Source organism: Squalius cephalus, assembly GCF_949319135.1.
Source record: "Squalius cephalus genome assembly, chromosome: 12".
In the NCBI taxonomy this organism is placed as follows: Eukaryota; Metazoa; Chordata; class Actinopteri; order Cypriniformes; family Leuciscidae; genus Squalius; species Squalius cephalus.
In genome coordinates, this window is record NC_137133.1 from 35,134,589 (window position 1) to 35,195,536 (window position 60,948).

Consider the following 60,948-nt stretch of genomic DNA (forward strand, 5'->3'; position numbering starts at 1 on the left):
TGTTATATGTTTGGTAAAAGTTCTTCTAACCCTAATTGATGGAGTGTGTAGCTTTTCATTTCTTAAACACCCATGTATGAAGACACATCATGACCATATTCCAGATGTCAAGATTCATCAGGCTCAGATTGTGAAAGAATGGTTGTGAGAGAGAATGAAGAATCATTTTCACACATGAATCGGCTCCTCTGAGTCCAGAGCTTAAACTCATTGAAAGTCTTTGGGATATAAGAGACTTTACAGAGAGCTGGACTCTTGCATTAACAATACAAGATCTGGACCAAAAATTGCTGAACCTCTTAATGGAAATAACATCACAACATGTATTTCCATCAAGAGGTGCATACATTTTTCGTCAAAGTCACAGACTCTTAAGAATTTGCCTATTTTAATCCAAACAGCGACTTATTTTGTAGTTAGTATACAAAGCATATAGCACCCTCAAATGTTGAGCGAAACAAAACTGTGACTACTTGAAATGACTAATGACTACTTTTATGATGCTATAAAGTGACCATGAAATCTAAATGGACAGGTCTCTTTTTTTTGTGTGTGGAATTGCTGTATTTATTTAAAATATTTTGTCCATGCACATCATCATCTTTTCAAAATGTGCCCTCGTAATCTTGAATCAGAATAACTTCCCCTCCCTGTTGCAGCATCTCTTCTCTGATGATGAGGGGTGGGGCAACCTGTCACTCACATGAGATCAGCCAATAGCAAACCACAACCATCCCATCAATTCCCCACAGACAAAATCAAGCCCTGCCCACATTTGTTCTGGTTCCAGAAGCCGTTTCAATCGGATATATGTCACAATATGGAAGAAAATACGATCAAAACTTCATGATGACTGATGTTTCTTTTCTTATTTATTTATTTATTTGTTTGTTTTGTCATTTTGAAGCTTGAATCTGTATGGAAAGCAGAGGATAGTTTGTTCTTTAATTTTTTTTTTTAGAAAATCATAAAAAATTACATGAGGGTGAGTAGCCTAAATCAGTGGTTCTCAACCCTGCTCCTGGAGGACCCCCAACACTGCACGTTTTCTTTGTCTCCCTAATTAAACACACCTGATTCAACTCATCAGCTCATTATCACATGGGTTAATGAGCTGATGAGTTGAATCAGGTGTGTTTGATTAAGGAGACAAAGAAAACGTGCAGTGTTGGGGGTCCTCCAGGAGCAGGGTTGAGAACCACTGGCCTAAATGATAAGGTGACACTTTAAATAAGGTCCGTTTTGTTAACCTCATTGGTTCTTGCAGAAGCAGAAGCTCAAACGTGATGCGTAACACGAGAATTAACCTCATTGGTTTTTGCAGAAGCTCAAACGTGATGCGTAACACGAGAATGAACCTCATTGGTTCTTATAGAAGCTCAAACGTGATGCGTAACACGAGAACGAACCTCATTGGTTCTTGCAGAAGCTCAAACGTGATGCGTAACACGAGAACGAACCTCATTGGTTCTTGCAGAAAATCAAACGTGATGCGTAACACGAGAATGAACCTCATTGGTTCTTGCAGAAGCTCAAACGTGATGCGTAACACGAGAATGAACCTCATTGGTTCTTATAGAAGCTCAAACGTGATGCGTAACACGAGAACGAACCTCATTGGTTCTTGCAGAAGCTCAAACGTGATGCGTAACACGAGAACGAACCTCATTGGTTCTTGCTGAAGCTCAAACGTGATGCGTAACACGAGAATGAACCTCATTGGTTCTTGCTGTAGCTCAAACGTGCTGCGTAACACGAGAATGAACCTCATTGGTTCTTGCAGAAGCTCAAACGTGATGCGTAACACGAGAATGAACCTCATTGGTTCTTGCAGAAGCTCAAACGTGATGCGTAACACGAGAATGAACCTCATTGGTTCTTGCAGAAGCTCAAACGTGATGCGTAACACGAGAATGAACCTCATTGGTTCTTGCAGAAGATCAAACGTGATGCGTAACACGAGAACGAACCTCATTGGTTCTTGCTGAAGCTCAAACGTGATGCGTAACACGAGAATGAACCTCATTGGTTCTTGCAGAAGCTCAAACGTGATGCGTAACACGAGAATGAACCTCATTGGTTCTTGCAGAAGCTCAAACGTGATGCGTAACACGAGAATGAACCTCATTGGTTCTTGCAGAAGATCAAACGTGATGCGTAACACGAGAATGAACCTCATTGGTTCTTGCAGAAGCTCAAACATGATGCGTAACACAAGAATGAACCTCATTGGTTCTTGCAGAAGATCAAACGTGATGCGTAACACGAGAATGAACCTCATTGGTTCTTGCAGAAGCTCAAACGTGATGCGTAACACGAGAATGAACCTCATTGGTTCTTGCAGAAGCTCAAACGTGATGCGTAACACAAGAATGAACCTCATTGGTTCTTATAGAAGCTCAAACGTGATGCGTAACACGAGAATTAACCTCATTGGTTCTTATAGAAGCTCAAATGTGATGCGTAACACGAGAATGAACCTCATTGGTTCTTGCTGAAGCTCAAACGTGATGCGTAACACGAGAATGAACCTCATTGGTTCTTGCAGAAGCTCAAACATGATGCGTAACACAAGAATGAACCTCATTGGTTCTTGCAGAAGATCAAACGTGATGCGTAACACGAGAATGAACCTCATTGGTTCTTGCAGAAGCTCAAACGTGATGCGTAACACGAGAATGAACCTCATTGGTTCTTGCAGAAGCTCAAACGTGATGCGTAACACGAGAATGAACCTCATTGGTTCTTGCAGAAGCTCAAACGTGATGCGTAACACGAGAATTAACCTCATTGGTTCTTATAGAAGCTCAAATGTGATGCGTAACACGAGAATGAACCTCATTGGTTCTTGCTGAAGCTCAAACGTGATGCGTAACACGAGGATGAACCTCATTGGTTCTCGCACGTCAAGTGAACATGCTTGAGCTTCCATTTACCACAACTGATGTGTGAGTTGATGAATGTTTATATGTGAATAAAAGACTAAATTCAATCTGTTCATCATATAAAGCGATTGTGTCTCTTCAGAAAATTCATTCTAAACTGCTTGATATATCGAATCCATAAATACAGATCTTTTGAGTTTCTGCATTGCATAAAGTGTAATTTTCCTCAGCTGAATGTGATGGTGAGCAGATGAGACTGTGAAGTCACAGTAAAGGTCAGTGTTTACCGGCCTGCAGGTTTGTAATCATTAGCATTGGAGGAGAGATGTTTAGCGTGTAATGAATCTGGCACAGGCCGCCTCTTCCTCTGACACTGTTTATTCTGTGAGTGTGTGCGCGTGTGCTGTCCAAACAAACCCCACCACACCGCTCATGATTATGATGAATATTTTATCTTCCTGCCTGTGATGCAAGAGCTTGTGGAAGCATTAAATTTGGAGTATACAAGTGGGACTGGAAGCCCTGATGCGTGTGTTTGCGAAGTCTGCGACATCAAAAAAAAAGAAAAGCATGCACACTCACTCACTTCCTGTGGCGTCTCCTTGAAGCTGAGAAATATGAGCTACTTCCAAAGCTACAAATGCTGTATTACAGATGAATCACAAAAGGAAAACATCCAGATGGTGAAGATTTGGGGCTTAACCCTATAAAGCCCACTGGATCATATTTCATACGCACATTTCTAACTGACTACTTACATAAAAAGCATAGAAATATTACTCATCGCTCTATATATGCCAATGTCTTAGTAACAAGAAATTTACACTTTAAAAAAAAAAAAAGTCGCTGCCTTAAAATTAAGTAAAATCAACTTGGATGTTCACTTAAATTACATTAAACTGACTTTAAAACATTTGTTGATTCTTGTATAGCTTATAATAAAAAGTAAAAAATTATATATAAAATGATCTATTGATATAGTTTTTTTTTTATTAAGTAAAAAGGCCTTTTATTATAATTGTAATAATTGTCATCTTGTGGTTCACGCTTCTTTTTGCCATGAAATCTTTACTGATTTTTATAAAGTAATCATTTTATATTAGAGTATAAGATGAACACTTACTGGACTGAAGCGGCATACGTTTACTTGAGTATCCATACATCTTTTATTTATTTATTTTTTTAAATCTTTAAAATATTAGTTATCAAATATGATCATCAGGCTTTTGCGGAACATTTATTTATTCATCTCTCAATCATTGTATTGCATTGCATTGCATTATGTTTTAACACTATACAGAGCTTTGATCATGAAACTAAGCTTGTACACTGTAAAATATTATATGATAAATAAGTTATGACAACATATTTTTTACATTATCAAAATAAGTTAAGCAATTTTCAACTTTTTACAAGTTATACATTCAAGATTCAACATTTTTTTTAAGTTAGTTTAATTTAAGTTGAAATGACTTAAACATTCAAGTTGATTGTACTTAAAAATTTAAGGCAGTAACTTTTTTTTACAGTGATATTATTTAACTAAGACATTATTGGTAGATATAAAGCGACAATTGATATTTATATGCTTTTTATGCAAATATTCTGTTATATTGTCATAAAGATCTCACTGATTTACATTACAAGCATCAGAATTTCATCTTACTGTTTTGAAATGACAATATAGCGGTGGTGTGGCGCAGTGGATAAGACACATGCCTTTGGTGTGAGAGACCAGGGTTCGAATCCACTGTGAGACACCAATGTGTCCCTGAGCAAGACACTTAACCCCTAGTTGCTCCAGAGGCGTGCGACCTCTGACATAATTAGCAATTGTAAGTCGCTTTGGATAAAAGCGTCAGCTAAATGAATAAATGTAAATGTAAAATGTAATATAATAACCACAACTGCACCAAATTGCTTAGATTGCGAATTGCATTCTCCTCGAGAATGAGCTCTATATTATATTATACTGTATCACACTGTAAATATGAGCCTGATGTATCAAATATAATAAAAAATACATGTGCAAACTTTTTTTCCTTGGGTGTTTTTATGTTTTGTCTGAAAGTTCAATAAACGTCTTCATGGAAATGTAACTTTCTATATCTCATAATCCAGAAGAGCTCGAGTCGAGATGATAACTCTCTGTTACTGTACAGATGCAGCAGTCGATGGCTCTCTCATGAGAGTCTCATGGTTCCGGTCTCATGCTGGACGCTCATGGCACCGGATCAGAGAAGTGTGCCAAAAACAGGGTTTGCAAAATAGTGTCCTGTGCCAGCGCTGTGGACGTCTCATGATCTCTCTGAGACACTCATGACCAAACACGCAGAGTAAGAGCAAATGAAATCAATACGGACTTGATTTACTCAGCCTATTGTTTGATGTTAAAATATTTATGACATTTGTAATGTTACAAAATCTTTCTAGCTCAAATAAATGCTGTTCTTTGAACTTGCTATCAAAGATACAGTATATCAGAATTCCCACAAAAATATGAAGCAGCACAACTATTTTCAACATTGATAATAATCAGAAATGTTTCTTGAGCATCAAATCATCATATTAGAATGATTTCTGAAGGATCATGTGACACTGAAGACTGGAGTAATGATGCTGAAAATTCAGCTTTGATCACAGGAATAAATGACACTTTACAATATATTCACATAGAAAACAGTTATTTTAAATTGTAATAATATTTCACGATTTTACTGTATTCTTGATTAAATAAATGCAGCCTTGGTGAGCAGAAGAGACTTCTTTCAAAAACTAAAAGATCTTACCAACCCCCACACTTTTAAATGGTATAGTGTATATAGAAATCAAATTTATTTTAAAGAATGATTTCTTCACAAAAAGAAAATGATTGGGTATAATATGCTGAATCAGTAGATTTGTTGAAAATGAAAACAGTCAGTATTGTGTGACAGTGTTTAATGTGATTCTCGTGAGGAGAACTGACTTCAGGATGTTCCTGATGTATCCGTTAAACATCTCTAGTTTATTATCATGACGAGAGACTCATCGGCTGTGTGTGAGCCGTCCTCATTCTCTGGAGGTCACGTCTCACACCTCTGCGTGTGTGTATATACTTCATAACTGTATTGCAGTGGAGAATGAAAATGGTCCGTTATCACGAACTTGACCAGCATTTAATTGAACACAGCGAGCAATTATAGTTCAACAATGAATCGGGCTAATTAAGGCGAACGCTGGTGTTATTAAAGCTGGCGAACAGGAGTGGATTCTGTCCACTGCACAGGACTGACAGTGAAGGACAGCAGACCTGCGACAAGGACAGGTGTGTGTGTGTGTGTGTGTGTGTGTGTGTGTGTGTGTGTGTGAGAGAGAGAGAGAGAGAGAGAGAGAGAGAGAGAGAGAGTGAGTGTGTGTGTGAGAGAGTGAGTGTGTGAGTGAGTGAGTGTGTGAGAGAGTGAGTGAGTGAGTGAGTGTGTGAGAGAGTGAGTGAGTGTTTGAGCAAAAGAGAGTGTGTGTGAGTGATATGAATGAGTGAATGTGTGAGTGTGTGTCTGTGAGTGAGTGAGTGTGTGAGAGAGTGTGTGAGTGAGTGTTTGAGCAAAAGAGAGTGAGTGTGAGTGATGAGAACGAGTGAGTGAGTGAATGTGTGTGTGTGTGTGTGTGTGTGTGTGTGTGTGTGTGTGTGTGTGTGTGTGTGTGATGGGCAGGTTTAGGGGTCGAGTTAGGGTGTGTGTGTGTGTGTGTGTGATGGCCATGTTTAGGGGTCGGGTTAGTGCGTGCGTGTGTGTGTGTGTGTGTGTGTGTGTGTGTGTGTGTGTGTGTGTGTGTGTGTGATGGGCAGGTTTAGGGGTCGGGTTAGGGTGTGTGTGTGTGTGTGATGGCCATGTTTAGGGGTCGGGTTAGTGCGTGCGTGCGTGCGTGTGTGTGTGTGTGTGTGTGTGTGTGTGTGTGTGTGATGGGCAGGTTTAGGGGTCGGGTTAGTGTAAGTGAGTGTGTGTGTTTGTGTGTGTGTGCGTGCGTATGTGAGTGTGTGTATGTGTATATGTATGTGTATGTGATGGGCAGGTTTATGGGTCGGGTTAGTGTAAGTGTGTGTGTGTGTGTGTGTGTGCGTGCGTGCGTGCGTGCGTGCATGCGTGCGTGTGTGTGTGTGTATGTGTATGTGTATGTGATGGGCAGGTTTAGGGGTCGGGTTAGTGTAAGTGTGTGTGTGTGTGTGTGTGTGTGTGTGTGTGTGTGTGTGTGTGTGTGTGTGTGTGTGTGTGTGTGTGATGGGCAGGTTTAGGGGTCGGGTTAGTGTAAGGGGAAAGAATATACAGTTTGCACAGTATAAAAATCATGTCTATGGAAAGACCCAATAAAACATGGAAACAAAACACTTCCTTTAATTTTCTGTTAGGACTAGTTTGTAGCAATTTGGATATCTGTGCAAACGTGTGTTCATAAATGGTTAATGCTGTTTTATTTATAGGCTCATAAATGCCATATAGAGGTGACAATATGAAGTATGACACTGTTGATGCAGTCGTGCAGATTTCATATGTCTACACTCTAGACGAAGAACCATGCATGTCTGAAACAATCATTTGACCTTCAAGCCAAACACATGCTGTACAAACACACACTATCTATCAGTGAACACACACACACACACACACACACACACACACACACTAGAAGGAATCAGACACACTCACATTCATGTATGACCTTACTGTCACTCATTCTTAATGTAACACTTTGAGTGCATTTAACCAAAGAGTTTTCTTTTAGGTGTATAAGCTTACATGAATGTTGTAAATTACATAACTAGTTTTAAGTAGGCTAACTGTTCAAAGGTTCAGGGTCTGTAAGATGTTTTTTAAAATAAGTCTCTTCTGCTCACCAAGGCTGCATTTATTTAAACAGAAATATAGTAAAAACAGGGATATTGTGAAATATAATTATCATTTAAATAACTATTTTCTATGTGAATATGTTAAAATGTAATTTATTCCTGTGATCAAAGCTGTATTTTCAGCATCATTACTCCAGTCTTCAGTGTCACATGATCCTTCACAAATCATTCTAATATGATGATTTGCTGCTCAAGGAACATTTATGATTATTATAACTCACTTGGAACGGAAGTGTATTATTAGTGAATGTAGGCCTATATAAATTTACGACTGCATTTTTTTTTTTTTTTTTTTGATTTATAAACGCACTCATACTCAAATTATGTTTGTGTTTACTATTATTTTTGTGAATTATATGCTACTTTTGGAACTGTTTATTCAGGAATGTTCGAAATGAACAGCTTTTTAGAACTTTATAATCCGAGTTACTATAATATTCATAATAATTTACACAGTAGCCTATAAATTTGCAATACACACATACATAGCAAACTAATAATTGCGCTGATTTTTTATTTATTTTGTTCGTTTGCACTAATGCAAGTATGCATTAATGAATGTATGCATGCACATGATAACATGTGAGTGTTAAATGCCCTCACTCTCTCGGTATATAGGAGCCGTGACGCGTCGGATCCCCGTGAATGCACCGGATCGCAGCGCGTCACGTGTCTCGGGTGGACACCGGAGGAGCGCAAAGTTCCCGACGTTCAGATGGGAAGAGCAGGAACGCTTTCACAAGCAGAGGGACTGAAGGACATCACCTGAGAGCCGAGACCGATGTTATTTCCACACGCGCGCTTCACGACAGACGCACGCGACGCTGCAGGATGCATGCATGCAGGAATGTAACGTTCCCAGTGTTGTTGCAATGCGGCGGGGAGGAATCTGATGAGAGCAGGGATCTGGGACAGTGAAGGCTGGGGTTTTCTGTATCTGGATCCAGACCTCTGATCGCGCTCTCTCTACACGTCTCTCCATCAGTGCTCGACGATGACCAGCGCGGATCAGGAGCAGCATCAGGACCACACCATGACCGCGGTCTCCAAGAAATCCATCATCGCCAAGATGTTCAGAGTGCGCAAGAGGAGGGAGATGCTGCTGGCGCAGGTGTGTTTGGTCTGCAGTGTTCTGTTCGTGGCGTGGGGCATGTCCACCATCCTGACCAGGACAGGTGAGTCCGAGCGGAACCTGTCAATCAAACCCCGTGTAGTGTGGGAGAAATGTGACGGAGGGTCAATCATCTGCCCATATTGCTTCAGTGCGATTCATAAATGGGAATAGAAGAAGTGTTCAGTGTCAGAACAGCTTTTGACTGACAGTTTAAACAACATTTCCTAAAACATTGCTTATGGAATTTAGAACCACTAATTCTAAATTCCCTTTTTATTGTTCACTCTGTATTGAACTATTAATGCAATTCTATATTTATCTTAAGAGTGTTAGTGGATAAACACATCGATGTTACAGCATGAATTCTGTCATAAATTAGTGCCATTAATAACCAAGAATTAACTACAAAAAGCAAGGGTTATTTATAATTATTTAATCTAGAATTATAAATATTAATGAAATTAAGCGTGTTACTGGGATTTTCTAAATTGATTTGATCCCATTATTTCCAGATTATGTCAGAAATCCAATCTGCGTGACATTATAAAGAAATATATTAAATGGACAGCTGTCCTTATTGTGCATCATTGTGTAGACAAATATGTTTCTCAGTTCTGTGAGATGCATTAGTGGCATTATCCTGTCTGTGCATCATAAATATATTTTAAACGAGTATCTATTATTCTGTGATGTCTGTGTGCTGTGAGATGTATTTGAGGCAGATGCACCTGTTCTTATCAGGTCACCACACCAGGGCTGCCCTTCTAAACGGCGTTTATGCACATAATATGTGTAGGTAGTCGAGTCTAGGTTTTAAATGTGTGTGTGTGTTGCTCTGTCTCGTATGCCGCAGTGTGCGGAGACGGTGTGCTGGGTCCGTTATGCACACATGGTTAGATTTTGAATGCACTATTCTGTTCTGGTGATTTGTGTTTTATGACCAGAGATGCGTGTCAAGGGAGCAGTGTTGCTGTTTTGGGGCGAATGAAAGTCACATTCCTCTGATGACCTAAAACATCACCATATGAACTGAACCGCACGTGCATAACACTGAACTGATCAAAGCAAATCATGCTTTATTTATATAACCGTCATGTATCTTGCACACGTGAATTAGAATAGAATAGAATAGCATATCTCTCCCATGGCATGATGATTTTGGTTATAATAGCTTTAAACATTTTAATGTGTATGTTGAATTACCTTAAAGAGGACATATTATGTTTTTCCTCATGTTCATCTTTCTTTAGTGTGTAGTGTGTTGAGCACAAAGTCCCTCCAGCGGGAGTTCTTCTCTATATCAGTGTCAGTGTTTCTGAACTCCTGAAACGCCTCCATTGTAGTCTTGAGTTTCTTCCGGGAACGAACACGTCACAATATTCCTCATTTAAATAATTCATACGCAGAATAAAGGGGCAGGGCCTGGTTGAGTTAGTTAGTAGTGTGTTAAACTGGCGGTTATGGTAAGGGGCGGGACATTTCCTAAACACACTCGAAGCGCTTGACCAATCACAACACACTGATCCAGCCGACCAATTAGAGCACAGTGTGCTTTACAGAAGGAGGGGCTTCATAGAGACAGGAACTAAACAGGGATGTGTTTCCCGAAAGCATCGTTAACCAACTATGGTCGCAAGTTCTGTCGTTATCATCATAGTTCAACGAGTCAGTGTTTCCCGAAAACATCGTTCTAACGAACATTCGCAAACAGCATCGCAAAGTGTGTGTTTGGAACGACAGTATCGACCTGTGGTTAGAAGAGTAGTTTCTAGTTTGCATCACATGTGGACTCAATAAATCCTTATCTTGAGCAAAATAAGCAAGCTGACGTTCAGTACAACCTGTGTCTTTTATTTAGAATACATACTAATGTCATTTACATCTTTTAGTTTGTCAAGAGATTTAAAGTGTAGTTTTTGAAGAGTGCGCATGTGTGAACGTGCTCTAGTACGTAAGAACGAGCCTATGATTGAATCTGGAAATAAAGCAAAATACCTGAGAAAAATGAGAAATAGTCCTCAGATGCCATGTCTGTAACTTATAGCTAAACATTTATAGCATTAATTCAATCTCAAACAGATTCATTAAAAGTATGTATTACTCCACCACGTGCGTGACATCATTAACCAACGAGGTTGAATTACCAATTTGCGACAGTACAGTCTTGTGACTACAGTAGCTTGATTTCTTCAACTTTGCTTCAATGGTATTAAACAGCGAGTTACGGTGTTGTGTGGGTAACGCACCCTTAGAGCGTTACTGACAGACGGTGAAGAGAGGAGCCGCAACAATGGAGAATATGTCTAAAGCCTATTCTATAGAGCCCAAAAACAAAATCAAGACTTTGTAAAAGAGCATAATAGATCCTGTTTAACCCTGTTGTGTATTTATTATATACAAAGAATTTTGCTGTTACAGCAAGTACTGTATTTTACAGAAGAATTGATTTCCCCCCCAAAAAAGTTAACATTTGTTCATTAAGAAGTGACGTGAGCACATCACTGTTAGGACAGCAGTCTGAGAATGTTTCATTAATTTAATTTTAATTAAGAAAACAATCAGTTCCTGTTTATACTGTAAATTCTAAATAATTCGACTTCTCGTTCACTTGTTTGCCTCTGTAAAGTGAAGTGTTGCACGTCACACAGTGTGTCCTGGGCTGATCTTGTGTTCACAGACACACGAGTGTTCAGATTTCATGAAAGATTTATTCATCTGAATCTTTTATAGCAGCCTTCCAAATCTGGTTAAAAAATCATTACAATTGTCCAAATGTGCATGCATAATTCACCGCCATAATGTGGTGTTTGCCAGGGTGTTGTTATGCAGATGTTCTGGGTGATTTCTGCTTAATGATCCAAGTCAAAACCCTCAAATGTCTCGATGTGACTCGGATCCCTCCTTCAGGAAGGGTTTCGTCTGCATGTCTATCATCCACCGAGTGAAAAGTCTGATCTAGACAAGCGCAAACAAGCCGCTCGATCTGAGGTATCACTCATGCCTGTGGCTCACACTGAAAAGTAATGCTCAAATTAAATGTAAGCCTTCTGCATCAAACACAAAGACGTTAATTACAGTAAAAACAAGAAGCTTAAAAGATTATTCTCCACTGATACCGTACAGACAATAGTAAATCTGTTTCGACGCACGACGTTTACCGTCAGAAACATGAATGTCTGTTCTTGACAATAACTTGAAAGCATGTGTGTGTGTGTGAACGTCAGACTCAGTGCCTTTATAATGGTTCAGGAACGAAAGATCAAAGACAGAGAGAATATATGCAACCCTCCCTTTTGAATCAGGCAGATCCTGTTTTCCTCTTGTAGCTTGAGGAGAAAAGAAAAGCAATACTGTCACTCATATTTGTCCCTGTTTTTCCTCATTTTATGTTTTATTTTTTCCCTATCAAAACAAGGTTGGAAAGTGAAAACGCTCTCTTTTATTTGCATGCTTGTTCTGAACTGTTCCAGAGCTCTGAGATTGAGTTCTTTTGTGAAACGGCTTTGTCCTGGAGCTAGTCAGGTAGTCCATGAGTGTCTCATCAGCATTTCAGGACAGTCGTTTTGGGCTGAATTTGGGCCGGTTTAGTTTAATTGACACCCTGCGATTGAACCAAAAACCTGCCGTGGAGCAAACGCTGCCGGCGCCACTCACTCATTCAGAAAAGAAAATGATTCATTTATATTATAGTAGAGCACATTAAAGAAAAATGTTTTCTGCGTTATTGCTTTATGCCTGAAAAATGAACATTCAGTGGGCGGGATCATGCAGGATTCTGTGCTGTCACTCAAATACATTGAAGCCAATGAGGTTCAGCTCTTTACGCCTGTATAGACCTTATGCACCAGAGAAACGAGGGCGCCGCCATCTTTAGAATATTGTCTTTGAACTTCCGTTTTTGCGGTCGCTCGTATATTTCGATGGCATTGCTGTCCAGGAGTAATTAGCTTTTGAAGTGGATTTACTTAAAGGAGAACTCCGGTCAATTTTAACATTGAGCTCATTTTTTTGTAAATTAGGAGTGCTGTCAGTACAGAGAACAACGACAAAAATCGGTGTTGCCTACACCGTGTTATCCTCTTTTTAAAATTTGCACCCTGTTGACTTCAATGGGGCAAGTTTTAAACCTGCTTTTAGCCTCTTAACATCCTTGATGTGTCATTACAAGTGCACAGGTCATGTGAGTGATTCCTTCGGAGTGAACGCGGGTCAATCTGACTGCAGTAGATGTGAAAGATATGAATAAAAATGATGTTTATTTAGCCAGCGCACATACCTGTATTTACATCCTGTTTTCGGTCGAAGTCCAGAGTAATCGATTGTCGAGTTCACGTGCATTGGTTTAGTACCTATGATCACGCGCGTGAACTCGACAATCGATTACTCTGGACTTCGACCGAAAACAGGATGTAAATACAGGTATGTGCGCTGGCTAAATAAACATCATTTTTATTCATATCTTTCACATCTACTGCAGTCAGATTCACCCACGTTCACTCTGAAGGAATCACTCACATGACCTGTGCACTTGTAATGACACATCAAGGATGTTAAGAGGCTAAAAGCAGGTTTAGTACTTGCCCCATTGAAGTCAACAGGGTGCAAATTTTAAAAAGAGGATAACACGGTGTAGGCAACACTGATTTTTGTCATTGTTCTCTGTATTGACAGCACTCCAAATGTACAAAAAAATGAGCTCAGTGTTAAAATTGACCGGAGTTCTCCTTTAATGTAAAGTTAACGAAAGTTATCATGAGGATTGTAATGTTTAAAGCAGATGTCTTAACAAATATCAGTCGACCGGGAAGATTTTGAAATGAGCCGTTCATTCATAAATACGCAAGATCGCTGTGAAAATACAGACCGGAAGACAAAAGACAACGAGCGCTGCGCTGAAAAGGGGCGGAGCTACATAAGGTCTATAGTAGGCTAGCTTGTGTTGAATTCAGCAGTATATAATTCTATTCTGATGGTGGTAGAAACAATATTTAATATTTATGGTTAGTATTTTAAATAATATTTAAGGTTAAAGTCTACATTTATGTGAATAAAGTCGATTATAAGACGTCGACTAGTCGCTGATGGCGTCATTAATGAAGAAATAAGCCTGAACCTCGAGCCGATCGAGTCTCAAACGCGGGTTTTCTTGTTCACAGTTATAATATTAATCATAATGTTAAGGCATTTGACATTTTGATCAGTTCTTTTGTCTTTTGGTCGTTATATTTCTCACAGATTTCTGCTCGTTCTAAATCAGATCTAGATAAAGTACAGACACAGTAAAGATTTATATGAATGCATTAGTGAGAGAGCGATTGCGTGTGAATTAATTCTGCCTGGCAGCGTCTCTCTTTAATAATGGTGAAGCTGTGGGATTTAGTTACTAAGAAATATATGCTAGAACTTTTCAGTTTCTAAGATATTTTCTTGATAAATCACAGAACAGTGTTGACAATACATTTCTGCACTACTGGCAATTTTTTTTGTGTGTGAATTCAATAATATTATTGATTCAACCTCACTGACACTAACAGATGAGAATAAAATATGAAGAAAAATGATGCTTACTTTGCAACATCAATACTATTATTGAACCAAATTGAATTAACATTGACTTGATGACACTATTGTCTTCTGTAGAGCTTTTTATAGCTGAATTAAACTAATTTCATAATTGATGAACTTTGCAACATTGAATCAACATTGATTCTGAAGAGCAGCTTTACAGCTACAATTGAATTTGTTTCATAACTGATGAATTTTACAACATTATTTTCCTGTTTATTAATGCTAAGCTGCTGTATAAAGCGCTATATACTAGTTTTATCTAATATTTTAATTTCTATATTTATTTATGGTTAATATTTAGATTAATATGAATAATATATTTATAAAAATAAAATGTAAAAAAATAGTTTACCACATCAAAAAAGTTTTAAACAAGTCATTATGTTATGTTATCATAAACATATGATAAAAGTAACTCCTTATTTTTGAGAGTTATAGTCTTAAATGTGCTATTTAAAGAGATAGTTCACCCAAAAATGAAAACCTAACCATTTATCATGTTGTTCCAAACCCATATATCTTTCTTTCTTCGTTGTGTAGTGATTTGACCGATGTTTTTTTTTTCTAGGTCATGGCATGATTGTGGAGGAGTCTGATATGGAATCACATGACCACTGGGGGCGACGGCTGATGTCATCGACGCCCGATAATGTGACGGAGGAGAAAAACTGCACAGAGCCAGGTGAGGTGATATCATCATCTCTGAACAAATGCCTTCGGAGAGCAGATCGCATTCTTTACATCTCTTGCTAAACCAAATGATCTGGGCATGAAGGTTTGGTGATTATAAAATACTTAAATGCTTAAAAATACGGTTTAACAGTGGAATTCATGAAAACTACATTACCATGATGCTAAATAGAAAATTACACCAATTGGAGAGTTGCAGAAAGCAAATTGCGTCAAAAGTTTATGCAAGGCTATGCAAATGATGTATTTGTGTCAATCTATGCTGTTAAATATTTATGTAATCATAAATTGACATAACTTAAAATATATTGTTTCTGTAGATGTAATAAACATCTTTAAATGAATAGTTTTATATTTCTCAATGGCTTTTAAAGGGGTGGTAAAATGCCCTTTTCACAAGATGTTAAATAAGTCTCTGATGTCCCCAGAGTGTGTGTGTGAAGTTTTAGCTCAAAATACCCCACAGATATTTTTATATAGCATGTTAAAGTTGTCAATTTTTGAGGGTGAGCAAAAATGCACCGTTTTGTGTATGTTCCTTTAAATGCAAATGAGCTGCTGCTCCCGGCACAGGGGGCGGAGCTTCAACAGCTTGCACTCACACAGACATGCACTGAAAATTTCAAAAACTTTTAGCCTTTTATGTCCAAACCGGAGTCAGACAAAGATGGAGAGACTCAAGAAGAAGTGACAACATGTAGAAGCAACAGGACATTTCTGAATGGTTAGTTGATGAATTTATGAAGCTTATGTGTAGTTATCTTCTAGTCATTGATTAGCATATTCTGTCATGATAATCTATAAATCTCATTCCCGGGGGTGGGGTTTATGTAAATTTTAGGGTTGGTGATGTCACTAACCCGGGAGGAATGTGGTGTAGTCTCTACCAGCGTTTGTTGTAATCCTTAAAAAGCGATTTCTTTAAAAGCAAATATCTCCCTTTGCTTTGAACTTTGAGCGTCGTAACTTTGCAGATGTTGTTTATGCTCAAACAGCAACATTACACACTAACTAAAGTTAGAAAAGTCAAATCATAATCAACCACCCCTTTAATTCAATTGTCATTCTCAATGCTTCATGGGATTGTAGTTCTTTCCCTCATTAAAGCTCACAGTCGTGTAAAAACTGTGTTTTGCTTCAAATCAATGTTTGTAGTGTTGTGATTCACCTTGTAGCTGGTTGGTTTGGTTCATGACTTATAATGCTTTTTTAAAATCCCTATGGGAAAAATACTTCTGGAACCAACGTCACGGAAAAAGTGGTCGAACACTAATGCATAATAAATTGTAGTTTTAAAATGATTCAGTGATTCGTTCACAAATGGCTGCCATTTTACAACCTCAGTGTTTTCAGTTTGTTCAGTTCCCCATTTTTCTCTTTTTGTATGGATCATAAGTGTGTAGATGATTGTAATGACGTGCCAGAGCTGTTGGACTGAGCTTTTAGGACTGTTTTTTTTATTTATTTTTTGACCATATGCATTTGCTTTGGTGTTTTTGCACACATGCTAATTTTCTACATTTAGGTTCTTTGAGACGCCACTAATGACCCACCAGGAATTATCTTCAGTTTTTGGTTAATCAGCAGATGGAAAACTTCACAGAAGTGCGTTAAAGTGTGCAGTAAGAGCTTTGACGAGATTTGAACTCCACGTCAGGCTGTTTTTGTAACTCTAGTGAGATTTAAGGTTTAATGTGACTTTGCTGTTCACTTGTGGAAGTTTTAATCAGCTTTGGGCCGGAGAGAAAGGCCTGCGTTTAGCTGACACTCGTTTTCTTCGGAGTGCACTCTTTCCCGGACTTACGGCTGTTATTCCGACTGCGGTTGTTCTCATTAAATTCTTTCGAAACCCAAATTAAATATCTAATTTTAGCTGTGGATGTTCTGTTTGTTCAGCTTTATACATTTTAAGTCAGGCATAATTTATAAGCGAATCTGCACTGAGGTGTTTGATGTCGCTCGTCTTTATGACTGTGGAACTTCATTTCAAGCGTATTCAAGCATATTCAAGGATATTCAAGCATTTTCATGCATTTTCAAGCATATTCAAGCATATCCAAGCATATTCAAGTCATTTGACCTGTGTTAGGCCCCGTTTACATCTGGTGTTTTAATCCGTCTTTTTTGTCCACTTTCATCCACTTCTGTCCTGATTTCTTTGACGGGAGGGTCTATGGGCGGATGAATGTGTGGGTTTTTCCAGATCTTTCGATCTAATGGATGAAATAAGCTCACGCAATTTACACATGAACATGACCGGAGAAAAGAGAAAAACACACGGAGAGCATCAGCTTTAGTTTCTGCTCTGACAGCCGAAAGACCAGCCGAACGCTGTGAGTGTGTGTTAGAAATCAGGAATGGAGAGAGAACATTGTGCTTGGCACATTTTTCATCTTCAAACCAAACTTGAATCTTCAGCCGACAGAGTTTAAATCCCTTCCGGATAGAGCTCTTTTCATAATGTTTATGCATCAGGTCAGTAAGAGGAGAGGAGACGGTCTTTTGTGGCTGTTTAAACACATTCGACATCATGAGTGTTTACACTACGAAAGCAATCCGACTAGCTCAAACCGTTTTACACCCCTGTATTTAGCGTCGTCCACTTGTGATCCGATTGACCAAAACGCATCTTAATAACAGGTGTAAACAGGGCCTTAGTGGTAGTTTAATTATAACATATTCTTTCAGATTCAAACATTCAGTTTGACATAAACTGTATCAGACAGTGACTGTTGCATGTGAGACAGCAATGTTTCGCTCCTCACAACTGATTCTAACAACTTGTTTGGCATTAGTATTTTGCTAAGATAACAACATGATCCATCATAAAAATGCAACTAGCACTCTTTAAAAATAAATGTTTTCACAGTGATGCCATAGAAGAACCATTTTTGGTTCAACGAGGAACTTTTCAGCAATCAGTTCAGCTTTGAAAGCATTAGATCCCACCCTTACTTCAGAGCGTCTCTAAAGCCACGCTTCCTTCAAAACACATGAACGTGTACAACAGAGATGAGAGGCATTAAATTACCTCATGTCTCGATGCACATAACATTACAATTATAATGAATGTAAACAACTTACAGAGCTCGGAAGTGCTGCAGATTCAATTCGGCATTGATAGTGTTGATAGTGTAAATCCGAGTCTGAGATATACTGTAAGTACATGCTTTTAAGCCCCCCTGTGGTGAAAATCAAGCTTTTAATCTTGTTTATATGTCTATGTGGTGTTTTTAATATGCTTTAAGACAAACCATGTGTAAATTCATAAGTCGACAGCATTGCTGAGTATTTCCTCCTTAAAACTGCAGTGAACCAAAGACAGTCTCAAAAACACACTTTGAAATCACTGGTGTTTCTGACGTCACAAACTACCTTGTAACCAATCAGATCAACGTGTGATCGTCAACCAGTGGATCTCTGAGCTGAGGGAGTGAGTGGAGGCGGGGCTCATTTGCATATTCATAGAACTGCGTATACTAAATGAGGCAAGGGGGTCGAGTTACACTCAAGCTATTTTAAGGCATGAAGGAAAAAACTAGTTTTGGTGATCAAAGATTAGTTTTAAGTGATACAATTATTGACTACAGGGGGATTTTAATATTTAGACTTCTATTATTGATTGCTATCATGATGTGAAAAGAGTTTCAACCAGAATAACAAAAATTGTTTATGAATTAAAGTATTTTTTTCTTAGTGTGAAGAACATTTTAAAGGGGTGGTTGATTATGATTTGACTTTTCTAACTTTAGTTAGTGTGTAATGTTGCTGTTTGATCATAAACAACATCTGCAAAGTTACGACGCTCAAAGTTCAAAGCAAAGGGAGATATTTGCTGTTAAAGAAATCGCTTTTTAAGGACTACAACAAACGGCTGGTAGAGACTACACCACATTCCTCCCGGGTTAGTGACATCACCAACCCTAGAATTTACATAAACCCCGCCCCCTGAACACGATTTATAGATTATCCAGACAGAATATGCTAATCAATGACTAGAAGATAACTACACATAAGCTACATAAATTCATCAACTAACCATTCAGAAATGTTGTCTACATGTTTTCACTTCTTCTTGAATCTCTCCATCTTTCTGACTTCGGTTTGAACAATGTTCAGTGCATGTCTGTGTGAGTGCAAGCTTTTGAAGCTCCGCTCTCTGTGCCGGGAGCAGCAGCTCATTTGCATTTAAAGGGACAGACACAAAAACGGTGTGTTTTTGCTCACCCTCAAAAAGTGACAACTTTAACATGCTATATAAAAATATCTGTGGGGTATTTTGAGCTAAAACTTCACACACACACACTCTGGGGACATCAAAGACTTATTTTAGATCTTGTGAAAAGGGCATTACACCACTCCTTTAATAAAATAAAGAACATTTTTCCACTACAATGACATTTTTGTGCAATTAAAAAAAAAAGGTTCTTCAGCCTTTAATGCTAATAAAGAAGGTTTTGAGGTTTGAGCAAGAGTCACGTTTTGTTCATGACTTGCGGTTCATCTTTGTCGGTACGTGAGCTGCAGGTCAGCTATTTTTAACATTTAAACTTTTGCATTTTTAATTCTTTTTTGACTGTTCAATCATCCAGCAAAGAGAACGGGAGAAGCTGGCTTCAAGTAACTCAGGATTTTCCTTCCAGTCGACATATTTCTGAAATAAAAACGCTTATCTGTAAAACTCCAGTGACGGCGCACCTCTGAATCTGCAGCTCTCCGTTTGTCTTTCTCACCTCGTACTTTTGCCACTAAGTTTTCAATCTGAGTTGCAGTGTGCCAGTTGACAAGATTACAAGCTGGAAATCTTGTAATCTCTAAAGATTACAGTTTACTCTTTCCTTCTCTTCTTCAGCATGTAGTGCAAACGGCGATGAGATCCTGTTTCTCTCTTCTTCACCTTCTTCATGGCCTCATTTTCGTGTTTTATGTCGTCTATGACAATGCAGCTTTAATATCAAATTCGATTTTGTGTGCTTTTTGGCCATGCGTGTTTTGTTGCTAACCTTTGTATCATGTTGCTAGGGTCTTTCGAGTGTTTTTTAAGGAATTTTAAATGTCTAATGTAAAATATCAAGTGTAAATGTAATGGTCATTTTCGTGGTGCAAGAAGATTGTAAGAACGTTGCCTGGTCTGATGAGTCTGGAGTTCTGCTGTCATTCAGATGTTCGTGTCAGAATTTGGTGAAAACAACATGAAAGCATGGATGATCCTGTCTTGTATCAGTGGTTCAGGTGCTGATGCTGTAATGGGTGTTTATTAACACACTTTGGGCTCTTAGTACCAATTGAGCTTCGTTTAAACGCCACAGCCGACCTGAGTATTGTTGCTGACCGTGTCCATCTCTTTATGACCACAGTGAATCATCTTCTGATGGATACTTCTAGCAGGATAACACAAACGTCACAAAGCTCAAATCATCTCAAACTGGTTTCTTGATCATGACAGTGAGTCTCTAAACTCAAACGGCTCCACAGTCTCCAGATCTCAGTCCAATAGAGCAGATTTGAGATGTGGAGGAATGGGAGATTCACATCATGGATAATCAGACAACAAATCTGCAGCAACTATCATGACAATATGGACCAAAATCTCTGAGGAATGTTGCCAGCACCCTGTTGAATCTCTGACACAAAGAATTAAGGCAGTTTTGAAGACAAAAGCGGGTCTTACCGGTACTAGCAAGTGTATCTAATAAAGTGACCGGTGAGTGTGTATATATGGGCATAAGGGGCAAATGAAGTAGTATTTTATTTCTGTCAGGTCCACTATCGTCAAATACGAATGACCATTAGCATATAGTTAGGATTGGCGGTATGGTTCTGTTCTGGGCAGCCTAGCATGGATAAGAGCAGCAATAGGGTAAACAGAACAGAACCAATACAAATTTATTGCAGATATGTCAATATTTTAATGTACAACATAATTCTTGAATTTATTCTGATTCGAGGGGAATCAAAATGCCAAATCCTGACTGACGAGAGGTGGAGCTGGGGAGGGAGGAGGGTAATTCGCTCCTGTGAAACGCGATAGCTGTTGATAATACTGAAGGAGCTTATATATGTGTACAGTGATGGTGAATTTGATTTCATCAAGTACAACATGTTCCTGGATCAACATCTTTGTTGATCCTGGAACAACATTCCAAACAACCAATCAAATTTGAGGGACAAGTTTATAGTTTATGTCAAGTTTAGACTTACAACCAGGGTTAGGTGCTTCTACATCAGTGTTGTTCACCCATTATTTCCCTCTGAATTAAGGGATAAGTAATGGGTTATGTTAGGTTTAGGGGTGAGGATAGGGTTAGGATTACATTTCTGTTCTGAAATGTTCCAGGATCAGCAAAATATGTTGATCCAGGAATTGGATTCTTACTTGGCAAAATCACGGTGACCATACAGTGATAGGCGACGTATTCCTAGGTAGACGTGGATGTATAATAATGTAAATCATGGTTACAGAGAGTGTGAAGTGATATGGCATTCGAGTCATGTAATAAGTCGTATGGTCCTGTATGCAGATTTGTGTTATGAAATGATGTATTTTCTCTCAGTGGGGATGTTTGCTCTGTGTTATGTAAGTCAGGGCTGTGTGGATATACTCTGCACATTTAACAAGCTGCTTTTGGCCTAAAAAGTTGGTTTCACAGAAAAAGTGAAACACATTTCGTTTGCGATGAGACTGAGGGCAGTTGTTCTGGTACCGGTCAGTGATGAGTCAGCGTCACAAAGCCTGGAGTCATCAGTCTGAGCTCAGAGCAACTGTGTGTCCTTTAACCCCCTCCGTCAGACATTTCAGAGCACAGATTATGTGCATTTATACTAGGAATGGCTCTGGACTTGTTCATTAGTGAGTTTATCTGATTAATTTAGAGACGAAACTTCTTGGAAAAGGGTTTTTAGTGCGCTGACAGTGTAACGTTGAAAATCTCTCGAATTTATACTTTGTTTCATACTAAGTGTGTTGAGACCGTATTTAATCACTTGGCTGTACTAAGCTCATGAATATTAATGAGGCAAATGTTTAATTTATGATTTGTTATATTCTAGCACTGCACTGTTTTATACTGTAGGCCTGGAGCTGAGGTTCATAACTCCACTTAAGTGGTTAAAACAGTGCAAACCACTTTTCAAAATAACAACATTGCTTTAAAGGTGCTCTAAGCGATGTCACGCGTTTTTTAGGCTGAAACATTTTTTGTCACATCCAGCAAACATCTCCTCACTATCCGCTCGCTGTCTGTCCCCTGAACACACTGTGAAGAAACGCGGTCTCTGTAGACAGCCCAGGCTCCACAAACGGCAAGAAAAACAAACTGGCCCAGCCTGGACCACGAAACATAACAAACAGTGTTGCAGACAATAACCGACAAGAATGATTTGGGGGTGGGGGTTGGGGGGTTGGGGGGTTTGGGGGGTTAGTGCAGTGCACATGAAGGGGGGTGTGGGGGGTGGAGGAGAGAGAAGCATGAAGAGGGAAGTTAGCTAGAGGAGAGATGTCCTAGACAACGACTAACGTTAAAACTTTATATTCTTGAAAATTTTGATATGGCCGACACACGACCAAAGAGACGACGTTCCGATGAACAAAGAAGAGGGAAAAGGAGAAGGAACGCGGAGTCCCGAATTTACATCGGAAAAACGTTCAAAAGGTGGCGAGAACTCCGCCGGCAGAAGAGCTTCCAATCCGACATTCAGGCGGCTCTGTTTCTGCTGGACAGGGTAAATCCAGTTTGTTTTTCTAAATGGTTCATGACTGTTTCAGGAAGCACGGAAGGGAGGGGGAGGGGACGGGGACGGGATGAGGAGGAGGGAGGGTCGAGCTAGCCTCCGTTTTATTTGACAATACTTTGAATGTCAACAAGAAGTGACGTAACCCAACATCGCTTCGAGCACCTTTAGCCCAGGGTTAAAAATGGTAAACCAATGATTAAGAATAATTAAAAGCTTTTTTAGTTACAATTATTATTAATTTATGTTATGGTTCTAGAATTATTTTTAGTTTGTAAAATAATCTAGATTTATGTGGTTCTAACTTGTATTATATGAATAAGTTCCAGATTATTTGTGAATTAAGCTGAGTCATTCTTCTCTCTCTCTCTCTCTCTCTCTCTCTCTCTCTCTCTCTCTCTCTCTCGCTCTCTCTCTGCTCTATTACTTCATTATTTAGTTCATTACACACTTGAGCCGTTTGATTTCTCTGCACTGGCCTCTTCTGCTGATGACACTCAAAGTTCACTGGATTCACACTACACACAGACACACACACACACACACACACACACACACGCACACACACACATACACGCGCACACACACACACACACACACACACACACACACACACACACACACACACACACACACACACACACACACACACACACACACGTACAGCTCTGTGGACATTTTTGTATTAAACCTGAGCTTTATTATTTATATGTATATGGTATTAAAATAATACTTAAAACATATGAATTGTGAATATTTAAAGCCTTGCTTCTTTATAAGGACATCAGTTCATTTATAAAGAGGTCTAATATAATTCATGAACATGTAAATTATGGATAATATAATATAATATAATATAATATAATATAATATAATATAATATAATATAATATAATATAATAATACATAATAGTAATAATAATATGATGAAGAAATATATTAAAATAAAAATTCTATTACATAATTAAAATAAATAATAATTACATAATTAATAATATTATTCAATTTTGATCAAAATTAATGAATGACTGATTACAAGTTTAATTATATAATAATACAATGATGGTTAATATCATTATTATTATAATTTCATTTATAATTTCTATTTTCATATATATATATTTTTCATATATACATCTTATATATTATTATTATTTATTGTATAGTTTCTTTTTTAATTTATGAATTATATATATTATGTAATATTATATTTTGCATATATTACATATTAAAACAAAATATTATAATTTTACAATAAATGTACATTTCATCAAACTGTATATAGCATTTTCTGGGTGTATTTTAAACATATTTTAAATACATTTCAACGTGTTCTAGTTCTGCAAGTGCATTCATTAAGCGTCCAGCGCTGCGAACTCATTCTGTTATCTGTGCAGATGCGGTTCTGTTTTCTCCGTAAGCCTTTTGATTTTGTAAAGAGCTTGTGTCGGTTCACACATGAGTCTGCAACAGATGTCCCATCTACTGATCTCGCTTACGCAACACGCAAATACTTTTGAAAGACTACAGGATTAGACGTTAATTGCATTATATTGTAACATGACAGCATGTAAAATTCATCCTTTTAAACTTCATTGTTATGAACGATGCTGCAAATCATCAAGTTACATGTTGATTTTCAGACCAGACTTGAATTGCACTTACAAACCCATTGATTTACATGCTTTTTTTGTGATATTTATAATAGAAAGAGTTACAGAACCAGGTTTAGGGATATTGATCACTAATTATTGCTAAAGAAATGCCCAAGGTCATGGCATTGATTCATCTCGAATGCTTTGTTTAAGTGCATGTTCCTCCTTATCTTTGGCTCTCGCTCAGCATATGGTCATGTGTAGGACACTTATCTTCACATTACTGGAAGCTGACGTGATCTTCCCAGCATGCTCAGACGGTATATTCACGCTTAGCAAAATTGGCTGCGATGATTGTAATCTTGTGAGACGCAATGAGCCAGAACACTGTGGCCAAACGTCCGTGAGCGAGCGAGGCACGTTAACCACGACACAATGGACAAACGCGCGTCCACACTGACCCATTGTGAACGCGGCGTGATGAACACAGATGAGTCTGAGTCTCGGGAGACACACATGAAGAACTGAGAGAAACACAGACTCTGATGAGGGTTTATTACAGTCCAGAAACACTCAAAGCATGTTCTTCACTCATTATGTGAATCTGCAGTGACAATTTTTGCTGCATAAAACTAAGCTATTTTTTTTAAATGCTTGATTTAGTGACATAACTCAATTCACACAGTGTTTATTGTTTAAAGATGATATTGTGAACACAATTCAATTTCCCATTATCAAAAGTTTGGGGGTCAGTACATTTTTTTAAACATTTTTTTTTTAAAGAAATTCATTCTTTTATTCAGCGAGGACACATTAAATGTATCAAAATGACAGTAAAAGCATTTATAATGTTACAAAAGGTTTCTATTTCACATAAATTCTGTTGTTTTGAACTCTATTCATTAACGAATCCTGAAAAAAATTGATCACCGTTCCCACAAAAAATTGTTTCAACATTAATAATAATCATATATGTTTCTTGATCAAATCATCATATTAGAATGATTTCTGAAGGATCATGTGACACTGAAGACTGGAGTAAAACAGGAATAAATTACATTTGAACATATATTCAAATAGAAAACAGTTATTTTAAATTGTAATAATATTGTAATCATATTTTGACTGTATTTTTGATCAAATAAATGCATTCTGGTGTGCATAATCGTATCAACCCCTAATTTTTTTAATGCTAGAGCACTATATATACTGCAGAAATAGAAAGAATAGAGTTGTAGTTTGCATTTTGAACGCCTCTTTCAATTCTCTTTACATGCTACGTGGTATTCTTCAATCATTTGCTATGAAAAGTGGCTGTTTTCTGCCATTGTTCACTCGCGATACACCAACCCACAACACTAGTGCTTTCATTAGCTTGCTTTAAATGGCAAATGTTCACTGGTTCAAGGGCACTTGCTGTCCTTTGTTTTGCTGGACATGCTCCTAAAAAACACATGACGCCTTGTCATGCAAAGCTGTTCCGTTTCTGGATTTCATCGTGATTATTGTTACTCTAATTACAAGCTTAATCACATTAACATAATCACAGTACTCTGTTCAGCACGGTTGTAGATGTGTGAAAACAGACGGACGAAGGATTTATTGATCATTTAAGATGAAGCTCTAATCACTGCATCCCTTCGTGTTTTCAGACCAGGAATATCGATGCACTGTAAAACTACAGTGAGAGCATGTGTGATGAACTGGAGCATTAAAGTCACCTTCACCTGTGCAGGAGTGGACTCTCTGCTATTCTTAGAGCCGGCTGAGCACAGCGTTGACTCATGGCGAGGGCCGGGCTGCTTTCGCATGTTTTGGCATTTATAATGACGTCCTGCTGCATTATCAGGATTATCCCCGTGGTGGGAAGAGCATGCTACTATAATACTTTTTGCAGCAGCGTGTTCATTGTGCAGTGTATGTGAATGCACTGAGTATCTGAATGACCTACTGTATTGTTCAGCACACAACCAGAGAACAGTGCTGTATCCCACAGTGCAATACACTCAACTTGACCTTGAAACAATATCAATGAGATTTATTTATTTATGTCTTTATTCTGTGCATCTCAGTTTTAGCATTTATTTATTTATGTCTTTATTCTGTGCATCTCAGTTTTATCATTTATTTATTTATTTATTTATTTATTCTGTGCATCTCAATTTTGTTGTTTATTTGTTTAATAATTATTTATTCTGTGCATCTCAGTTTTGTCATTTATTTATTTATTTATTTATTTATACTGTGCAGCTCATTTCTCTCATTTATTTATTTATTCTCTGCATTTATTTTTTGTCATTACTGTAGCTCTTTTATTTATTTATTTTGTTCATCTCAGTTTTGTCATTTATTAATTTATATTGTGCATCTCAGTTTTGATGTTTATTTGTTTAATAATTATTGCATCTCAGTTTTGTCATTTATTTATTTATTTATTTACTCTGTGCATCTCAATTTTGTCATTTATTTGTTTATTTTGTGTATCTCAGTTTATTTATTTACTTATTCTGTGCATCAGTTTTGTCATTTATTTATTCATTATCTATTTATTAATTCTGTGCATTTTTGTTTTATTATTTATTTATTTAACAATTATTTATTCTGTGCATCTCAGTGTTGTCATTTATTTGTTAATTTATTATTTATTTATTCTGTGCATCTCAGTTTATTTATGTAGTTGATCTCAGTTTTTGTTTAAAATTTACTAACAATTTCTGAATGAAAATTGTTTCCAAGTAAATCCTACACCAAAGTTTCTTCAGTCTAGTTAAAAGCATCTGCCAGTTGCATATATGTGCATGTAAATGTTCAGAATGGAATAAGCGTACTGCGGTATTTTGCACTGTTGTTGTTGTGTTGTTGTTGTTTAGTAGTAGGTAAGACAAAACTCATACAATATAAACATACATTTCTAAACATTTTAAACAGTAGCCTGATCAAATATGAGTCAAAAGATGCTAGAAATGTTTTATTTCCTGTTCATTTGTCACACTGAAAAAGGAAGGTGCATTGCATTGTGGGAGACAGTGTGTCATCAGTGCGCTCTGTTGTATATGTTACATAGAATCTAATTGAAAATGAAGAATAACTGCAATTTTTACAAAATTATACAGTAACTGGACCGCATCCACTGGATTACACGTGCAACATATTGACGTCATGCAAACAATGCATAGTTTACAGTATATACTGTACAGTATGCAGTACGCTACTCAATCCGTGATATACTGTCTATCTTCCCTGCTTGAGTATAACACACACACACACACACACACACACACACACACACACACACACACACACACACACACACACACACACACACACACACACACACACACACACACACTCACTCCCACATTTGCACTTACAGCTCAGACTGAACAAATCATTTCTGTAACCTCAGATATCAATGATATGTTTGGAAAACACCTGAGAACAAAAGATGTGAAGAGGACAACCAATGCAAACATGCCGTCAAAAGTGGCCTTTCAAACCCGCCTGAATGCAGAAAACCTTCCAGCCCGTGTTTATCTCTCTCTCGTCTCTGAGTTAGTCATTTTTGATGGCATTTATCTGTCTTCTTTCTCCAGTCCGTCTCGCTGTGAGCTGGAAATCTCTCCTCTGTTTATGCATCACCAACATTCATGAATAAGTTATTAATTCCTCCAGGTTTGTTAGATAAAAGATGAGGGCCAGATAAGTTGTTTTGAATCGTGGTACACGTGAAATTCTCTTAATAAAACTGATTTCTGAAACATTGACCTAGAACACTCCAGCAAACGCACAGCAACTCCACAACAAGCCTTGGATCAAATGCATGAATGTAAATGTGTGTTTGTGTTTTTTACAGCCATCCGTGAATTTCCAGACGATGTTTTCACCAATGCCGAACGCAAGAGCGGCGCTGTACTGCTACATATTATAGCGGTAAGAAAATCTGTTTGACTCTCTCTTTCCTCAGAACATCAACTGACTAGTCATTTTATTTTATTTTTAAGTTTTGTAAAGGAATAAAGAAGAGAATCATGGTAATGATAGGTCATGATTTAATAGCGTGCAGCTCTTTGCTGTTTCCAGCTGGATCTTACTGTGTGGGTTAATCTACTGGTAATATGACTAGATTTAACTCCATCACCCACGAGCAGCACAATTAAAATCTGCCGTGGTTATGTAACGCTGTAATGCTAATGCTCAGGTCTGAATTCTGCATTGATGTGTGGGATTTCTGTTTTCCTTTAGCGCCCCCTGTGGCTGGGATTGATCATGGAAATCTGTCTGGAATGCTGAGCTATAATTGATGCTTTGTGCCACTGTGAAATCATTTCTCATCAAGGGATTGATGCTTTTTATGTCTAAACAGTCAGTTAAATGCTTGTGAAAAGTCACTGATGGATGTTAGTGAGTTTCATTGTTGTTGATGTGTTTCTTCTCATGGCTTATTTACTGTAGCCTAGTTCTTAAGGCAAGGCCGTTGCTTTTTCATGCACAAGCTTACTTAACATGACTTCTTGAAGACTCGTACAAAGAAAATATACAAAATGTGCATTTATGTTATCTTATTGCACTTCAATATAGATTTCAATTATAATACATATCTTGAAAAAACGCAAGATTTAAAACTTCTGCAGATTTACATGCACCAAACTTTATCTTCTGAAGGTTTTTACAGCGGGGTTTCTTCATTTATTGTTCGCCTGAATTATATAAAATGATACTTTCTAAAAAATATGGTGAACATTTATTTTTTTCTGGCTGTTGACAGTATTTTCTATATTAATATAGAGTTGTAAAAATAGATCCAAAATCCACTTCCTTAAAAATCTTTAATGTCAACAAAATGAAACTTTTGAAATTTTAAACCCAATGTTCAGATTTCTGTTCTGGAGCTTTATGCAAATTAGCACATATTTAATTAGATAATGCATCATTGGCATATTTATACGAAAACTGTCTACATTTAAAATGTTCCCCTGGAGTTCACCAAATCAGGATTAAATTTAACCCTTTGTCAGTCAAATCGCACAATCAGTAGTGGCCAAAAGTGATGCTTGTGTTTAATGACCCTAAGTTCAATTAAACCATCAAAATATATTTGATATTTTCTTTAAAAAAAAAAAAAAAAACCTCAAACTACAGGCTTTATTATAAAAAAAAACCCCGCATTGATACAACATAATCAGTTATTCATATTTTGCTGGTTTTCTCTTGTTTTTGCATGCATTCATAATTTATTTTGTTCGACAGCCTGGCCAAAATTTGCACAATTTGCATTATCACAAAACAAAACAACTGACTACGAGCACAACTACACAATATACTCACAAAATCTTAATTCTTTTTGTATATATATTAGGGCTGTCAAACGATTAATCGCGATTAATTGCATCGAAAATAAAAGTTTGTGTTATATGTGTGTGTATGGAGTATAATTATTTTCTATATATAAATACACACACATGCATATATATTTAAGAAAAATGTGTTATTTATATATAAAATATTTATATATAATATAAATGATATATAATATAAATATATATACACAGTATATACATGCAGATATTTCTTAAATATATACATGCATGTGTGTGTATTTATATATAGAAAATAATTATTCACCGTACACACACATATATTATGTAAAAACAAACTTTTATTTTGGATGCGATTAATCGCGATTAATCGTTTGACAGCCCTAATATATATATATTTATATATATTTGAATATAGAGTAAAGATACCAATTTTCCTAGCCTGGACATCACTTTTGACCAGTTGAAAACAGCACGTCTGATTATAGAGGTGGAACAAGTAAACTGTGATGTTTTAGTCTAAATAACTAATATAATGGATACGACCCATGTTATTATGCTGTCTGAAGGTCATCATGGTATTTGCTTGCATTAACTTTGGCTTCATAATGTGGATAAATAGAAGCTTTTATTGGGTGGGCGGCTCATTAAGCTCGATGAGGAAAGGTTTGCAGTGAATCCAGATGTGATCCAGAGGTGTGCAGTCAGGCCTGGAGCGCAAGGACACATTGTGCATTCACAGGAGAAACGGGTTCAGTGGAGGAAAGACCTGACAGAGATGATAAACAGCAGTGAACAGTTGTGTGTGCCTCTCAGAGGAAGCTTTCATGGCTCAGAGGTTTGCTCTCACATGGTTCTCTATTTCACAGACATGAAAATAAACACATTGGGTCAATAGTTGACGTTCAGAATTGCAAGCGTGACACAGGCTTCTTGCTATTAGTATCATATCTGCTGATAAAAGCAATTATTTTCACTATTATATTCTGTCAATCAAAAGTGTGCGGAAAAATGCGTCCAGACTGCAACTACTGTGTGATGAAAATATCTCTTGTTGAATTTAGGGAAAGTTAACTTGACAATAACGCATTAACAGTTAAAAACAGAAGCAGTTTAAAACTATTTGACACTGTGAATCAAACGTAGTTAAAGGGTTTCCAGGTTCGCTACACTATTAATCGCATGCAATAATCGCAAAGAGGCGAGCTTTGTGCTTTACTTCCCATAATATACAAAGTAGGCCTATCAGCTTTCCAATTCTGTCCATTTTAAACAATAAATGGCGTTTCGACGCTTTTAAATGTCACGTGACAGATCAGCTCAAGCGGAGTCTTGATGTGACTTCCACTTTAGTCTTCCACTTTAATACACTTTAAACTTCCACTTTAATACAAGTTGTATCTCTAAAAACATGCATGGATATCAGAAGGTATGTTGAAAGATGCAGTAGCTCACTGAAATAAAACATGTCTCATGTAATTGCTTAATCAGTTTCAAGTTTCAACCGCGAAAAATGTTAATAAAACAGCTTGTGGACAATGTGTCACTTATTTACCTCAGGAAAATTATCCAGTGTTCATTCATATTTCGTTAGTTTGATATATATATATACAGCGGGGGAAATAAGTATTGAACACGTCACCATTTTTCTCAGTAAATATATTTCCAAAGGTGCTATTGACATGAAATTTTCACCAGATGTTGATAACAACCCAAGGAATCAGTACATACAAAGAAACCAAAACAAATAAGCTCAGAAATTAAGTTATGTGTAATAATGTGAAATGACACAGGAAAAAAGTATTGAACACATGAAGAAAGGGAGGTGCAAAAAGGCATGGAAAGCCAAGACAACAGCTTAAAACTATTAGTAATTAAAAAGCAATCCAGCCCCCTGTCCGTGCAAATTAATAACAGCTGGTTCAGTCCCAACGGATGGCCTACAAAAAGGTCTCATTGCCAAGGTGTCACACAAGACACATCTCATGATGGGTAAAAGCAAAGAGCTGTCTCAAGACCTTCGCAACCTAATTGTTGGACAACTCTTCTGATTATTCTTTTCACTCCTCTATCAGAAATCTTGCGAGGAGCACCTGGTCGAGGCAAATTTATGGTGAAATGATTGTCTTTCCACTTCCGTATTATGGCTCCAACAGTGCTCACTGGACCATTCAGAAGCTTAGAATGGTGCCTATAACCAATGCCATCATTATGTGTTGCAACAATTAGGTTGCAAAGGTCTTGAGACAGCTCTTTGCTTTTACCCATCATGAGATGTGTCTTGTGTGACACCTTGGCAATGAGACCTTTTTGTAGGCCATCATTTGGGACTGAACCAGCTGTTATTAATTTGCACGGACAGGGGGCTGGATTGCTTTTTAATTACTAATAGTTTTAAGCTGTTGTCTTGGCTTTCCATGCCATTTTGCACCTCCCTTTCTTCATGTGTTCAATACTTTTTTCCTGTGTCATTTCACATTATTACACATAACTTAATTTCTGAGCTTATTTGTTTTGGTTTCTTTGTATGTACTGATTTCTTGGGTTGTTACCAACATCTGGTGAAAATTTCATGTCAATAGCACCTTTGGAAATATATTTACTGAGAAAAATGGTGACGTGTTCAATACTTATTTACCCCGCTGTATATATATATATATATATGTGTGTATATATATAAACAGTAGAGAAGAGCTTATTTACTGTTCATTATATGTATGCTTGAATAAATATGTCATGAAGACAACTATGTACAACCGAGTTGCAAACATTTCAGTTTTTATTTTGTCTGAAAATAAATAGCTGTTGGATTTAATAGCTCTGTTGTTAATTTTAACCCCTAATATTATAGCAATGTCCCAAATGAGAGGATTCCCCCCTGTAGGCTATAGTTTATTTGGGAGAGGCAGGGGTGTAATTTGTGTGGGGGGGGGGGGGGGTGTTGGGGGGAGATAACCCCCCCCAATATTTAAATCTATGCATTACAACCCCCCCCCCCCAATATTTATACACTGTAAAAAATGATTGATGCGAAAAGTTGTACAAATGAGGAAATACATGTTGGCTCAACATAATGGTTGTGTCAAAAAAGAAAAAATATGTTTGGTCAATGATTGCATGATTTCCATGACTGTACTACAAAATGTTCATCAAGAGAAAATAAATAATTGTGTTCACAGAACTTTTAACGTTGCACAAAAAATATTATGTTGGCCGAGCAAGAGGGAACAGCGTCAATCGTCTGAGCATGCGCAAAGAAGCGCGACGAAACTTTTTTCACAGACGCCATTTTCTTTGACTCACGATGCAAGGCATACGAGGAGGGAAAACACAGATATTTAGTGTTTTATCGCATTTATAACATTATATTGTTTTATTACAATATGTATGTGCTGTAAATGGCTAAATCGTTCTCAGAAAGGCATTTTCGTTGACGCGCGATGCGGAGCAGACCAGGGTGAGGTTGCTTTTAAACAGAGAAACGACGAAAGTAAGTGTTTTATCTAATTTACAATATGTATTTTATAACATATTGATTTATAGAGAAATTTAAATGCTCTGTGTGCTTAAACGAGCTGAAACCTTTCTCAAAGGCGACATCTTTGACTCAATACGGAGCTGACGACGAGAAGGTTTGCTTGTAACGTTAACAGGGAAAACACCGAAAGTAAGTGTTTTTAACCTAATTTACAACATGTATTTCATGGCATTATATTGTTTTATAACGATATTTATGTGATGTGTGCGCCTAAACCTTTGTCACAGACTAACGTTAGGCCCTGTATCTTCTTTGACTCGTGACGCAGTGCAGACACGGAGTTTGCTTTTAACGGTGAAAACACAGAGTAAGTGTTTTAACTCATTTACAATATGTATTTTATAATGTTATTTTGTTTTATGACAATATTTGTGATGTGCAAATATCATAATGTATTTATCCTCAAACCATATTTTACTTTCGTTTGCCAGCACACCTAACTTATCTTAACTGAAACCTAACGTTAACTGAAACCTAACGTTAACTGAAAAACAAATTTTCTTAGAATGTGTAAGTAATTCTTTAAGATTAAATGTTTATGAAAATGTATTTATCAGATTCAATTTTGGTTGATGTTTGGATATGCTTTCATGTTTAAATGTATTTGCTATTTGTGTTTGCTAGGAGCATTTCCATGCTGCACCAAGTGGTTAAGGCTAACCAGGCTTGGTCTTTAAAGGCTGTGCAGACTAGAACCTGGTGAGGGTCAGATTTTACAGATAACATTTGAGATAATCATGTGCATAAACATTTAAAAAAAGCTTTGTTGCTATTTGGTATAACTAGATTTTTTGTGTTTCATAACAGTCATTTTGAATTTGTCCAGTCAAATTACTTTACAAAAGTTACTTTTCCTTTTCCTTAAATAAAATTAGTTTTCAAACCAATTGTTTTCATGATTTGACAGGTAGATGTTGTCTTGCTTTTTTAATTTTAGACTCAACTGACTGGGAAATCTCTGCCCATCACCTGCCTCCAACATCACAAAGCCACAAGAAGGGAACAAAGATTCTTCCGTCAGCTGACTATTTAGTGAGATTTCTTAAGGTGCGTGTCTAAATTTATTCCTAAAGGGTTAGTTCACCTACAAATGGAAATTATGTCATTACTTACCCTCATCTCGTTCCAAACATGTAAGACTTTCTTTCATCTTTACAACACAAATGAGGATATTTTTAATGAAATCTGAGAGCTTCCTGTCCCTCCATTGACAGTCTACGCAAATACCACGTTCAAGCCCCATAAAGGTGTAAAGGTACATCATTAAAGTACTCCATGCGACTCCAGTGGTTTAACATACATTTTATTAAACTACGCGAGTGCTGTGTTTGCAGCAACAAAACATTTACCACTTAATTTAGAAAATATAAATTTCCAACATGCGTTCATGAGAACATTACGAGTTGTGCATGTTGTTGATGCGAAAGCAGATGTTGTTAAGTGAGCGTGCATCGAAGATTAATAATTAGTACATAAAGTTAAGTTTTTTGTTGTTGTTTTTTTGTGCAAACAAAGCACTCTTGTTGCTTCATAAAAAAAAAATTGAGGTTAAACCACTTGAGTCACATGATTACTTATGATTTCCTTTATACCTTTCTGTGGCTTTGGAAGTGATAGTTGAATAGGCTGTCGATGAAGGGACAGAAATTTTAAAATATCATCATTAAGTGTTCCAAAGATGAGCAAAACTCTTACTGGTTTGGAACAACATAAGGGTGAATAATTAATGACAGAATTTATATTTTTGGATGAATTAAGTCTTTAATTTACTTGGAAATCAGTAAATTCAAGTCTTAATCTAACCAAAATAGTTTATTGTTTGAGTCACGAAAGTCTAAGATGATTGAACTTTTTCCACCATAAACTTGCTGTATTTATAAAACACAAATATTAATTGTAAATGGTCTGGTTTTGTGTTGTCTACTCTAGGGAACCAGCACTACAGGATTTTTCGAGAAAGTTGGATCTGCACAGCCTTTCCTTCTCTGTGAAACAACTATGCACTGAACTTTACTGTTAGCAATTGGACACAACTGATCCACTCGTATCCTGCAACTGTTTTTCATCTGTTGAATGTTGTTGCTGTACTGTTGCAAAGTCGAAGGTATTGACTCAACTTCACTGACACAGGACTTACATTCACTGACATGTACAGGACTTGAAGTATTACAGAGATAACAGACCATTTGATGAGCAGCTTTCACATAATTCTGATGGCAGAAATGTCTATATTTTGCCTTCATTTATTTTAAAAGTTAACCTATGATGTAAAGGGACTTGTTTGTTAATAAAAATTAGTTTGTTAAAACAACTGTTTGCATTTTGCCTTTATTTTTAACATTACAATGAACAGAATTCTACTATGATCCCAGACTAAGGTTACATTTTAACTTTCTGGATTGTTTTGATGTGCATTCATTGTTATCAATAGGTTAAATGCTTTGCTTTTATTTCTGAAAAGATTCCTTTTGTCAAAAAGCACATCTCATAAATACAAACTCAATTTGAGTCAAATGTAACACTCCTGAAATGTATATATGACTCCCTCCATTTTGGAGTTAAAATAACACTTCTGAAAGTGTGAAATATGCACATTACTAACGGAATACATTTTAACACTGTAAGTGTAAGTTACTGAGTTTCATTTTGTAAAGCAGATATTTGTTTTTCCAGTACAGCTATTGACTAAGAGTGATATGCCATGCTATTTTATTAGCATGACAGACAAGTTCATATGGATTTAAATAAATACATAAAATGTACTTTATCAGAGCATAGTGTGTTATTTATTTGAAATAACGAAAAATAGATTTTTTGACCAACATTAATGAAAAATAGACTTTTTGGCCAACATGAAATATTTAATTAATACAACATTTTATTTCAATTTGAGTCTGCTTGTTGGCCCAACAAGCTATGTTTAGTCAACAGAAAATATTTAATTGACACAACATTCTATTTCAAGCTCAGTCTACATGCAGGGGTAGTCAGCACAACACAAAGAAGTTGGTTTCTGCAACTTAAATTGGGCCAACTAAAAATTTTAGGTGCAACGGGTCACTAGAAATTTTTATGTTGGAGAGGCATATTTTTTTTTACAGTGTACCATGATCACATGAAAAATATGCAGACCCAAACTTCAACCCCCCAATGTTCAAACCAAATCTACGCCCTTGGGGAGAGGTCAAACTATCTGCAGGATATTTGTTTCTGGATGATTGGATATCGGTATCGGCAGCGAAATCTAGAATCGTACATCTCTAATATGTTTGTGGTGGTAATAAACCGTAGTAGGCCACTGAAAGACTGAAAGGAGCGATAGAGTTTCACGTCTGTGATATTATTTTACAGGTATATAGGCCTACACATCAATAGCTATTGTGTATAGCCTACAATAGTACTGTTTATTAATATTTTGATATTTTCAGCTTTCTAGTTCACTTAATTTTTTTTGTAATATTATGTGCTTTTGTCATTTTCTTGTTTTGTATAATATTTCCATTTAGCTTTAATTTATTATTACTTTAGTTTTAGTACATTTAGTACTTCAACACATTTTATTTCAATATTTCAAATTTTCACGTTACATCTATCAAGCCTATATCTAATTATCGTTCAGCTTTATTTTAATTAATGAACACAGTTTTTAATTGTTAAAAATACTGATAAACATTGACAGCTTAACCAATTTTTACTAACTTCAAGGGTTACTTAAAGCACATAGAGTTACCTAAAGCACATAAAGCACTAAGAGTTACTTAAAGCACATAAACCACAAATCAAGCCAAAAATAAAAACATTTAGCTTAAACTTAGCATTGCTTGTGATGTTCCTCATTTTTAACTTGCTTTGGATAAAAGCATCTGCTTTCAAATGCATCAAATGATTAAATGTAGATGTAATGTAATGAATTGCACTAAAGTTTGACACTTCCGCACAAAATCGAGCATGCATAGTTAATAGCATTAGCATTCACATACTTGAAGTATAAAATTAATGTTGACGGCATAGCTCTGATCTTTCGGTCCAGGAGAGTTTGATGAGAAATTACCTTTGATTTGTCAAATCTGAGCTCAGTTTATAAGACCTCTTTGCAATCATTGTATAAAGGAGGGAACACCCAAAACATGAACAATTACAGACCTATCTCAATAATTAATAGTACTGTGAAAATTTTTGAGAAAATGATCTTCGATCAATTATCTAACTATCTCTCTCATAACAATTTACTATCTCAATGCCAGTCAGGTTTCAGGAAACACTTCTCAACTACCACTGCTCTTTTGAAATTTACAAATGATATATTTTGTACTGGTGCCATCTTTTTAGATCTTACAAAAGCATTTGATTTAGTTGATCATTATCTGCTCCTGGATAAATTATATTCAGTTGGCCTTTCCCGTTCATCTCTTCTTTGGTTTAACTCATATTTCCATCACCGCCGCCAGTGTGTGCCCTTCAGGGGCAGTCAGTCGAATTTTACAGGTGTAGATAAAGGCATACCCCAGGGTTCTTTGCTTGGGCCTTTGTTATTTTCCATTTTTATTAATGACTTGCCACTCTGCTGTTCAGGATGTGACATTCATCTTAATGCAGATGATACAATTATATATTGCTCCAAACCAAATATTCCCGACATAAATTATTCTTTACAACATGACTTTGATTCTGTACAGCAGTGGCTGTCATTTAATAAACTCCTGCTGAATAAATCAAAATCTTACTGTATGCTTTTCCAGAAGAAAGATAGAAATCTAGAGCCACTTCTCCTCTAGAGCCAAACGAAAAATTTAAATATCTCGGTGTTTGGCTAGAAACTGATCTTTCATTCAAAGCTCATGTACACACGCTTAACAACAAACTTAGCTTTCGTCTTAAAACATTATATCAATCGATAGACTGCTTTAACTTTCAGGTTAGGAGAAGAATAGTCTCTCAGTTGTTGCTATTCTGTGGTGCGTTTCCCGAAAGCATCGTTAGCCAACTATGGTCGCAAGTTCCGTCGTTATCAACATAGTTCAACGATTTGGTGTTTCCCGAAACCATCGTTCCAACGAACGTTCGCAAACAGCATCGCAAACTTGTGTGTTTGGAACGACAGCTCTCGATCTGTGGTTAGAAGCATAGTTTCTAGTTTACATGAGATGTAGACTGAATAAATCCTTACCTTTAGCAAAATAAGCAAGCTGACATTCAGTACAACCCGTGTTATTTATTTAGAACAAATGTCATTTACGTCTTTTAGTTTGTCAAGAGATTTAAAGCACCGTTTTTGAAGACTGCGCATGTGCGAACGTGCTCTACTATGTAAGAACGAGCCAAGTATTGAGTCTGGTAATAAAGCAAAATAACTGAGAAAAATTTGAAATGGTCTTCAGATGCCATGTCTGTAACTTATATGACAAAATCTAGCGTTAATTCGATCTCAAACAGATTAATTAAAATAAGTTATTACTCCACCACGTGCGAGACGTCATAAACCAACGTGGTTGAACGATACTTTGCGACATACGGTTTCGGGAAACAGACTCGTGACTACTGTAGCTAGTTGATTTCTCCAACGATGCATCGTACTATGGTAGTTAAGCAGCGAGCTATATAGTTGTACGGGAAACGCACCCCTGGACTATGCAGATATTATATATGCTAACACTACTGCCACTTGTCTACACTCTCTTGATGTGGTATACAACAGCCTGTGCCGATTCGTCCTTCGCTGCCCCTATAGGACACATCATTGTGTGATGTATGAACAGCTGTCCTGGCTTGCACCCTCAGCCAGAAGACAATATCATTGGCTTCAGCTCCTTTTTAAATGTATTTACTTTCAATATCCATATAATTTATCCCAATATTTAGTGCCTTACAGTTCACAATATAGCCTTCGTCACAATGAACAGATTTTCTTTACTGTCCCTAGAGTTAAGAGAGAAATTGGGAAATGTGCTTTCTGTGTTAGAGCCCCTTGTGACTGGAACAGCCTTCCTGCATCCAATCACTCGCTTATGTCTTTTCCTCTGTTCCGAACTGCTTTGTTAACACATCTTCAGAATACTTGTCTGTGTTTCTAGCATTTCAGATTTAGCATCGATATGTGTCATGTTATGTATGTGTGTATATATGAATGTTCTTATGTATATATATATATGTACATATATAGTGATGTTAACTTTGTCAGTTATATTTGGGATTATTGTGTTATATGTAATATGTTACACCAGTTGTTCTCAAATATCTCACACCAAATACGCCTCTTAAAACGCTTGACTTCCAAAGCACCTTCATGCTGAGTCCTAGATTAAAAAGGTTTTACTTAAAAGGGGTATACAATAAAATGTGTTTAGTGGTATACGTACCACAGTTTGGGAACCACTGTGGCTTACTTTACTCCATCTGTGATAGGTGGGGATAGTGAGAGCTTGTGTGGGCGTGCGTGTGTGTCCGTATGGTGTGTGTGAATGTGTGTGAGTGCGTGCGCTAAGTTTTTTTTTGTTGTTGTTATATTATTATTTTATTATTATTATTATGATTTTTTAGTTTTATTTGATTGTATCTACTCTGTTGTTCTGCTGATCTATGTTGTTTGGACATGATCCTGAGGACCCCCATGAAAACGAGATGTTTCATCTCATAGGGTTGATCCTCTAATAAATCTCTTCTGAAGCTCTAGAAGAGTCTGTCTTTTTCACAGCAGAATTGATCTAATTGTTATCTTGGAGAAATGAAAGAAATCTCTTAGTCTGACCATGATCTTCTGTTGTCTTCCTACAGGCTCTCTACATGTTCCTGGCCCTGGCGATCGTGTGCGACGACTACTTTGTGATGTCTCTTGAGAAAATCTGCGAGGTAGGATTGTTCAAATCCCACAGAAACGATCCCAATGAATTCCCCTTTCATCTGAGTAATACCGCGGTACAATGAGAGCAGAATCCGCACTGTTCTTCCTCTGACCCACTTGGAGGCTTTCAGAAGCTCATAAAACACACTGCTCCAGTTTTGGGTGGGGTTTGTGCCAAAGGCTTTGCTGGATGTGAAGCATCTGCTGTTCTTGTGTTGTGCAGAAGCTGAATCTGAGCGAGGATGTGGCTGGTGCCACGTTCATGGCGGCGGGGAGCTCAGCGCCAGAACTCTTCGCATCTGTTATCGGTAAAGTCACAGTCACAATCATCACACATTGTTCACTGCAAAAAAATTGTTATTCCTCAGTGTTTTTGTCTTGTTTTCCAGTACAAATATCTAAACATTCTTCAATCAAGATAAATCTACCTGACCAGCAACATGAATTTCGATTATGTCTTGTTTTCTGAAACCTGTATCAAAATTAAATGAGTTTTTGCTTAAAAGAAGAAAAAAAAAATTAGTCATTGGGGTCAGAAAAATAATCTTGTCTTCCCTTTGAATTAAATTTGTTTTTTGGTTATCTATTACAAAGCTCTTTACAGTCTTGATTTTGTTTTTAGGCTCTACTAGAACAGGTTTTCATGTTTGAATGTTCAAAAAACATAATTTCCCCCATATTCTCCATTGTTGCAGCTCGTCTCTTCCCAGTCTGTCAGTGGCTGGGTTTCCATTCAAACATGAAGGGAATCTTTTCAAAGTTTCCATGGAGTGCGTGTGGTCAAAGAGCCTGGAAATCCAGACCTAAATCTGAAAGATTAATGGTCTGGCGTCGACTAATGTAAATCGGCCAGCTCGAGGGGCGGCACCAAGCATGCATTTGAAAATCTCACTGCATGCAATTGGGTAACACTACGACCAATCACAACAAGCCCCATACACTTAGCTACCAGCGGAGCTAACTGGGAGATTAGACTCTCGCCGTATCCGGACGGCAAAACAGCAAAAACACCCTTCTTGCAAAGGAAGGATTCGAGCGGCGTCTTCTGTTCCTCTTTTAGATAAAAAGCCAAGTCTAACTCGTTCATTGTAGCGGCCAAAGCCGTTTTAAACAACTGGTGTTCATCCACAGCCATCTTGCAATGTTTACTAATGACTTCGATGTCACAGCGCTGTCGTCATCTTTAGCTCGCCTCTGGCCCGCCTATATCAGATAACCCGATGTGATTGGTGCAGCTCAGATCGAGGGGCATATTTAATGAGCATCATTACTCAATGCCAGAGTAAACTCGCTGAGCAAATTCAACTTGTGCTCTCACAAGAACAACCTTGCAACATGGAGACTAACGTCCTGGTAAGTTGGAAATAGAAAGTCTTGTAAGAAGCAAAAGCGAGTGAGAAACACAAACTGCTTTATGGCAATTGGACATAAACACCGAATACATACATTGTGTATTCCCCACCTCGGTAGACATAGCTCCACACGATAAAGTTGGCCGGCTCCGATAATAACAAATGCACATGAGCAGCGGTAGAAAGGGGGAGAAGGGTGCCGCAAGTGAGTTTTTTTTTTATGACAGTGTTGTGAAATATACGCCCCACAACTGTAGGGGGAAATTGTTGAGAAAACATGCGACAACAAAAGTGAAAATCAGCGGAAGAAATGGCTAAGTTGCCCTTTAATATTGGGTCAGAAAACAAGATGAGTAACCCACGCAAGCCTATACTCTTATTACTGAGCTGAGCCAAATGATCCAGTTCGGTTCCCTAAAAAGAGCCGGAATTCCCATCATGAGGAAACAGCCGGTCAGTCACATGGGTTTAATGTGCGCTACGTCAGAATTTATTCGGCAAATGCGTTTCCATTTCCCATTATTTGCATTAACTGTTTTTTGCACAAGGCAAAAACCACCTCAAGCGAGCATAAAACTTTTGCGAATTAAGGGATTTCTTTTTTTATTTGGCATTTCCATCACTCGTTTCTGATGCGATACTTCAGTATGCTCATAAAAACAGGGTGATGGAAACATAGCTAGTAACGCTCTGTTTAGTTCCTGTCTCTATGAAGCTCCTCCTTCTGAAAAGCACACTCTGCTCTGATTGGTCGGCTGGAGCAGTGTGTTGTGATTGGTCGAGCGCTACGAGTGCGTTTGGGGAAATGTCCCGCCCCTTACCATAACCGCCAGTTTAACACACTACTAACTAACTCAACCAGGCCCGCCCCTTTATTCTGCGTATGAATTATTTAAATGAGGAATATTGTGACGTGTTTGTTCCCGGAAGAAACTCAAGACTACAATGGAGGCGTTTCAGGAGTTCAGAAACACTGACACTGATATAGAGAAGAACTCCCTCTGGAGGGACTTTGTGCTTTGAAACTTTGCAGAACTTTTCAGAAAACAAGACTTTCTTGAAAAAAATAACTTTGCTTGTCAAGTAAATCTATCTTCTTTTAAGAAATGTTATTATTTGTCCTGGAAAGGAAGAACGTCATTTTTTGCAGTGTTCCTCCTGAGATTATTTGTGTTCAGATTTGAGCAAACCCCTAAACTGAAAAGTTAAACTTTTGTGTTTTCAGGGGTCTTCATCACTCACGGCGATGTTGGAGTCGGAACTATCGTCGGTTCTGCCGTCTTCAATATCCTCTGCATCATAGGAGTTTGTGGGATTTTTGCCGGGCAGGTGTGTGTATGTGTGTGTGTTTGTGTGTGTGTTTCTTCTCCAACAGTAAAGTCAGCAATATTTCAAAATTTTTCAAAATAAGAAAACCATCTACATAAGAGTGCATTAAAGAACTCAGCACCAAAACACTGATATGAAGAATAGACTTGAAGAACCTCAAAAAACATAAAATGGTTCTTGATAAGATGATGGTTCTTTTATGAAAGTGTTTGAAAGAACAATTTAGGGATCTTGATTTGTTTTAAGAATAAACTTTGTTTCTTTTTTTTTTTTCTTTTTTTTTTGGTCAGGTTCAATGCATTTGCCAAAATGTGCTGCGTTGAATAATATATAGTATCTCATTATATAATGCACTCAACTTGACCTTCTATTTCCAGAATGATTTTTTCTCTCTCTCTTAAGATCAACTGCATTTAAAAAAAAAAAAATAGATTTAACTTAGATTTTTCTTGGCTCATATTTATTATTCTTATTGGATCTCCAAAAGGTTTTCATACAAAATATGATTAAACTTGCATTTGTTTTTATTTCTGAGATAATAACTGGAGGCCTTGCTGCATGTATTGTGGCATTTATATATTGAACCATGTATCATTTCATATTGTTTAACATTGTTGTTTTGTTTTTTTCTTTTTGTAAATCGCAGGTCATATTCAGTGCACACTGTTCATTATTCTCTAGCTTTGTGTATTCATGTATTGATTTAACAGTAGTGTGTGTTGATGTCTGTAGGTGGTCTTACTAACCTGGTGGGCTGTTTTCCGTGATTCTTTCTTCTACATATTGTCTGTAGTTGCTCTGATTGTGGTGAGTCTCAGATGAAACACACTGTAACAACATCATCCTGTAATGCAGGCTTCAGGCATGTGATTAGATAAAGACAAAACAAAAGAGGAAAATCTGACCCAATGGGCAATTATTATGATTAATAAATGTTTAATTTAATAGATTACTATTGCAACAATACATACAATTAATTTTTTTTTAAACATATGTAAAAAAACAAACAAAAAACCCCCCAGATATATATATATATATATATATATGTATATATGTTGTAATAAAATTATTAATAGAATTGTTGTTATTATTATTATTAACAATAATTATTATCATCATTTTTTTATTTTACAGAACAACAGTTAAATTACAATTAGGTTGTCTTGATTACTTTGCGCTCAAACGTTGAACCATTATTTTGGCTGACACCTGCAGGGAGACCTTAACGCTTCTCTTTGTTGACAACAGCAGATTTCTAAATCATTCTCATTATGAATTTGGGAAGAGGGTTGGCGTGTGTAGTGTTCCCAAATGCAAATTCTTAGAGACTTAAACACACATCACTTGCAGAGTAGCATTTACTGTGAATCGTAACTGTAAATGAACACGTTGCTGTGCTTTTCTCTGAAGCATGCGATCTCTTTAGCAGTTTATTTAGTAATTGTTTAAGGCCATTTTGTGATTTTAATCATCTTACAGTAACTTCCTCCGTAGGAATATCTGCACTAAAGTATCTAATAATATGGGATATGTATTAGTTTTTGATATTGAATATTACAGTTTATTTAGCTTTTTGTAAGACTGTAACTGCACTGATTATCTTTTTGTTTGAATTCAATCAGTTCATCTATGATGGAAAGATTGTGTGGTGAGTCTCTTTTCGTTTTCCTCTCTTTTCTGATTTTTGTACAACTGATCTGACGTCTGGTTTTGATTGTATAAATCTGTCTTGTGTGTTTTAGGTGGGAGAGTCTGGTGCTGGTGCTCATGTACGTTGTATATATCCTCATCATGAAGTGAGTATTCTTCACAGGCATATCATACACACACACACACACACACACACACACACACACACACACACACACACACACACACACACACACACACACACACACACACACACACACACACACACACACACACACACACACACACACACACACACACTTGCAGAATAGAGTGAAGTTCAAAATTAGGACTAAAACAAAATATTGTGATTTATGTTCAAAAGTCTTGGGGTCAGGAATTTTTTTTGTACTTCAGGAATTTATTCCAAATTGATAGTAAAACATTTATTTATTTCTACTAAAGTTTTCCATTTCTGTAACACGCTATTAATAATTAGTTAAGCATTAGTAAACAGTTAATTCGTCATTTATAAAGCATTAATAGACATTAATAAGCAGTTTATAAATACAGTTATAAATGCTTTATTCTTGATTTAAAAGCATATCTGTAATGTGTTTAATAATTGTATTTTCATACTTTATTAATGATAAATGAATCATTTCTAAATGAAGTATAGCATTATTTATAAAGCAGTTATTTAGGTGTTGTCATTGATTCATAAGATCACTTAGAAATTGTAAGTAATGATTAATAAACTGTTTAAATACATCTTATTATTCAGACATATAGTAATGGTTACTTAGTGTGTTAATAAATGCTTTATTAACATATTTCTACTGTAATTCAGGGTTAATTCAGGTAGTTATAAAGCATTTAGTAGTGGTCAGTGAACTATTTGTGTGAGCTCATCTAAAGTGAGGACTAGTTATGCCTTGTAAAGCATTTATAAAGGAGATTTTCTGTTTTGCACTGTATTTATTTTTTTTTTTTTTTTGAACAAATAAAAGCAGCCTCGGTGACCAGAAGAGACTTCTTCCAGAATCAATCTTACCGACCCCAAACTTTGGTAGTGTATCGAATATAAAAAAATGTAATAATGAGAACTATTTGCAATCAGTGAAGTGGATAAGTATCTTGATGTTTTTAACTCTGGTCATACCAGTGCGGTGAATGTTGGCACTCAGGACCAAAACTCTCATGTTGTAATATAACCTGTGGATGCTCCTAATCAAGCCTCTTTTGTTTTGGATCTGTGTCTCTATTAGATTTAATTCCAGCTTGCAGAAGTTTTTCACAAGACGGAGCGATAAGAATGTTGCCAATGGAAACGCAGCGGCCGGCAGTGAACTGGAGGACGGTAAACACAGTTTAGACTGTAAATGGGATGATCCGTCTGTCCCGCTGCTGGGTCCAGGTAAGACTAAACAGACAGACAGGCTTTAAAAACTCCCATTTATCGCAAAAAAGTTTTTACACTCGCATGAGGTGGTTTTTGCACTGCACTGGAAGCAGTTTTTGCGCATTTCCAGGTCACCTGACGTAGATGACGCGGTGTGTTTGGACAGATTACGAGACAGAGTTCTTTATTAAATTCATAATAGACAAAATATTTACAGGAATAATGGATTCTAAACCTCAAAGAAATGCCACAATCAAGACCTCGAAGCAGAAATGAGGGAGAAACACCCAGAAACACCTCATATGTGCCGCTCTCAAGTATAATAAGGGTCGTTCCTTACCATTAACGCTTGGAAAACATGCATACATCTCCTTCCATTAATAATAATGGCTAGTGCAGTGGCTGAGATATAGTACATAAACCAACCAACGTCCGTTGCCATGATTTTTGGAATGATTTTACTTATCGCGAGAGGAAAAAAGGAAGTTTTAGCCGCATAACATCGGTTAATGGAAACGCCGTCATTTCGCAATAGTTTTTTGTCGACATTTAGAAAAAAATCGCAAAAGTTTTGTGCAAATCTGTAATGGAAACGCGCCTAGTGACTTTACTTGAATTTCTTTATAAAATGTCCAGTTCTGCAAGTACTAAATACAGTCAGTTATGCTACAGACATCTAAAAATAAAGATTATAATCTTTCTGGGGTAACTTATTTTTTTTAAAAATTTTATTAAAAATGCTGTTCATACATAGTGACTTGATTAATGTTTTCAATTACTGAATTACATTTTAAAATATATTTATGCACATTTTAAATTTTAAATGATATATTCTAAAAACGTATGTAATTATTTTCATATAGATAGATAGATAGATAGATAGATAGATAGATAGATAGATAGATAGATAGATAGATAGATAGATTGCATAATGAAGAAATACAATTCTTATTAAAAAAGCTTTTATTATTAATTTAAAAAAAGCAAGCAATATATATATTTTTTTTAAATTTAAAACAATCTTAAGCAATTATGCATAATCTTGTATTATTAGTTATCTTATTTTTTTATTGCCATTTTTGCCAGTGACGTTAGTTTTGACAAGGTTAGTTTAGGTTGTTAAATATCAAGAAAAAAGCAACATACGAAAGCAACATGAAAACAAAAATGACATTTAAAGAGTTTGGTGTATTTTACATATAGATTTCTTGGACGTCTCGATCTGAGATTTTCTTATTTATTGGACATGCTCTGAAAAGCTGAATGTATCTGTGTATCTGTCTTTGCGAGAGGAGAGCTCTCCTGCTTCAGTATTAAAGCAGATTCGAGAGGCGTTTGTTTTTCCAGCTCTTGACATCTCAGCACTTTTTCCTCTTTCTGCTTCTGAGAGGTACAGTAACTATCACTTCTTCTCTTCACTCCCTCCATCAGTATCTTCACCTTTAACCCTGCCTGTCTGTTTAGTCTTACTAAACCTTTCTGCATGAACTATAGTCTGCACACTCTTTTTCTGATGCAAACATCTAAGAGATAGCAGAGGAAATGTTTCATATAAGAGCTGAAACACGTTATTTTAGAATATCAAGAAAGAATATCAGTCATAATTTGCTCTGTGTGTTTTTTTATATATATTTGATTGGCTTTCTCAAGTCAAGTCCAGTAAGATCTACAGCCGAGGTTCAGTGGTAATGGTTGATGAAATCATCAACGCCAGTCCTACGAATTACCGTTTCCCTGAGGCGGGTCTGCGTGTGATGGTCACCAACCACTTCGGCCCCAAGACTCGCCTGCGCATGGCCAGCCGGCTCATTATAACCGAGGTACAGACGCCCGACTGTACAGACCACACTGTGAGACAGCAAAAACATATTAGCAGCTGAATTAAAGATGTGAAAGGGTGATTCTTACAAAACTTAGCAAGAAATGACGCCAAAATAAATCAATTTAAATGTTTTTATATTTCATAATTATTATTTTATTCTATTTTTTGTATTATTGACAATCAAAGAAATATAAAATCTTAAAAAGTTAAAAAGATATCCAGACATTTCTTTGTGAGATATTTTAAAGGGTTAGTTCATCCAATAATGAAAATTCTGTCATTAATAGCTTATGCACGCCTTATTGAATAAAAGTTAGCAAGTTTTAAATATAAACTTTATAGTAAGATTAAAGAAAGCTGAGACGTTCAGTGTAAATGTACAGTAATTATGCATATGCACAAGTAACTTAATAATGAAATTATTACAATAACCCAAAAGGATAGGCTGTTTTGTTTTCCTCTAAATATTTCTAAAGCAATTTGAAGTCATTTATTATATTTAGTAAAGGAGTCACAATGACTTCCCCAGAGGACGCAGCTTTCATTTCCATTTTTATTCTGTCCATCAGTTTCCTCAGAAGTGAGGATTGTTTCCTCAATACACATAGGATGGAAATGCTGCTTTATTCAAAAATATTGTTTGTGATATTTAGACGGCTCCAATTCATCCCAAAGGTTTACTCTGACACCGGAGTCAGTAAATCATTTTCATATAGACCTCACTTTGGGTCACTGTCGCGCCGGAACAGAAAAAGACTCTCGAAAAACAGTTGAATGCACACAATTCTCTAGCATGTCATTGAATGGTGTATTAAAGGGTTAGTTCACACAAAAATGAAATCTCTGTCATTTATTACTCTCCCTCATGTCGTTCCAAACCCGTACGACTTTTGTTCATCTTCAGGACACAAATGAAGATATTTTTGATGAAATCTGAGAGTTTTCTGTCCCTCCATTGACAGCTACACAACTGAAACTTTGACACCTCAAAAAGTTCATAAAGAGATCATAAAACTAATCCATATGAATTGAGTGATTAAGTTCAAATTTTCTGAAGACACTCGATCGCTTTATATGATGAACAGATTGAATTTAGGCTTTAATTCACATATAAACATTAATCAGCGAATATAAACAGTATAAAAATCATTATGTCTATGGAAAGTCCCCATAAAACTTGGAAACCCAACGTGTGTGTGTGTGTGTGTAGCGTCAGAGGTTGGTCCAATCAGCCAATGGAGTGGAGACGGCTGTTGTGGACGGGAAGCCAGACATCGAGAATGGAAACGTACCAGAAGACAAAACCAATGAAGAGAAAGAGAGTGAACTCACCTCTCCATTCAGATTTCCAGGTGATCGATCTATCTATCTATCTATCTATCTATCTATCTATCTATCTATCTATCTATCTATCTATCTATCTATCTATCTATCTATCTATCTATCTATCTATCTATCTATCTATCTATCTATCTATCTGTCTGTCTGTCTGTCTGTCTGTCTGTCTGTCTGTCTATCTATCTATCTATCTATCTATCTATCTGTCTATCTGTCTGTCTGTCTGTCTATCACATTTATACTTTTACATCACTATTTAAAAATGTAGTTAACACTGTTTGTTACTCTTTCTTTATTTTTTATCTTGCTTATTACTTTTCGCGTCACAAAGTAAAGAAAGAAATGTACCTCATAGTGGTGCATTTTAGCAGCAAATATGAGCGTTTTAAAGGAATAGTTTCGCTGAAACTCAACTGAAGCTCGGTAAACAGCATCGAGCTTCATATCTGATTGTAAACGAGAACAGAAAATGTGTTTATACTTCAATATCCCTTCACAGTTTTTCTCAGTCGCTTTGGTGCATTTCTCAGATCAGAAATGAAATTCTCAAAACTACTTGTTCATCCTCCACATCATCTAGTCACTTGTGGACATCATAAAAGCAGTTTCTCATTCTTTTGAACAAGTTGCGATAGCTTTGGTACATTCTTGCAATTGATTATGTACAATTGTCTGCGGTTTCCTACATTATCAGTTGCTATTGCCATGTTGGTCAATATGTATTAAATAGTTCTCTGTGCAATAGTCTTACCCCTCAAAACATCTAGTCATTAGTTCATCGCAGTGGCGTAACTTTGTTTTAAAAAGTGGGTGGGGCAGGTGTGGGGGGGGGGGGGGGGGGTAACACAATGCTAAATCATAAAACAGATGTATGTACAATAACATTACGATGTCCAGCAATCAATTTAAATAGTACATTGATTGGGTTAAATAAGTCGTTTAATGAGGCATACAGTGCTATGCATAAGTTTAGACACCCATGCTAAAGTTGACTAAAAAGAGGAATAAAAAATCATCTTTTGGAAATTGAACTTAATGCCTTAATTTAAAAAATTAGGAAAAATCCAACCTTTAAGGACACCAATTTTCTTTGTGAATGAATAATGTATCGTAAATAAATAAATGTTCTTCCTTAAAATACAGGGTGCATACGTTTGGACACCCCTATGTTAAATTCCCATAGAGGCAGGCAGAGTTTTATTTTTAAAGGCCAGTTACTTCATGGATCCAGGATACTATGCATCCTGATAAAGTTCCCTTGGCCTTTGGAATTAAAATAGCCCCACATCATCACATAGCCTTCACCATACCTAGAGATTGGCATGGGGTATTTTCCATAAGATCATCTCTCAATGCAATTCAAACTAGCTATTAGGCTAACTGAAATAAAACCATGCCAATCTCTAGGTATGGTGAAGGCTATGTGATGATGTGGGGCTATTTTAATTCCAGAGGCCAAGGGAACTTTATCAGGATGCATAGTATCCTAAAAAAAATTTTTTTTTTAAAATACTTACAAATAAAAATCTGCCTGCCTCTATGGGAATTTAACATAGGGGTGTCCAAACTTATGCACCCTGTATTTTAAGGAAGAACATTTATTTATTTACGATACATTATTCATTCACAAAAAAAATTGGTGTCCTTAAAGGCTGGATTTTTCCTAATTTTTTAAATTAAGGCATTAAGTTAAGTTTACAAAAGATGATTTTTTATTCCTCTTTTTAGTCAACTTTAGTATGGGTGTCTAAACTTATGCATAGCACTGTATTATATATGTTGATCCGCCAATTTTAAGTGTGTATTTAAATGGTCCAGGGGCAGAACTTTTGCCAAGCGTGTCAGAGGTTCTGGGTTCTAATCCACACTCATATAGTTTTTTTTTTCTTCTTCTCATCAAAACCTATTATGTTTATCAGTGGTTGTATATCAGGCAGGGACACGTTTGTGTGGATTTTGTTTTGTAATTTCACCGGAACGAATAGAGAGTATCCGCAACGGATTGAAGCGCACGTCCGAGTGAGCCACAAGAGAACACAGTATCCGCACCCCTGATCGCAGCGGCAACGAGCACTTTGATCACTTGATTTCAAAAACAACACATTTCAGCGCTAGATCGCCTCTTATTTAACAAACGAACGAAATGAATGCTCTGCTAGTTAACTGGAGATGTTTTGTTTATTTGTATTGGTACTTCGTGCCGCGAGATGTTTCAAAAGTGGTGGGGACATGTCCCACCCGTCCCACCCGCAAATTACGCCTATGGTTCATCATATACTTTCACTAATGAAGAGAATGTAGATAAACCAATGAGAAACCAGTTCTCTGAAATAGTTCAAAGTTGCATTTCATGAACCTTCAATTGGCAAGCATGTATACAGTGCTGCATGCAAAAGCAAAGGTCTGCCTAAGGGGTCTTTCCTGTGTTTGCCTTTCTAATGTTGTATTTTCGCCTTTGTGCCCCTATTTCTTTTTCTTTTCTATATCACAATAATATTATAAGGTTTTTGTTTTTTGTTAGACCACTAGTAAAAGTGTAACTGTGAATCCTATCCAGTCTCTTTCAATCAAGAACTCACGTACAGTAGTGTGTAAATTTGTACTTTTGAAATGGACATATGGCATACAGAAGAAGTGCAGCTTTGTACATTTCAATACAGTAACTGTCATCCAAACTGTTGCCATAGTTTACATCAGGTAATACTAACAGAGTGCAGTGTTTTATTGACAACATGACTAAGCAATTTGACTGTCTTATCTGTACACAATGACACAAGGACTTGTCATTCTGATGGCACTGACATGTTCATTGACTCAGATATTTACGTTTGAGAGATGAACTAAGGATTTTGAGCAAGAGACTCTGGGCCCTATTTTAAAGATCTGAAACGCATGTATCAAGCGCAAAACGCAAGTAACTTTGTGGGCGGGTCTCAGGCGCTGTTGCTATTATACCGGCGGGATAAATGACTCTTGTGCCCGACGCAAATCTAAAATGTGTTGGTCTGAAGAAGCTTCATTACTCATAGGTGTGGTTTGGGGCGTAACGTGAAATAAACCAATCAGAGCGTCATCTCACATTCCCTTTAAGACCAGGAGCTCTTGTTCCATGGCGGATTGCTATTATTTGCCAGACACACGCCAGGAGCGGTTCACAGCCGAGGAGACCGTTCTCGTCAGGGACGTTGAGGATGGAGAAACACACCCAAATTAACTTTGGTTAAACAGGCGTATGATAATTTGGGTAAATGTGTAAGCTAGATGTATGCTTTTATAATAAACTATCTATCTATCTATCTATCTATCTATCTATCTATCTATCTATCTATCTATCTATCTATCTATCTATCTATCTATCGCAATAATGTAGGCTATGATTTGCAAAAATGAAAACCACTGCTTCTGTGTAGATGGGAGAATCAAAGTGTATGCGCGTTGTGCACACGCTACATTGATTATGGCCAAGCATGCGTCCTTAAAATAGCATATGAATAACATGCGCAACACAGTGGCAGAATTGTTTTCTAAACCTGCAAAATAGCACCAGGGAACGTTTGCGCCGGAACACACCTCCTCTTTGCGCTGAACCGCCCCGGGGAGCGCAAGTGTATTTCTTAGTTTACCGACGTGCGTCTGTGGAGGGAAAAGTCCGCTGTGCGCGGGTGCAAAATAGGAATGATACATGCGGCGCTGTACAAAGTCAATTGTGCTGGGTGCAAGATAGGGCCCCATGTGTGTTTTGCTATTTGTCCGAATTGTTTTGAGAAATGCACTTACAGTTTTGCAAATGTCGAGGATGATTCGAGAAATGTACCATAGCGACTAGTTATTTGTGTGTGTGTTTCAGGCGGCTGTGTGAACACGACTAAATGGCTGATCTCTTGGCCGTTATTGTTGATCCTGTTCTTCACCATCCCAAACTGTGCCAAGTCTCGCTGGGAGAAATACTTCATGCTATCCTTCATCCTCTCCACCGTCTGGATTGCAGTGTTTTCCTACTTTATGGTGTGGATGGTATGCGCGATACGTATCTCTCTCTCTCTCTCTCTCTCTCTCTCTCTTTCTCTCTCTCTCTCTCTCTCTTTGATTTGTCAAGTTTGGGTGAACTAACCCTATAACCTCCCTTCCCTTGCTGTCTCTCAGGTGACGATCATCGGATACACACTCGGTATTCCTGATGTCATCATGGGCATCACGTTTCTGGCCGCGGGCACGAGCGTCCCGGACTGTATCGCCAGTCTGATCGTGGCTCGTCAAGGTAGATCGATCGTGCCGTTCTGATCTCGACAGCTACTGGCCGATCAATAACACTGCGGCTGAATGTTTCACCTTCACGATCTGATCATGTGATTTCCTGTTCCTGTGTCACTATCAATCACATTTGCTGCATCTCAGTGCCATCTGTGCATCAGAGAACGGCTGATGTTACCCACAATCCCTTGCACTCGAAAAATATTTAAGCTCATACAACATTACTGCAAGTTTATATGTATGTATCTAAAAGTTAAATGTTAAATGTGTAATTTCTGGCACAAAATTGATTTTTTATAGTCAGTGTTTTTGAGGCAGTGTTTTCAAACAGAAGGAACAATGTTTTGATATAGATGACAATGTTTATATGTAATATGACAATGTAATAAATCATTAATAATTAATAATAAATATGTATGTATTCTAATTAATAATAAACATCAGTAATAATAAAAAAATATTATAATAATGTTATTATTATTATTATTATTATTATTATGAATGTTTCTGAGCCAATGTTTTCTCTAGCAGGATGCTCAGACAAAAAATATTTAATAAAATAATTAATACATATTTATTATTATAGATTATAATTATAATAATAATTTATTATTATTATTATTATTATTAATAATAATAAATATGATTATTATTATATTTTATTTGTTTATCTAGCAGGACGATTAAAGAAAATGAACTGTTTTGATGAACTGCAGCATTTGACTAAATACTTGTTTATTTAATAAAATAATGAATAATAAATAGGTATGTATTATAATTAATAATAAACATTAGTAATAATAATAATTAATAATAAACATTCATAATAATGTATTATTATGTTTTTGAGTCAATGTTTTTTTTTCTAGCAGGATGCTCAAACTAAATTATTTAATAAAATAATTATTAATAAATATGTATTATTATAAATAATAATAATAATAAAAAATGATGTATTATTGTTATTATTATTATTTTATTTGTTTTAGTCACTGTTTTGAGTCAATGTTTTTTATTTTTTAGCAGGATGATTAAAGAAAAGGAACAATGTTTTAATAATAATGAACAGCAGCATTTGACTTAATACTTTATTCTATTTTATATATTCTTGTTTTAATTTAGCTAAAATGTACTATTTTGGCAACTTTTTCTGCTGTTTTGGAGTTTTGCATTGCTTTTGAAAAACGTGAAGTTAACATACTTTTTGACTTTAATTTTTATTGACTTTTATTGATTTATTGTTGCTTATTACTTTTTTTGTGCTATTTTCACTTTTGCAGTTTTACTTTGTAAGTTACTTTTTGTTGTCAGCAGGGTTCGTACAAGGTGCTTAAAGTGCTTGAAGTTCTTGAATTTGACTTTTTGAAATTTAAGTCCTGGATTAAAACCCTTGAAAACAGTCATATTTTTGAAGAGGTACTTGAAAAGTGCTTGAATTGCCTTTTTTTCCTTGGTCGAACATTATTAAAGTTAGAGCTTATTTAGAGAAATCGGTCAGATGGCTTAGTGCAGGCGCTAATGGATCCAAGGATGCATCTCATAAATTACTCCACTAATAATGCCCAGAATTTGGCTCGAGGTCATGGTGCAAAGGACCCTAGGTTGATTTTACCCCGAACCATCCCTTTAAAAATAGTGATGCACCGATACCAAGCTCATGTACTCGTAAAAATGCTCCGATACCAACAACCGATAGGCCTACCAGTCAGTGTGTGTAAACAGTGTGTGTGTCCAGACAAAGAAACACTCATAACAGTAATGGGGATAAAAAATAAGGCTGTCTATGAAGTAAATGTATCTTATTAGTGGAATCGTATATCATATATCATGTATATATCAATCATATATTCATGGCAAAAAAAATTCAATATCCCATCAATGGTTATGGGAATTTCCCATGTCTGACAGCACTGGTCAATGGATTGATCTCTATGAAGTGAAACATCAGATACCTTATATTATGTAATTTGAGTAAAAAAAAAAAAAGAAATAAAAAATAATGAAGATATTATTTGATAAGTGCTGATTGAAGTCCTTGAAATCCAAAAAAGAAGTCATTTAATGAATCTGTACGAACCCTGTGTTAGTTTTCCTGCTGACTTGTTTTTACATTGCTACTCTCCAACAGCCGTATGCAAATGAATATGCAACCACTCTGAAAGTTTGCATTATACACATCGCGCCTCTGAATCTTTCGGAGAGGAGTTGACATTGCTTTGTTCAATCTTCTGCTTCTGTAGGTCTGGGAGACATGGCCGTGTCCAACACTATCGGCAGTAACGTGTTTGATATTCTGGTGGGACTCGGCGTTCCCTGGGCGTTGCAGACCATGGCAGTCAATTACGGATCAGTCGTAAGCACATCGAGCCTTGGCTAAACCTCTCCTGTGTGAACAGAGATCAAGCTGTGCTCCTTCTGCTGAGCTGTGTTCACTGCACTGATGATGTTGTTTGGTCCTCTGTACAGGTGATGATAAACAGTCGAGGACTCGTGTACTCTGTGGTGCTTCTGCTGGGATCTGTCGCTCTCACCGTGAGTAAATCACACTCGCACTTCACTGTCAATTCTGCTCAAAACATTTCAAAATGTTGAATTTTGAATGATGGGTGTAATTTGCTGGAAATCTGTCAGTACAGATTCTCTCTTCATAGTGAAATAAACATCTCTGTTAAAGGGATGGTTCAGAGTAAATTCAACCTAGGGTCCTTTGCACCATGACCCCCCCCCCCCGCAGAAGCCTTTTTTCCCTTGGCTGAACATTATTAAAGTTAGAGCTTATATAGAGATATCAGCCGGATGGCTTAGTGCAGGCGCTAATGGATCCAAGGTTGTATCTCATAAATTACCCCACTAATAATGCCCAGAATGGTACCAAACTTCTACAGTTGTACAAATAGGTTCTGCACTCATAAAACGAGGCATTGGAAAGTTTGTAAGTACATCATGAGTTTATTTAAATAACACTTGCCTGATGGCTAATGCTACCGCTAACCCGGACGTCGACGTCACTTCAGTGATTTGGAAAAAGCCCGTAAAAGTCCTTTGCAAAACTCACAAGTGTAAGGGAAAAGCTAGTGAATTTATTTTATTTTTTCCGAAGTGTTGACAACTTAGTGTTAACTATTAATTGTTGCAAACTGGTATACCAACAAAATATTAGTGCATTCCTGGAACTGGGCGTCGTTACACTACATCCTTATGCATCGCTTTCTGCCAGGACTTTTACAGGCTTTTCCCAAATTACGGAAGTGACCTCGACGTCCGGGTTAGTGGTAGCATTAGCCATCAGGCATCAGGCAAGTGTTATTTAAATAAACTCATGATGTACTTACAAACTTCCATTTTATGTGTACAGAACCTATTTGTACGACTGTAGAAGTTTGGTACCATTCTGGGCATTATTAGTGGGGTAATTTACGAGAGACAACCTTGGATCCATTAGCGCCTGCACTATCCATCCGGCTGATGTCTCTATATAAGCTCTAAATTTAATAATGTTCAACCAAGGGAAAAAAGGCTTCTGGGGGGGGGGTGTTTGGCTCGAGGTCATGGTGCAAAGGACCCTAGGTTGAATTTACTCCGAACCATCCCTTTAATGCTGGTACTGTATCAGTTATGATTATTAAAAATGGTATGTATTCTTAACCAGCATTTTACACCATTGAGAACCAGTTGTGCCACTTGGTAGTCATTTTCAAAAATGATATCAATAAAGATATTGAATACAATTCTAAACATCTTGATAAATGAATCAAATAATAATAGGCTAATTCAAATCGGTTAATAAAACAGATACATTTAAAAGGTTTAATTTAGCATTTGATATTAGTAATACAATACAATTTAAATAACAATACAATTAAAACAGCAACTAAGGCAATTAAGGTTATTTCTAATGTTATTGTGAAGTGATTGACAATTGCTTAAACTGAATTTTTTTTTTTTTTTTTTTTTTTTGCTGAATGTTTAGATAGCCAAATGGTTGATTCTTTTAAATAAATCTAACAATAAAAAAATCAATCAATAAAAAAATACTTTCACACTATACAATTCAGTTTAGCACTTGATAATGTAGAAATGACAACGAAATTAAAAAGTTATTTCTAATGTAATTGCAAAGTGATCGACAATTGTTTAAACTGAATGTTGCATTGTCAGTTTTAACTTACTGAATGTTTTGTTAATCAAATAGTTGATTTATTTTTAAATAAATGTAAAAAAAACAATAAAAATAAACAGATATATTCACATAAAAATTCAGTTTAGCAATTGATAAAATAGAAATGACAATAAAACGAAAAGAAAATTTGAATGTTGACAATTGCTTTAACTGAATATTGTAATTTTTTGTGAAAATTGTAATAGTCAAATGATTGATTTTTTAAAATAAATCAATTAATAATAAAAATATATTAATAAAAACAGATAGGCCTACATTTACTCTAAAATTGATAATGTAGAAATGCCAAAATTAGAAAGGTTATATATAATGTTATTGTGAAATGATTGACAATTTTCAGTTTATACTTGCTGAATGTTTTTAACGTTTGAATAAAATTCAATTTAGCACTTGATAATATAGAAATGACAATAAAATAAAAAAGTTTTTTCCAATGTTGTTATGAATTGACTGACAGTTGTTCGAAAGAAATACTGAATTATTCGTTTTAATTGCAGAATATGTTATATACGAGAATATATACGAAATACTTTGATCTATTTAGCTATGGTTAGACATTACATAATTGACATCCCGACTTTATGCATTGACGTATAGACTTCAAATGAGTCCTGAGTTGCAGAAATGGACTCCCTCCCGTATGTTCTTGTTTTCTTCATCTTCTTCACCCGCAGATTCTTGGGATCCACCTGAACGGCTGGAAGTTGGACTTTAAGCTGGGTGTTTATGTGCTGGTGCTGTACGCCATCTTCCTCTGCTTCTCCATCATGATCGAATACAACGTCTTCACCTTCGTCAACATACCCATGTGTCGGGAAGACTAGAGCCTCACCAACAGCTCCATATCCCAGAATGCACCATCCCGATGTCACGATCATCCTGAGTTTCTCTATCCTTGCACTCCAGAGCCATCATCACCTCAGACGGGACGAATGTTAGTCTTCATCAGGACTAACGCTTGATTCACTGCGACTCATTTCACTGTGGACGGATGGAGAAGATCTTCCAGTCAAGCTCATTTTCCTGACCTCTTGAACCCCAGAAAGAGGAACTCCTCCTCGGCAGCTCTTCTCCTCCAGTTGAGATCTTTAATATCCCAAAATGCATTGCGTGTCCGCCAAATATGGATTGCATCAGGAACGTATACGGGCGCCTGAATAAACACTCACCCTTTTCTACACGCCTGTTTTTCTTCTCTAGTTTCTTTTTCTTTGTCACTTTGTTGAAAAGGTGTTTTTGTAAGCGTGTCTCAAATGTCCTCCGAGTCAAATCTCTTCACAAAGTCTTCATTGCTCGTACAACTGTGAATTATTTTGCAGCATATCACTTTTTTTTAGCCCTGAAATTTGTAGAAATGCAAGAGAAATGAAAGTATTGCACATTATCTATTATTACTGTATCGTACAGGATATTTACACGCAATTTCTTACCGTGTCCTAATCAGGTACGATCATCATAAGAATGTTTGTGCGAACAAACTATCATGCAGACTGGCTCCGCCCACAGTGAAATCTCATTGGTCCAAAATATCTGCATATTAATCATCAGCAATGTTGAAGCTCGTCACAGAATTAACAGTGGCTGCATCCGAAATCGCATACTTCCCGACTATATAGTAGGCAAAAAAACTGTATGTGACCAAAGAAGTATGTGTGAATTCCGAGTACTCATAGTACTCAGTACTCGGCGAATGTAGTACGGATTACATTCTTACTATAAAGAAAGTACTTTTTTAGCGGTCGTGAAGTAATTACTTATTTAAAGGGGTGGTGTAATGCCCTTTTCACAAGATGTAAAATAAGTCTCTGATGTCCCCAGAGTGTGTATGTGAAGTTTTAGCTCAAAATACCCCACAGATATTTTTATATAGCATGTTAAAATTGTCACTTTTTGAGGGTGAGAAAAACACACCGTTTTGTGTCTGGCCCTTTAAATGCAAATGAGCTGCTGCTCCCGGCACAGGGGGCGGAGCTTCAACAGCTGCACTCACCAGACATGCACTGATCATTTCAAAAACTTTTAGCCTTTTATGTTCAAACCGGATTCAGACAAAGATGGAGAGACTCAAGAAGAAGTGACAACATGTAGAAGCAACAGGACATTTCTGAATGGTTAGTTGATGAATTTATGAAGCTTATGTGTAGTTATCTTCTAGTCATTGATTAGCATATTCTGTCATGATAATCTATAAATCTAATTCCCGGGGCGGGGTTTATGTAAATTATAGGGTTAATGATGTCACTAACCTGGAGGAATGTGGTGTAGTCTCTACCAGCCGTTTGTTGTAGTCCTTAAAAAGCGATTTCTTTAAAAGCAAATATCTCCCTTTGCTTTGAACTTTGAGCGTTGTAACTTTGCAGATGTTGTTTATGCTCAAACAGCAACATTACACACTAACTAAAGTTAGAAAAGTCAAATCATAATCAACTACCCCTTTAATTACCTATGTGATTTCGGACGCAGCCCATCTTCATTGCAGACAGACTAATTACTTACTAATTACTAATTTGAGCGTGTTTTGAGTCGTGCCGGATCAGGACATGATTTTCTTTTCTTATCAGGATTTTTGGGGCTGTTTTCCTGTAGAAATATCCAAACATCCTTAAAACAAGATAAGTTTTGACCAAATTTAGTTTGATTTTTGCTTAAAAAAAAAGAAGAAAAATTTAACCAATGAGGTAAGTTTGAATTCAAAACTTGATGAAGTTAAGACTTTGAGTTATTTAGAGTTTGCAAAGAATATGTCTTCAATTAAGATTTTTTTATCTGTTAGTTTAATATTGGCGAATGGTTTTAGGCATAAACCTGATCAAATTGAGTTATATAAATGCTTAAAAGAGTAAGAGACATATTTAGAGAAGTGAAAATATTGCACATAATCCATTGTTAATATAATAAGAGTAAAAAGAACAAATGAGGTGAATAAAAAAATAAAAAATATTATAACGTTGAGTTATTAAGAGTTTTAAAGGTGTAAACAGAATGTCCTCAATTAATTTTATTTTCCTTATTATATCCTTGGCTAGTTTTTATAATAATTATAATAATAATAATAACTAGATGAAAAAGTTTGTAGACAAACTTTAAGTTGGCATGAAAAAGCCTTGCCAGAAAGTTTGAAGAATTTTTAAAAGCTTGAAGTTTGAAGTTTTTAGTTTTAATTAGTTTGTTTAATTTTTAGTTTAGTAGTTTTAAAAGTTTGAATGTTTTCAGTTTTAATTAGTGTAAGTTTTAGTTTAGTAGTTTTAAAAGTTTGTAGAAGTTTGCAGGTTTTCATTTTTAGAAATATTAGATAGAATGTAAGCTTAAATGAGTCTCGATTGATTAGAAATAGTACATAGAGCGGCAGCTAATGGAGTCTAATGGGCCTCTCCAAATGTCAACATTTGAATTTAGTTTGAAGGTAGAATTAAGGAAAGAAAGATTAGTTAGAAAGAAAGAAAGAAAGAAAGAAAGAAAGAAAAGAGAAAAAGAAAGAAAAAGAGAGTG

General features: G+C 36.5%; 1 protein-coding gene and 1 long non-coding RNA gene across 3 annotated transcripts; both read left to right on the forward strand.

Annotated features, from left to right (window-relative positions):
• The first annotated feature begins 8,365 nt into the window (after window positions 1–8,365).
• Window positions 8,366–60,380, forward strand: slc24a4b (solute carrier family 24 member 4b). 2 transcript variants are annotated; one of them, XM_079888005.1, is made up of 17 exons: window positions 8,366–8,942; window positions 15,018–15,131; window positions 28,319–28,395; window positions 40,090–40,164; window positions 40,380–40,464; window positions 42,734–42,837; window positions 43,570–43,644; window positions 44,460–44,485; window positions 44,580–44,633; window positions 45,735–45,826; window positions 47,519–47,688; window positions 48,901–49,042; window positions 52,876–53,042; window positions 53,172–53,286; window positions 55,520–55,632; window positions 55,746–55,811; window positions 58,134–60,380. In XM_079888005.1, the coding sequence occupies exons 1-17, from the start codon at window positions 8,762–8,764 to the stop codon at window positions 58,281–58,283; spliced, it is 1,806 nt and encodes a 601-aa protein (XP_079744131.1). In that variant the 5' UTR covers window positions 8,366–8,761; the 3' UTR covers window positions 58,284–60,380. The 2 variants fall into 2 exon arrangements, with proteins under 2 accessions (XP_079744131.1, XP_079744132.1); XM_079888006.1 differs by lacking the exons at window positions 8,366–8,942; window positions 15,018–15,131; window positions 28,319–28,395 and adding an exon at window positions 31,176–31,209 and having other exon boundaries at window positions 58,134–60,361.
• Window positions 32,870–34,017, forward strand: LOC307168260. The gene is made up of 4 exons (XR_013822911.1): window positions 32,870–33,270; window positions 33,374–33,447; window positions 33,546–33,828; window positions 33,943–34,017. It is a non-coding gene; the product is annotated as an uncharacterized lncRNA (long non-coding RNA).
• Window positions 60,381–60,948: the final 568 nt, after the last annotated feature.

Excerpts from the sequence above, each read along its gene's own strand:
- slc24a4b (XM_079888005.1), top strand. The coding sequence starts at position 8,762 with ATGACCAGCGCGGATCAGGAGCAGCATCAGGACCACACCATGACCGCG. Across the intron at positions 49,043-52,875 it reads CTCTCCATTCAGATTTCCAG|GCGGCTGTGTGAACACGACT; the intron begins GTGATCGATCTA and ends TGTGTGTTTCAG. Across the intron at positions 53,287-55,519 it reads TCTGATCGTGGCTCGTCAAG|GTCTGGGAGACATGGCCGTG; the intron begins GTAGATCGATCG and ends CTGCTTCTGTAG.